The sequence below is a fragment of the Erythrolamprus reginae genome, chromosome 10, assembly GCF_031021105.1.
Source record: "Erythrolamprus reginae isolate rEryReg1 chromosome 10, rEryReg1.hap1, whole genome shotgun sequence".
NCBI classification, from domain to species: Eukaryota; Metazoa; Chordata; class Lepidosauria; order Squamata; family Dipsadidae; genus Erythrolamprus; species Erythrolamprus reginae.
The window spans coordinates 48353977-48412643 of NC_091959.1; the positions used below are offsets into that span (position 1 = coordinate 48353977).

Genomic DNA, 58667 nt, shown 5'->3' on the forward strand with positions numbered 1-58667 from the left:
CTTTCCTTCCTTCCTTTTCTCCTTCTTTCCCTTTCCTTCCTTCCTCTTCTTTCCTTTCCTTCCACTCCTTTCCTTCGTCCTTTCTTTCCTTTCTTCCTTCCCTTTCCTTCCTCCCTTCTTTCCCTTTCCTTCCTCCCTTCTATCCTTTCCTTTATTTTCCTTCTTTCCTTCCTTCCCTTTCTTTTTCTTCCTTCCTTCCTTTTCCTTCCTTCCTTCCGTCCTTCCTTCCTCTCCTTTCCTCTTGTTCCTGCTCCCATTTATTCATCCCAAATTCCTGCTTCTGGAATAGCCATACCTACTGCAGGCCCAATCAGAAGCAATATGAGAAAATATTATTTGACTGAAAGAGGAGTAGATCCTTGGAACAAACTTCCAGCAGACATGGTGGGTCAATCCACAGTGACTGAATTTAAACATGCCTGGGATAAACCTAGATCCATCCTGAGATAAAATACAGGAAATAGTATAAGGGCAGACTAGATGGACCAGGAGGTCTTTTTCTGCCATCAATCTTGTATGTTTCTATGTTGCCGAAACAAACACTCTGTTTTTGCTCTTGTTTTCAAACCATTTCTTGCATCCTTGCAACACAGGAATTGCTCCGAGTTACATAGATTTGCAACCACAAGGCCATGCAGGGTTAAGAAACAGAGTCATCTCCCCCACCACCACCTCCAAATAATTTTTCTTCCGTTTTTCCAGGTAAATCCGCATTCGGCACGCTCCTTCCGGCTGATAGTAAGAACGTTCAGCCAGCTGTTGAGCGGGAACGTGGGAGCTGTGCCTTACAGATTGCGTGTGTGTGTGTGAGAAGACACACAACTACACATCCCCTTTGCTGCACAAGAGGACTTGGGGCTGCTAACTGATGGGAAGGGAAGGAGGACAGGAGCTGGCCTGTTTTTAATTCATAGAAGCATAGAAAAATACAAGATTGGCAGCAGAAAAAGACCTCATGGTCCATCTAGTCTGCCCTTATGCTATTTCCTGTATTTTATCTTAGGATGGATCGATGTTTATCCCAGGCATGTTTAAATTCAGTTACTGTGGATTTATCAACCACGTCTGCTGGAAGTTTGTTCCAAGCATCTACTACTCTTTCTGTCAAATATTTTCTCACGTTGCTTCTGATCTTTCCCCCAATTAACCTGATTGTGCCCCCTTGTTCTTGTGTTCACTTTCCTATTAAAAACACTTCTCTCCTGAACCTTATTTAACCCTTTAACGTATTTTAAATGTTTTGATCGTGTCCTCCCTTTCCCTTCTGTCCTCCAGACTATACAGATGGAGTTCATGAAAGTCTTTCCTGATCAGTTTTATGCTTAAGACCTTCCACCATTTTTGTAGCCTGTCTTTGGACCCCTTCAATTTGACCCATCTCTTTTTGTAGGTGAGGTCTCTGGAACTGGACACACTATTATTCCAAATGGGGCCTCACCAGCGCTCTGTACAGTGGGATCACCATCTCCCTCTCCCTGCTTGTGATATCTCTAGCTATGCAGCCAAGCCTTCTACCTGCTTTCTCTACCGCCTGACCGCACTGTCCCAAATTTCCGGGCAAAAGGATTAACAGTGCAAAACCACGTTATTAGGCACCACGTTCCAAAGCGGTCTTTCTCAACCATGGTGGTTTGAAGAAGGGGTGGGGGAGGCTTGTCTCCCAGAATTTTCTAGCCATCTATGCTGGGGGATTCTGGGAGATGAGGTCCACCTTTCTTCAAGCCGCCAAGGCCGAGAAAGACTTCTTGCAAAGGGTTTGCAAAAGAGTGAAGTTGTGCACCGTTGGTCGAAGCGTCGACGACCTCAAAATGCACCCAACCCAAGGTTACCTCCGTACTTGCCTGCCTGCCTGCCCAGGATTAAACAAACCTTGGATTCTTCCTCCTTCGGAGATACCTAGCAGGTGGTCCCCATTCCAGGTCAATAAACCAAGTTTAATTGGACGAGACCCAGAAAGGACACCTCTCTCTCCCCCCTTCAGCCCACGAATAAATCCTGATTTCAAACGCCCTCCGGGTGTAAATCTGCCATCTGCCCTAACCCCCCCAACCCAGGTGGGACTTCCCATCTGCACCCAAAGACAAGCAGAACAGCCCCATGCTCCAGATGGGGGGGGCAGCTTCCTCCACTTGACTCCCTCCGGCCCAGCCCGTGACGCTCTGCAGCCCCTCTACAGTTCGACCCACAAAGCAAAGCAAATTTCAAGAGCCAAAGAGGGCTCTGGAGCACCAGGTTTTTTCCCCATCCTCCTTCTGCAGGTTTGCACTATGGCCACCAAAGGGGGGGGGGGGTACAGGTAGCATTGGAAGAGGCCGGTTTTATTCTCCCCAGAGTGGGGGGGGGGAATTATCTATCTATCTATCTATCTATCTATCTATCTATCTATCTATCTATCTATCTATCTATCTCTCTGCTGTCTCTATCTGTCTATCTCTCTCTCTCTCTGCTCTCTATCCATCTGTCTCTCTTTCTCTGCTTTATCTCTCTCTCTCTCTCTCTCTGCTCTCTATCCATCTCTCTCTGTATCTATGTCTTTCTCTCTCTGCTTCTATCTATCTATCTATCTATCTATCTATCTGCTCTCTAACCATCTCTCTCTCTGCTGTCTCTCTCTCTCTCTCTCTCTCTCTCTCTGCTCTCTATCCATCTGTCTCTTTTTCTCTGCTTTCTCTATCTATCTATCTATCTATCTATCTATCTATCTATCTATCTATCTATCTATCTATCTATCTATCTATTAATCAGATTTGTATGCCGCCCCTCTCCGCAGACTTGGGGCTGCTCACAGCAATAACTATCTATCTATCTATATCTCTGCTCTCTATCCATCTGTCTCTCTGTCTCTGTGTATCTATGTCTTTCTCTCTCTGCTTCTATCTATCTATCTATTTATCTATCTATCTCTGCTCTCTGTATCCATCTGTCTCTCTCTGTACCTGTCTCTCTCTCTCTGTTCTCTATCCATCTGTCTCTCTCACTCTCTCTGTATGTCTCTCTCTCTATCCCTCTATCTCTATCTATCTATCTATCTATCCATCCATCCATCCATCCATCCATCCATCCATCCATCCATCCATCCATCCATCCAATCTATTTATCTATGTCTCTCTCTCTCTTTCTCTATCAGATTTCTTCTCCGCAGACTCGGGGCGGCTCACAACAGAAATACCCCCCCCAAAAAAGCACACAAGAAATCAAAAATATACTGTAAAGCCCCCACTTCTTCCAACCGGCCATCCCCATTTCATCCCGTCGTGCACGATCCATTGCTGCCGGTGGATCCTTTCCCGAAAGCAGATCCCCCTTCTAGCTCCCCCGGGCCCCTTCCTGGATCCCCCAACAGATGTGAACTGCAAGGGGGATTTTCCTGCTGCCCTTTCGCTCCCCAGAGCATCCTCTGGTATATACACGGTGCTCTTAGGAGGCATCCAGATGTTGCAGGTGGGAGGGGAGTCGGAAAAGCACCCCTTCCCCTCTTCTCTGAGCCCCCTCGGAGCCCCCTCCACCCCCTCCCACCCACCCCTGGAGAAAGTAGGCAGGGGGAGAGCAAAGATGCCCCCAAGCCCAGCCTCACCCTTCTCCCTCCCTCCCTCCTCCTCCCTCCTACCTGCCTGTGGCTCCAACCGGCCAGAGGTGGCTACACCAACCGTGGTCCCCTGCCTGGGAAGGTCTCCATTGCCCGACTGACGCCAGCCAGATGCTGGCAGCTGGACCTCCCCCCGATTGGCTGCGCCCGGAGCTTTTCCTGCCTAGAAAGTGAGAGTCGGCTTGAAGCAGCTGGACGCCCATTGGCTCAGCTGGCGCTGTCGAGAGCGGCTCCAATTGGTGCAGAGGGGAGGTGGGGGGGTTGTCTCTCAGGCCGCCTCCCAAATCTCCTTTTCCTTTCCAGCCCTCTTTTTTTTTTTATCCCACCCCCCCACCCAAATTCATCCTATGCAGAGAAGCAGGGGGAAAAAGCATCCAGGCAGGGAGAACTTTCTCTTAAGAGCAAACTGCAGAGTCTTGAATGCATCTTAAAGAGGGGAGGGAATGACGTTGCCATAGAAACTTAGAAGATTGACGGCAGAAAAAGACCTCCTGGTCCATCTCGTCTGCCCTGATACTATTTCCTGTATATTTTCTCTTAGGATGGATCTATGTTTCTCCCGGGCATGTTTCAATTCAGTTCCTGTGGATTGACCAACCACGTCTGCTGGAAGTTTGTTCCAAGCATCTACTACTACTATAGTAGTAGTATTTAGGGGTAGTGATTTCTGACAGTCTCCAAATGGGTGAAGAGTGCGGTCAGGCGGTAGGGAAAGCGAGTAGGATGCTTGGCTGCATAGCGAGAGGTATTACAAGGAGGAAGAGGGAGATTGTGGTCCCGCTGTATAGAGCGCTGGTGAGACTCCATTTGGAATAATACTGTGTCCAGTTCTGGAGACCTCACCTACAAGAAGAGATGGATCAAATTGAACGAGTCCAAAGATGGGTTACAAAAATGGAAGGTCTTAAGCCTAAAACTGATCAGGAAAGACTTCATGGACTCAATCTGTCTAGTCTGGAGGTCAGAAGGGAAAGTGGGGACATGATTGAAACATTTAAATGCGTTAAAGGGTTAAATAAGTTTCAGGAGGGAAGTGTTTTTAATAGGAAAGTGAACCCAAGAACAAGGGGACACAATCTGAGGTCAGTTGAGGGAAAGATCAGAAGCAATGTGGGAAAATATTATTTTACCGAAAGAGTAGTAGATGCTTGGAACAAACTTCCAGCAGACATGGTTGGTCAATCCACAGTAACTGAATTGAAACATGCCTGGGATCAACATTGATCCATCCTAAGATAAAATACAGGAAATAGTATAAGGGCAGACTAGATGGACCAGAAGGTCTTTTTCTGCTGTCAATCTTCTAGGTTTCTAGGTTTCCTAAACAAACACAAAATTAACTTCCACTCTATTTGTGCTCTTGTTTTCAAATCATTTCTTGCATTGTTTCTATGAATTCGGGGAGTGGGAGTTTCCCGATGCAGAAGACGCTTTGTGTAGGGGTAGGTGCAATCCCAATCTTCCTCCAACCCAGAGGTCTTCAAACCTGACCACTTTTTAAAGGCTTGCAGACTTCAACTCCCAGAATTCTCCAGCCAGCCATGAACGATAGAGTTGAAAGAGGCCAGAAAGGTCATCTAAAGTCGGGGTCAGCTATCGTGGCTGGAGAATTCTGGGCACCTGAAGTCCACAAGTCTTCTAAGTCAGTGTTTCCCAACTTTGGCAACTTGAAGATATTTGGACTTCAACTCCCAGAATTCCCCAGCCAGCTATGAATGATAGAGTTGAAAGAGGCCAGAAAGGTCATCTAAAGTCAGGGGTCAGCTATCGTGGCTGGAGAATTCTGGGCACCTGAAGTCCACAAGTCTTCTAAGTCAGTGTTTCCCAACCTTGGCAACTTGGAGATATTTGGACTTCAACTCCCAGAATTCCCCAGCCAGCTATGAATGATAGAGTTGAAAGAGGCCAGAAAGGTCATCTAAAGTCGGGGTCAGCTATCGTGGCTGGAGAATTCTGGGAACCTAAAGTCCACAAGTCTTCTAAGTCAGTGTTTCCCAACCTTGGCAACTTGGAGATATTTGGACTTCAACTCCCAGAATTCCCCAGCCAGCTATGAATGATAGAGTTGAAAGAGGCCAGAAAGGTCATCTAAAGTCGGGGTCAGCTATCGTGGCTGGAGAATTCTGGGAACCTAAAGTCCACCAGTCTTCTAAGTCAGTGTTTCCCAACCTTGGCAACTTGGAGATATTTGGACTTCAACTCCCAGAATTCCCCAGCCAGCCATGAACGATAGAGTTGAAAGAGGCCAGAAAGGTCATCTAAAGCCAGGGGTCAGCTATCCTAGCTGGGGAATTCTGGGAGTTGAAGTCCAAATATCTTCAGGTGGCCAAGGCTGGGAAACACTGTCCTAAGTGACCAAGTTTGAAGACCTCTGGGGTCGAGTCAACAAACGCAACCCTTTATTCCTGCAACTGGTGACACCCGCCAACATCCAGGCCTCGGCAAACTTTCAAAAGTTGCTCCGCGCAGACGGAGGGACTTTGAGCCACTCCGAAGCTGCTTCCAAGCCAGAAGAAAACTCCACATCGACGGGGTTTTTTTTTTACCTATGCTTAAAAGCCTCTTGCGAAGTCGCCTTCCCTCCTCCATCAGAGAGGCTTCAATAATGCACGAGGGCCGAGACGTTAAAAGCTTCTCCTCTGCAAAACAAATCTATCTATTCCATGGGCTTCGGGGATAATAAAAGGTGAGACTGTCCCGGTTTGCAAAACTCGCCGGCGCTTTGCCAAATGTCGGCTGGGCTTTGGACAGAAAAAAGAGGAGAAGGGGGCTTGATCGATACCAGTGGTTCTCGAGGTTTACGGCCAAGATTGAAGCCTGAAACGTAACGTCCGCCGTGCGAGAAATTGGTGAGATTTTGTCCTACGGGACGATTTTTTCCCCCTTGTTGCACTTGTGAAGTGAATCTGGCTGTGAAAATGAAAAAAGGGACTTTTGGCTGTTTCTCATACTGTTGCAGCAACCCCAGCAGTCAAAAGTCAGATACTTTTCTTTCTTTCTTTCTCTCTCTCTTTTCTTCCTTCCTTCCTTTATATTGATTTTCTACTAAATACAATTCTTAGTGCTTTATAAATATTTGTCTGGGTATTTAATTTGCTGAACAATCCTGATGACATTCTTAATCTCCACCTCTTTTCCCCCAATCATTGGTAAAATAAAACTTTATGTTTTTCATACTGTTGCAGCATCAAAATTCAGATGCTTAGGAACTGACTCTTTCCTTCCTTCTTTTTCCTTCCTTCCTTCTTTTCCTTCCTTCCTTTTCCTTCCTTCTTTTTCCTTCCTTCCTTCTTTTCCTTCCATCTTTTCCTTCCTTCCTTCTTTCCTTCCTTCTTTTTCCTTCCTTCCTTCTTTTCCTTCCTTCCTTCCTTCTTTTCTCTCTTTCCTTCTTTCCTTCCTTCTTTTTCCTTCCTTCCTTCTTTTCCTTCCTTCTTTTCTCTACTTCTTTCCTTCCTTCCTTTTCCTTCCTTCTTTTCCTTCCTTCCTTCCTTCTTTTCTCTCTTTCCTTCTTTCCTTCCTTCCTTCCTTCTTTTCTCTCTTTCCTTCTTTCCTTCTTTCTTTTCTCTCCTTCTTTCCTTCCTTCCTTTTCCTTCCTTCTTTTCTCTCTTTCCTTCTTTCCTTCCTTCCTTTTCCTTCCTTTTCTCTTTCCTTCTTTCCTTCCTTCTTCCTTTTCTCTTTCCTTCTTTCCTTTTCCTTCCTTCCTTCTTTTCTCTCTCTCTTTCCTTCTTTCCTTCCTCCCTATATATTGATTTTCTATTAAATACATTTCTTAGTGCTTTACAAACATCCGTGTTGTCTGGGTATTTAATTGGCTGAACAATCCTGATCACATTCTTAATCCCCACCCCTTTTTTTCCAACCATTGGGTAAAATAAACTTCCTGTTTGATAATACTCTATGTTCTCTTTCTGCTCATCATATTTTTCGGACACGTTTGCGAATCAGAGTTTTTGCTCCCTCATGCAAGATTTGGGAGCTCCAACTGGAATCGTGCGCCGGTCCACGTAAAGGGCAGCGCATCCCTGGTCAGTGGTCCTTGGCCGGCAAGAAGAGATGAGCCAAGCGTGAAGGCTAACAGAACCCAGGCCGGTATCTGGGCACTGCCCACAGGCCCATTTATTGGCATTTGCAAAAACTGAGCATGGCTGTGGGGCAAGAGGCCCATAAGAACGGGGGGAGAGGGAGGGAGAACCTCGGAAGGACGGTCTATGGACCTCTTTCTGGCCGGCCCTCGCCCAGGAGTGGGTTTTCCTTTGCTGGGAAGGGCGGTCACTTCAAGGTGCTGATGAGGGGGAGCCCCCGGGCGGGGCACTCCAGGTGCAGCTGCCGGAAGAGCATGGCGCACTGGTTCCTCTCTTGGCTCTTGCCCAGGCTGTGGAAGAGCCTGGCCTGGAGGTAGAGGACGTCCCGCAGCTGCTCTCTGCAGTCCACTTTGGCAAAATAGGCCTTGGCTTCGTTCAGGTTGAGGATGGCCGCTTCCAGGGCTGCAGGAGAGGGGGGAGGGGAGAGGGAAGGAAGGAAGGAAGGAGGGAGGGAAGGAGGGAGGGAAGGAGGGAAGGAAGGAAGGAAGGAGGGAGGGAGGGAGGAGAGAAGGAAGGAAGGAAAGAGGCGAGGAAGGAGAGGAAAAGGAAGGAAGAAGGAAACAAGGAAGCAGGGAGGAAGGGAAGGAAGCAAGGAAAGGAGGGAGAGAGGGAGGGAGTTAAGAAGGAAGGAAGGAAAGAGGGGAGGGAGAAGAGGAAAAGGAAGAAAGAAGGAAGGAAGGAAGCAGAGAGGAAAGAAAGAAGGAAGGAAGGAAAGAGGGGAGGGAGAAGAGGAAAAGGAAGGAAGAAGGAAACAAGGAAGCAGGGAGGAAGGAAGCAAGGAAAGAAGGAGGGACAGAGGGACGGAGGAAAGAAAGAAGGAAGGAAGGAAAGAGGGGAGGGAGGAGAGGAAAAGGAAGGAAGAAGGAAGCAGGGAGGGAGGGAAGGAAGGAGGGATAGAGGGAGGGAGGAGAGAAGGAAGGAAGGAAAGAGGGGAGGGAGGAGAGTAAAAGGAAGGAAGCAAGGAGGGAGGGAAGGAAGGAAGGAAGAAACAGAGAGAGATAGAGACAGAGAGACAAAAAGAGAGAGAGACACACAGAGAGAGACAGAGAGACAGAGACAGGGAAAGAAAGAAAAATCTGAGGTTTTCAACTAGATCCGTCCTCTTACCAAACTGGGCATTTCAACAGATGCCCACACAAGCAGCCAAAGTGGACAGTAGTGGTTACACTGTACTACACTGCCAGTCTATCCTCCCTTTTCCTTCCCTCTCTCCCTTCCTCCACCCTCCTTTCTTCTATCTCTCCCTCCTTCCTTCCTTTCTTCTCCTCTCCTCCCACCCACCCTCCCTTCCTTCCCTTTCTTTCCTCCCTCCTCCCTTCCTTCTCCTCTCCTTCCTTCTTTCCTTCCTTCCATCCGCCCATCCATCCTTCCTTGAAGTGGGTCAAATGAGGTCCCAGACTGCTGATTCTGCAAACCGCTTAGAGACCTCTGTAAAAGCCTATTGCTGGCAACCACGGCGCTGCCCCAAAGGTCGCCCAAGGGCCTCTACGCTGTGGAGAGAAGTTACCTTCTGCCTTCCTGGCGGGGTCATAAGAGGCGGCCGAAGCAACCTGGCACTTGGCCACCAGAAACATGGCGGCGCCTTTGTCCAGCACGGCCCCGTGGGCCAAGATGGGTTCTATGGCCATGTGCAGAATGCTGAGGGCTTGCTCGGGAATCCCCAGGATGAGCTGCAAGAGAAGCAAACACAATGGCAACCGGTCACTTCTACCTCTTGGTCAGCTGACTCCCTGGTGGCAAATCTATTCTAAAAGAATTGGTGTGTGCAGGAGGCCGGGAGACGGACACCCCACAAAGCCTGCAATGGATGGTTTAATTTAATTTATGTTAAGTTTATTGGATTTATAAGCTGCTCATCTCCGGGAACTCGGGGTGGCTTGCAACATAATAATAATAATAATAATAATAATAATAATAATAATAATAATAATAATAATTTATTGGATTTGTAACTTGGGGCGGCTAACAACAATAATAAACACAACATGTACAATCCAATAATAAAAAACAACTAAAAACCCCTATTATAAAACCAAACATACACACAAACATACCATGCAAAAAAGATAATATACAGTATATCGAAATCCATAGAAACCTAGAAGATTGATGGCAGAAAAAGACCTCCTGGTCCATCTCGTCTGCCCTTATCCTATTTCCTGTATTTTATCTTAGGATGGATCTATGTTTATCCCAGGCTTGTTTCAATTCAGTTCCTGTGGATTTACCGACCACGTCTGCTGGAAGTTTGTTCCAAGCATCTACTACTCTTTCAGTCAAATAATATTTTCTCACGTTACTTCTGATCTTTCCCCCAACTGACCTCAGATTGTGCCCCCTAATCCAAATAATTAAAATTCAGTTACCACTAAAAAAATAAACTAAAACATATGGCATATATACATAGAATTAAATCGTATATTTTGGATGTTCAGTAATAGTAAATAGGGAAATTGTCTCTCTTTGAGGCGAGGAGAGGCCAGGCACCCTAACCCAGGGGTCGGGAACCTATGGCTCGCGAGCCAGATATGGCTCTTTTGATGGCCGTATCTGGCTCGCAGACAGGGCTCCTAGCACTGAGCTCCCGCTCGCAGCTGTCCCCTGGCTCCTGCTCGATGCCACGGTTTTCGGCGTTGTCCTGCTGGGCCCCAAAGACGGAAGGCAGGAAGAAGGAGAGCTCCATTCTTCTCGCCTTTTTCCCGCCTTCCGTCTTTGGGGCACAGCAGGACAGCACCGAAAACCGCGGCATCGAGCAGAAGCCGGGGGACAGCTGCGAGCGGGAGCCCCAGGAGGGAAGTACCGGCAGCGCCCCGCCCAGCTGAAGCTTCACTGGCGTCGGCGGCAAATGTCCTTCGTGGCCCGGTGGGAGGGGGGGGGGGGCTGCAGCGGCCGCAGGCAGTCGCAGGGAGATGGCGGCGGCGGCGAGAGGGAGCTCCAGCTGGGCTGGGGGTTCGGGGGGGCCATAAACGCCGCCCGGAGCCAATGGCTTCTTTTGGGCTTACTTGAATTCCTGCTGCTGGTAAGCGCGCGCGGGTGGCCGGGTGGGAAGGGCGAGGCGCGAGGGGGAGGCAAGTGGAGAAGCGGAGAGAGAGAGAAGTGGACCAAAAGAAAGAAAAGGGAAAGAGAGGGAGGGAAAGAGAAATGGAGAGGAAGGAAGGAGGGAGGGGAGGGGAGGGAGGGAGAGAAGGAAGGAAGAGAAAGGAGGGTAGAAAGAGAGGGAGAGAGAAAGGAAGAGGAGAGGTAGAAAGGAAGAGAGAGAAAGAAAGAGGGATAGAAAGAGAGAGAGAGAGTGAGAGATGCTCAGTGAGCCTTTCTTTGAAGTTGCCTTTCTTTCTTTCTTTCTCTCTTTCTCTTTCTCTCTTGCTCTCTCATTCTTTTTTCTTTCTCTTGCTTTCTTTCTTTATCTTTCTTTCTCTCCTTCCTTCCCTCCTTCCATTTCTTTCATTCCCCCTCTCTATTTTTATTTCTCTTTCATTCTTTCTTTCTCTCTTTCTTGCTCTTTTTCTTTCTCTCTTTTACCTTCCCTTCCTCTATTTCTTCTTTTCTTTCTCCTTCCTACCTTCTTCCCTCCCTCCCTTCCTTCAGTCCTTCCTCTCTTACTCTCCCCTTTCATAAGTTTCCTTGCTTCCTTCCTCTGTTCCTGTCCCTTCCCCCTTTCTTTCTTTCTTTCCTTCCTTCCTTCCCTCCCTCCATTTCTTGCTTTCCTTCTCCTTCCTCCCTTGTTTCCTCCCTCATTCCCTTCTTTCACTCCTTCTTCTCTTACTCTCCCCTTTCACACCTTTCCTTGCTTTCTTTGCACCCTTCCTCTGTTCCTGTCCCTTCCCTCTTTCCTTCCTTCCTTCCCACCCTCCGTCCATTCATTCACCCATTCCTCTCTTGATCGCCCCTTTTACCATTCCTTCCTTCCTTCCTTCCGATGTGGGCCTGGGCCAGCAGAGTAGTTTGCTTTTGCACCCCGTCTCGAGCTCCCTTGGTGCCAACCCGGCCCTCCCCACTTCAGAGAGAAGGGGGAGAAAGAGAGAGAGAGAAAGAGAAAGAGAGAGATAAAAAGAGAAAGATAGAGGGAGGGAGAGAAAGAGATAGAAAGAGACAAAGAGAGGGGGAGAGAAAGAGAGAGAGAAAGAAAGAGAGAAAGAAAGGGAGATACGTACGGCTCTCGCGGAATTATATTTCAAAATATGTGGCGTTTACGGCTCTCTTAGCCAAAAAGGTTCCTGACCCCTGCCCTAACCCTAACCTTTGACGTGAGTGATGTCAAGTTGGCCAACTTTAAGCCAGTCCCTCAACACTTTCTACTAAATCTGCACTTCTATTCTACTAGTTTTTCTCATCATTCCTATCACCCATTTCCTCCCATGTTGACTGTATGACTGTAACTTGTTGCTTATATCCTAAGATTTTTTTTAATATTGCTTCTTCGTTGCTTATTTGACCCCTATGACAATCATTAAGTGTTGCACCACATGATTCTTGACAAATGTATATTTTACTTTATGTACGCTGAGAGCATCTGCACCAAGACAAATTCCTTGTGTGTCCAATCACACTTGGCCAATAAAAAAATCTATTCTATTCTTTAAGGCGCCCCCCTGGTCACATGATCATCAAGCCACTCCCACCTGGCCACATGGCTGGCAAGCCACACCTACAAAACAAGCCACACCCACAGCGTGGTAATAAAAATATTTGTAGCCCATCACTGAGTTTATTCAACACCCAACCAGCTTAAATGCTTGAGAGCATTTAGTCTTGGAGAGGGGCAGCATACATATCTAATAAATTATTATTATTATTATTATTATTATTATTATTATTATTATTATTATTATTGAGATATATTTGGGGGGCCGTAAGCATTGCAGAGAAGGCCCTGTCCCCTCCTCCCAGCAGACGAGAGAAACGCGAGAAGGAGCAGAGAGGCACCTGGGCGAAAGCCAAGTTGAGGATGGTCTCCGAAGCCAAGTACTGCAGGCGGTACTCCCTCGCCAGGGCCAGGGCCTGCAGCAGGATGGGCAAAGCGATCGTGTGGCACAGGGACTGCCAATACAGCTTGGCCAGGGACAGTAGGACGCTAAACCCCAAAAGAAAAAAGAAACGAGGAATTAAGCAGCATTCTTAAGAGAATCGAGAGGTCCTGGGGAATTATTTTTCAGTATCGCCGTCTGTAAAAGCCACAAAAATGACCATGGAGATTGATCTATCTATCTATCTATCTATCTATCTATCTATCTATCTATCTATCTATCTATCTATCTATCTATCTATCTATCTATCAATTAGATTTGTATGCCGCCCCTCTCCGTAGACTCAGGTCGGCTCACAACAACAGTAAAACAATTCAAGACAAATCTAATAATTTAAAAACATTTTTTAAAAACCCGTTATTAAAGCAGGCATACACACAAACATACCATACATAAATTGTATAGGCCCGGGGGAGATAACGTGTTTAATGGACGAGAATATTTTAATTTGAATATCTTTTTGTGTATGTGTGTGTACGTATGTGTGTCTTTGTTTATATGTTGTGTTTATGTTTTTTTCTTCTTTATACTGTTATTTTATGTATATACCTGTATTTCAATAAAAATTATTAATAAAAAAAGAAAAAGAGGCCCTAGGGAAAAATAACTCTCAATCTTATGTTCCCCAAATTAACCACTTTGCATTTCTGGAGTGTTTTTTTGCACTTGCTTTGATTGTGATTGGACATCTGGTTTTATCTGCAGCTGGGTGGCCTTACAACGACGAGCTAATAATAATAATAATAATAATAATAATAATAATAATAATAATAATAATAATAATAATGAGTCTGCGGAGAGGGGCGGCATATAAATCCAATAAATCTAATCTAATCTAATAATAATAATAATAATAATAATTTTTTTAAAAACAGAGTTGGAAGGGACCTTGGAGGTCTTCTAGTCCAACCCCCTGCTTAGGCAAGAAACCCTACACTACTTCAGACAGATGGTTACCCAACATCTGCTTAAAACCTTCCAGTGTTGGAGCATTCACAACTTCTGGAGGCAAGCTCTTCCACTGATTAATTGTTCTAACTTCCTTAGTTTCTAAGTTGCTTCTCTCCTTATTTAGTTTCCACCCATTGCTTCTTGTTCTACCCTCAGGTGCTTTGGAAAATGGGTTTATTATTTGGAAATAAAGGAGTAAGCAAACACATCCTTTTGTTGTTGTTATTTTTATTATTATTTATTAGATTTGTATGCCGCCCCTCTCCGCAGACTCGGGGCGGCTCACAGCAATTATAAAAACAATATACAATAACAAATCTAATATTAAAGTTTAAAATAACAATTTTACATTAAAAAGCCAAAAAAAAAAGCCATTATATATAAAAAAAGCATACACACAAACATATCATACATGCAGCTACCGTGTTTCCCCGATAGTAAGATACCCCCGATTGTAAGACGTATCGGGGGTTTCAGGGGGGTCGGCTAATATAAGCCGTACCACGAAAGTAAGACATATGTCTTACTTTCGGGTAAACACGGGGGTATTGCCGGGGGGGGGAGCCGTTCCCGGAGGGCTCTTCTTGGCCGGGGTTTTCTTACGCGCCTTGCCCGCCGCCGCGCCCCGGCCTTTGCCCGGGGAGCCCCGCTCGCCGGCCGAGCCTTGCGCAGGGCTGTGGCGTGGAGCGGCCGGCGAGCAGCAGCGGTCCATTTTCAGGCTGCCCAGGATCTCCGCCTCGGGGAGGTCTTCGGCATCGCTCAGCGAGCCCGTGGACATGGCCTCGGGACGGCGGGGCAGGGAAAGGGAGTCGTCCAGCCGCCGGGGACCCCCGCTAAGCCTTCTGCGCCTGACTCGGCGAGGCGAGAGGGAAGAAGGAGAAGCGCAAGTGTATGCGGAGCGCCCAGGAGGCATTTATCCGCCCGGGAGGCATTTATCCGTCCTTCGCTTTGATGGCGCTGGTCCGAAGCGAGCCAAGCGGGCGGCGGCTTGCAGCGAAGGCGCTCGTCCCAGCAACCGAGTCCTGCCGAGGCTCAGCTGCAAGCGGCCAGCGAGGCCGACCGGCTCCGAGGTTGCTGGGACGAGCGCCTTCGCTGCAAGCCGCCGCCCAGGAGAGTCTCCCTTACGCGGCCTGGTGCCAGCTGGCAGTGGCGCGCTGCGCCCAGAGCTTGGGCCACTCGGTGGGCGAGGCGGCGGCCCTGGCCGAAGCGGCGCGGTTCTGGCTGCGGCACGAGCGGGAGCTCCGACTGCGGCAAGGCAGACTGAAAGGGCTGCCTCTGTGGCGGGTTGAAAAGCAACGGGACTGTGGGGAGAGGAGTCCTTTAAGGGCTGGGAGAGGACGGTTTACAGCTCGCGACGTCGCGTTAACCTTACGTGTGCCTCGCGCTCTTCCCGCCGAGGCTTCTTTTACGATCCGAAGGAGGGAGCGAGCGAGCTGAGCCCTCTTTCGCCTCAGGACTGCAACTCAGTACTGGTTGGGGAAAAAGGGAGGGGCGGAGAATTCGGGCCAGAGGAGGCCGCGATTGGCTCCAGGGCCTTTAGGAGGTGGGAGGGGAGGAACCAATCGGAGGTGACGTTTAAGATCTGCGGAAGAACCACAGAGAAAAACTAGAACGGAGGGAAATAAATCCTTCTCCCTCACATTTCCTGTGCAGTGGAGGACTCTTCTCCATTTTGCGGATTGGATGGCAATCTCCGGAGCGGTCAGCGAGATCGGGGAGCGGGAATGGCGGCGGGGGGTCGGGCCGAAAACGAGCCGGCCCCGGTGCCCGGGACAATATAAGACATACCCCGAAAGTAAGACATAGTGGGGCTTTTGGGGATAAAAAGAAAGTAAGACGCTGTCTTACTTTCGGGGAAACACGGTAGATAGGCAAGGGGTGGGGGGATATCTCAGTTCATCCATGCCTGACGGCAGAGGTGGGTTTTAAGAAGTTTACGAAAGGCAAGGAGGGCGGGGGCAGTCCTGATCCCTGGGGGGAACTGGTTCTAGAGGGTCGGGGCCGCCACAGAGAAGGCTCTTCCCCTGGGTCCCGCAAGACGACAGGACCCGGAGAAGGCCAACTCTGTGGGACCTAACCGGCCGCTGGGATTCGTGCGGCAGAAGGGGGTCTCGCAGATATCACATCTGGAACACGATCTGAAACAGAAAGAGGGGGGAGAACCCCAAAAATGCTAGAGGTGCTTTTGAACCGTTCGAGGGTATCGACTCTCCTGCTTTGTGCAACGATTTGGGCAAAGTTTTTAACATCATTAGCGCTCGGGCAATAAACACAAGCCTCCTGCAGGTAGTCCTCCACATGCGACTGTTCGTTTAGTGACTGAAGTTAAAACGCCACTGAAAAAAGCGACCCCTGATTTGTTTTTCACACTGATGGCCACTGCAGCTTTCCCGTGGTTATGTCATTACAATTCAGATGCTCGGCGACTGAATTTCAGCTCTTACCTGATGACCATCTCGGTGTTTTTGGTTTTATGGCAATGGATCAAGAGCTTCTCGAGGAGTTTGTGGGCCTTGGACATCTGATTCTGGGCTTTAAGCAAAGTCGCTTTCCTGAAAGGCAGCATTTAGAGAGAACGTGTATAAGATGTTTTAGAGATGGCGTGGAAATTTATTCCCCAGATAAATTTAGTACAGAAGAAATTTATTTAATTGGACATGTAGTAACTGCTGCTGTAATTGTGTAGGCACAAAATTGGAAACTAAAGAGAATACCATTAGAAAGAGAAGTGCTAAGGAAGATTATGGATGGTGCTGAAATGAAGACTTACAGTGAAAATTAAAAAAAACAAAGAAGATTCGGAATTTTATAAAATTTGGGGAAAATTTTATGAATGGATGGAAAATAAATCTATATTTTCTTTCATGTACACTGAGAGCATCTGCACCAAAGACAAATTCCTTGTGTGTCCAATCACACTTGGCCAATAAAGAATTCTATTCTATTCTATTTTCTATATTTTATTCTATTCTATTCTAATTTCCATTTCAATTCTGTATTCTGTTCTATTCTATATTTTATTCTATTCTATTCTACAGTGTTCCCTTGATTTTTGCGGGTTCGAACTTCGCAAAAAGTCCATACCACGGTTTTTCAAAAATATTAATTAAAAAATACTTTGCGTTTTTCCCCCCTATATCAGTTTTTCCCGCTCGATGACATCATATATCATTGCCAAACTTTCATCCGCCTTTAATAAATATTTTTGTCCTGTCCTACCCTATCCTAATTCTTTCTATTCTATCCTATTGTATTCCCTATTCTATTCTATTCTATTAGAAACATAGAAATATAGAAGACTGACGGCAGAAAAAGACCTCATGGTCCCTCTAGTCTGCCCTTAGACTATTTCCTGTGTTTTATCTTAGGATGGATATATGTTTATCCCAGGCATGTTTCAATTCAGTTACTGTGGATTTACCAACCACGTCTGCTGGAAGTTTGTTCCAAGGATCTACTACTCTTTCAGTAAAGAGTAGTATTCAATTCTATTCAACCTTTCAGAGGGATGACAGCCTCGCAAAAGGTACTTTGGTGGTCTCACATGCACTTCTGCTGCGCCCCCTTCTCCTCGCGATCCCGTGACTGCTCACAGGCACAACTCGGAAGCAACGCAAACACATCTTTGTTTATTTTTGCCGCTTGGCGATCTCTCACCTGTAAACCCCCTCGCAGCTATCCAGGGCCGTGATCCCAGCCACCAGGGAGTCGGCGATGTGGTATCGGCCATCGTTCATGGCTCGGTCGAACTGGATTTTCTGATCAAACAGCATCCACAGCTGCGTAAGAGGGTCGGACAAGATGTAGAAAGAACCTGGCGTGAGGTTTGCACACCCACAAACGTAGTGCTCTCTATCCAGTTTGTCTCAATTTTGGGGGCATCCCAGATGTGCTGGGATTCCCATCATCCTCAATTTTGACAATGGACCATGTTGCCTCAGAATTATGGGATTTGCAATCCCAATACATGTACATCCAGAAACCAGCAGGCAATGTTAGTCCGGTTTATTCATTAATATATGTCCCGTCAACCAGACAATGTCGCTTGGTGGGGCCTAGGGGAAGAGCCTTCTCTGTGGGGGGCCTGGCCCTCTAGAATCAGCCCCCCCTGGAGATTCGCACTGCCCCCATTAATTGGATTTAGCCCTTGTATTTCATTTTTTCCTTTTATATGTTGTAATCCTCAGTGAGGGGCAGCATATAAATCCCATAGCTAGCTAGCTAGATAGATAGATAGATTAGTAGATAGGTAGGTGCGTAGATAGATAGATAAGATAGATAGATAGATAGATAGGTAGGTGGGTAGGTAGGTAGATCAATCAATAGATTGATTAGGAGGTAGGTAGGTAGGTAGATAGATAAAAAGATATGATAGGTAGCTAGCTAGCTAGATTGATTAGTAGGTAGGTAGGTAGATAGATCGATAGATAGATTGATTAGTAGGTAGGTAGGTAGGTAGGTAGATAGATTAGTAGATAGGTAGGTGGGTAGATAGATAAGATAGATAGAAAGATACGATAGGTAGGTAGGTAGGTAGGTAGATCGATAGATTGATTAGTAGGTAGGTAGGTAGATAGATAAAAAGATATGATAGGTAGGTAGGTAGATAGATTGATTAGTAGATAGGTAGGTAGGTAGATAGATAGATAAGATAGAAAGATACAATAGGTAGGTAGGTGGGTAGGTAGGTAGATAGATTGATCGATAGATTGATTAGTAGGTAGGTAGGTAGGTAGGTAGATAGATAAAAAGATATGATAGGTAGGTAGGTAGATAGATTGATTGATTAGTAGGTAGGTAGGTAGGTAGGTAGATAGATTGATTAGTAGGTAGGTAGGTAGGTAGATAGATTAGTAGATAGGTAGGTGGGTAGATAGATAGATAAGATAGATAGAAAGATACGATAGGTAGGTAGGTAGGTAGGTAGATCGATTGATTGATTAGTAGGTAGGTAGGTAGATAGATAAAAAGATATGATAGGTAGGTAGGTAGATCGATTAGTAGGTAGGTAGGTAGGTAGGTAGGTAGATAGATAAGATAGAAAGATATGATAGGTAGGTAGGTGGGTAGGTAGGTAGGTAGATCGGTCGATAGATTGATTAGTAGGTAGGTAGGTAGGTAGATAAAAAGATATGGTAGATAGGTAGGTAGGTAGATAGATAGATTAGTAGGTAGGTAGGTAGATAGATTGATAGATAGATAGATTGATTAGTAGGTAGGTTGGTAGATAGATTAGTAAATAGGTAGGTGGGTAGATAGATAGATAAGATAGATAGAAAGATACGATAGGTAGGTAGGTAGATCGATCGATAGATTAGTAGGTAGGTAGGTAGATAGATAAAAAGATATGATAGGTAGGTAGATAGGTAGATAGATTGATTAGTAGGTAGGTAGGTAGGTAGATAAGATAGAAAGATACGATAGGTAGGTAGGTGGGTAGGTAGGTAGATCGATCGATCGATAGATTAGTAGGTAGGTAGGTAGATAGATAAGATAGATAGAAAGATACGATAGGTAGGTAGGTAGGTAGATCGATAGATAGATAAGTAGACAGACAGACAGACAGACAGACAGACAGACAGACAGATAGATAGTTTGGGTTCAGACTTAAATTGTTTCAATGTGTTTGTAGCTCACTTTAAGATCATTTTCGCTTGACAAAATCCAGACCTGGCACTGCTTAGAAGTACTTCTGGAAACAGCTCAATGTCAATAATTCAACTCACAGGATTTCATAAGAAAACATCAATCAAATGAATGAATAAATAAAATAAATCATAAATAAATCAAAGCCAGAAAGCATCCTCCGCTCGGGGGTTTAGAGTGGAAGCTTACCTGGGCGTGCTGACTGTTGGTGGGAAATCTCTCCTTAAGATGCTTCAGGATCTCGGAAGCCGAGGTGAAATAACCCTGATGGATAGAAAGTGAATTTTGAAAGGAGAGTAGAAATTCATGTCCAAGCTAAGACACTTTTGTGCCTTAGTTCCAAAAATTAAAAATATACAGTCCAAAGAAGTGCTTTTATTGATTCATTATTTACTACAATGTCCTATCTGTCAATGACTACTTCAGCTTTAACCACAACAATACCCGAGCGCACAATAGATACAAACTTAAGGTGAACCACTCCAAAATCTATTGCAGATAATACAACTTCAGCAACAGAGTGGTCAATGGCTGGAATACACTACCTGACTCTGTGGTTTCTTCCCCAGATCCCCAAAACTTTAACCTTAGACCGTCTACTGTCGACCTCATCCCTTTCCTAAGAGGTCTGTAAGGGGCGTGCATAAGTGCACCATTGTACCTAGATGAGATGCTAAAGGGTCATATAAACAGATTCTCCCAAGCACAAGTTGTACCGCCCAGTCACTCTAGAACAGCGGTTTTCAATCTTGGCCACTTTAAGAGGTGTGGACTTCCATTCCCAGAATTCCCCAGGCCGGCAGACTGGCCTGGGGAATTCTGGGAATGGAAGTCCACACCTCTTAAAGTGGCCAAGATTGAAAACCGCTGTTCTAGAGTGACTGGGCGGTGTGTAGAACAGTGTTTCCCAACCTTGGCAACTTGAAGCTATTTGGACTTCAACTCCCAGAATTCCCCAGCCAGCGGGAATTCTGGGAGTTGAAGTCCAGATAACTTCAAGTTGCCCAGGTTGGGAAACACTGGTGTAGAACAAGAGAGCAGGGATCTATTGGGATAAGACAGATGGGGAGGGACTCCGGGTGATTCCCCGCAAAACCGGACTCTCGCAAGCATCCTACGGGACGAGCGCGGGGAATCTTGGCACGCCACGACGGGCGCCACCCACCTGCTCCGCGTGCAGCTCGGCCAAGTGGCACAGCACGACGGCGAAGGACTCCGTGTTGTTTTGCTGGACGCCCACGTTCACAGCCTCCAGGCTGTTCATGCTCAAGAGCATCTGGGCCTGCTGAAGCGCCATTGTGCTAGGGAGAAAGAGAGAGGGGGGGAAATAGATGGGTCGAGAGTAACGGCCTTGGCACTCGGCCCGTTCCTTTCATTCCATTTCTGAAGAGAGGCTTCTCAGGGCCTTTAAAAAAATAAAATAAATAAAACGTGCCATTCAAGAGCTTAATTCCGCGATGGCCCTTATGGAGAGCAGTACAATGTATTCTGTACTCCCCCCCCCCCCTCGTTTGCAGGTGCACCATGTTTGCTAGAGGGCGTATTCAGCTCCTGGGATTTGCTAAATTCCTGTGGATTGACCAACCACGTCTGCTGGAAGTTTGTTCCAAGCATCTACTCCTCTTTCAGTAAAATAATGTTTTCTCTGATCTTTCCCCCAACTAACTTCAGATTGTGTCCCCTTGTTCTTGTGTTCACTTTCCTATTAAAAACACTTCCCTCCTGAACCTTATTGAACCCTTGAACATATTTAAATGTTTCGATCATGTCCCCCCTTTCCCTTCTGTCCTCCAGACCAGTGTTTTTCAACCAGTGTGCCATGGCACACTAGTGTGCCGTGAGACATGGTCAGGTGTGCCGTGGGGAAATTAAACTACCATTCCGGCCAGGATCTCCCTTTTGTGTTCATCAAAACAGGCCCAGGCTTCACACTGTGTGTATAAATACATTTAGAAACTATATTATTAACTATATGTATAATATGTACTGTGTTAGAGTGTCATTTTGTGTCATTTTGGTTGGTGGTGTGCCCCAGGATTTTGTAAACGTAAAAAACTGTGCCGCGGCTCAAAAAAGGTTGAAAATCACTGCTCTAGCAGCCGAATGAGATGAATAATAAATAATAATAATTTATTGGATTTGTATGCCGCCCCTCTCCGTAGACTCGGGGCGGCTAACAACAATGATAAAAACAACATGTACAATCCAATAATAAAAAACAACTAAAACCCCTATTATAAAACCAAACATACACACAAACATACCATGCATAACTTGTAATGGCCTAGGGGGAAGGGCTATCTCAACTCCCCCATGCCTGGCGGTATAAATGAGGTTGGGAGTCAGGGCCAGCATCAAGGCAAGCTGAGACGTCCGAGGGGAAAGAGGGAATAGAACTGGCACAGAGAGAGAGAGAGAGAGAGGGACAGAGGGAGGGGTGGAGCCTGGGCCATCCATCAGCCCTCAAATGGAGAGCCAACAGCCCCCAGGTCTGGAGGTAGCTGATGAGGAACATCGGGTTCTGTGCCTGGTATGTAGATACACAGAAGGCAAAGAAGAGAACAGTGGAAATCTATGGGCCGGACCTCAGGATGGAAGAACCACCCCTGCTGGCGACACCCACCCTAACTCTGGGGATAAAAAGCAGGGGGTGGAGAAAAATAGGTGTGGTAGATAACTATTCATCTCCCTGCCGGAGAGACTTGATCGAAGGGTATAAATCTTGCACGGGATAGAAAAGGTGGATAGAGAAAAATCCTTTTCTCCATCACACAATACTAGGACGAGGGGGCCCTCCCTAAAGCTCATAGGTGAGAAAGTGAGGACAAATAAAGGGAGATATTTCTTCACTCATCTTTGATTGATGACTTCCAGAAGAGGTCGTGACAGCTGTCAGTCTGGATAGCTTCAAGGCAGGATTAGACAGATTCATGGAGGCCAAGTGTATCATAGGTGGTGATTGAAAGGGATGGCTCTGTGTTGCTTGAGGCAGGCAGGGTTCCCTTGAGTCCCATTTGTTGGGGGTCAAGGGAAAGGGTGGGCCTTGCCTTCTCCTTCTGCTCAAGATCCCATGGACAATTGGGGGGCCACTGTGGGACACAGAATGCTGGACTCGATGGGCTTTGGCCCGATCAGCGGGGCTCTTCTTAGGTTCTTACTCTGTAAATCACTGTGCTGTGAATTATTGATTTAAAACTACAGAGGGTTTGTCGTGTTTGGGAGTTGGGTTGTGACACTAAAGATATAATTTGGCACTCTTAATTTTAATTCAGATGAATCTAATTTATAACCCTGAATCCACCTTCCTAACAGGAAGTTCAGACCGGAAGGGGTTTTTTGAGCCTCTAAAGAATAATAATAATAATAATAATAATTTATTAGATTTGTATGCCGCCCCTCTCCGTTGAATCCCTGACGCCGTCTCAGACCTTCTGCCCTGACCGATGCTGGACATACCTGCGTCCGTACAGCCTCCAAATGGCCGTCTTCTGGGCGATGCTAATATCAATCAGTTCAGACAGGCTGTGCTTCCAGTGTAAGAGGTCAGAGTCTTTCAAAGCATCCATTAGCTTGTTGGCTCTCTTCCCTGCCAATGCTCTTTGCTGGACCAAAGACTGGATCCCCAGAGAGGCTAAATACTAGGGAAAGGGCAGAGAAAGGGTTTTAAAAGAGGAAGCTGTCACTAAGAGAGAAGGGCCAAGTAGGGGGAAGTAATAATAATAATAATAATAATAATAATAATAATAATAATAATAATAAAAAATTTATTAGATTTGTATGCCTCCCCTCTCCGAAGACTCGGGGCGGCTCACAACAATAACAAAAACAATATAATAGTAATACAAATCTAATATTTAAAAAAGTACAGTGGTACCTCATGATACGAACCCCTCGTCTTACGAACAACCCGAGATACGAACCCGGGGTTCAGAAATTTTTTGCCTATTCTTACGAACTTTTTCCTTCTTACAAACCCGCCGCCGCCCAGCTGTTGCTTTTTGAAACAGCCAGGGGCCTTCTCAGCGTCCTCCTGGACCCGAACGCCAAACCCGAACTTCCGGGTTCGGCGTTCGGGAGGCCGCCGAGAAGCCCCCTGGCTGTTTTAAAAGGTGACAGCCGGGAGGCGGGGCTTCTTGGCGGCCTCCCAAACGCCGAACCCGGAAGTTTGGCAAAAGTTCAGGTTCGGGAGGCCGCTGAGAAGCCCAGCCGCCCGGCTGTCGCTTTTTGAAACAGCCGGGGGGCTTCTCAGCGTCCTCCTGGACCCGGACGCCAAACCCGAACTTCCGGGCGGCAGCGGTTTTTTGCATTTTTTTTTGTTGCACGGATTAATTGATTTTATATTGTTTCCTATGGGAAACAATGTTTCGTCTTATGAACTTTTCGTCTTACGAACCTCCCCCCGGAACCAATTAGGTTCATTAGACGAGGTATTACTGTATATATAAAACCCCAACAATTAAAGCCATACAACACATGCATACCAAACATAAAATATAAAAGCCTGGGGGAGGTGTCTCAGTTCCCCCATGCCTGGCGCTAAAGGTGGGTCTTGAGTAATTTGCGAAAGACAAGGAGGGTGGGGGCCGTTCTAATCTCCGGGGGAGTTGATTCCAGAGGGTCGGGGCCGCCACAGAGAAGGCTCTTCCCCTGGGGCCCACCAAACGATGTTGTTTTGTCGACGGGATCTGGAGAAGGCCGACTCTGTGGGTCCTAATCGGCCGCTGGGATTCGTGCGGTAGAAGGCGGTTCCGGAGGTATTCTGGTCCACTGACTTTGAAAAGAAATTGACCAAGCGAAAAACAGAATTGACCAAGGGATTGACACCTACTGGTAATCCAAAATAGACAGCTTTCTTCACAGAATGCTCGAGAAGTATGCAGCTATCCGATCTTTTCTGTTCCAGGATATGCAGCCAACTCTGGCCGGGGGGAAAAAGGGATAGGAGACAAAGAAGATTGTTACAGAGAACCAAGAAGTCCCTTCAGTCAGAATTCTGCTCTTTAGGAATTCCAGAGTATGGAGACACCTATTTGAATGCTACCCGACTTGCTATTGCTTTAAAAAAAAAAGTGATTCCATGAAAGGAAGCTCAAGCGGTCATTTCCCCCCCTCCCCCCTTTCTTTTCAAAGCTAGATCAAAACTGGTCAAACTAGGGATGTACTATCACATTTATTTATTTATTTATTTATTATTTAGATTTGTATGCTGCCCGTCTCTGCAGACTCGGGGCGGCTCACAACAAAATAAAACAATTCATGACAAATCTAAATTATAGTTTAAAATATTTTTAAAAAACCATTTACTAAGCAAACATACATACAAACATACCATGCATAAATTGTATATGCCCGGGGGAGATGTCTCAGTTCCCCCATGCCTGACGACAAAGGTGGGTTTTAAGGAGCTTACGAAAGGCAAGGAGGGTGGGGGCAGTTCTAATCTCTGGGGGGAGTTGGTTCCAGAGAGTCGGGGCCGCCACAGAGAAGGCTCTTCCCCTGGGGCCCGCCAACCGACATTGTTTAGTTGATGGGACCCGGAGAAGGCCCACTCTGTGGTGGAAGTGCCCAGAGGGGGGAAAAAATATTGTGAAAAGATTCAAAGATGGATAGAAGAAATCACAGAACAAAAAGTACAAAAACCAGAACTATTTAAAACCAGAACTATTTCTGTTAGGTATAATGAAAGGGAAAATAAATAAAAGCAAACAATATCTCATGTCACATATAACAGCTGTAGCGGGAATCACTTATGCTCGAAACTGGAAAGCAGGCACGGCCCCTTCGAGCCCAATGATAGTAACAAAAATATTAGATCATGCGGAAATGAACAACTTAACCATGGAAATACATGACAAAGAGGAATCAGAATTTTACAAAATATAGTCTAATTGGTTAGAACACAAATAGTCAGTTAGGTATAGAGGAAATAAGGTGATAGGTGGATAGACTTTGATACGATGTTAGTTGCTTAAGAAGAGGGTAACATGTTGGAATTAGGAAATAAGTGAGTGTAGATAAACTAATGAACAGGTGATATATAACCACAGAAGATATATCAATATGCAGCACTGCGAAATGAATAACTTACGGTTTATGTTTTGTTATGTAATGTAATGTTTGTTATGTGGTGTTTCTGTTTTGAACGTTTGACTTGTATGTATGTATATTTGTATTTAAGTGTCGTTTTAAAACTGTTCAGTAAAAAATATTTTTTTAAAAAACTGGTCAAACTTGCGTGTTGGGCCTATGTGATCCTCAGATTCACGGCAGCGGCCATCTAGACTCAAAGCGCTGGAACCTGTTGTGGTTGGCTCTGGCCCAGCTCGTGCCCCAAGGACTGTGGATGTGGGGGAGACATCCACGTGCTGCAGGCCTTTTTTTGCCCCTGGTGGAATCTGCTGATGAAGGCTCCTCTGACCAAGAAGACATGAGTGACAGGGAGGAGGAGAGTGTGGCAGACAGCTCAGAAGGAGATCAATTATCTAGCTCCTCCTTGGATTCGGAACAAGAGTTAATGATACAGCCACGCATGCGGAGAGCGATGCATAGGCAGCAACAACTGAGAGATTATTATCAAAGAAAATGAGGCCACCTGTGGTTGGGTGGGGCTGTGGTCATTAGTGAGGCTGCTATAAAGAGCAGCCTGTGGGTTTGGCCATTGTGGAGGATTATCTGATCGTTGTGTTTCGTGACTGCTTTGCTGACTTTGACCTTTTGTGCACTGATTTTTCCCCGCTTTGAAACTAAACCAGAGCAAAGTGTCTTTCACTTTGTGAAAGAAGAAGGACTGTGAATGGCCTCACAGCTGCAAGCTAAGTATCTCAGAACTGATAAGGGACTTGTACCAATTACCAGTTTGTTTGGAGACCAGTGCTCTTTGCTCTACCAAAAGAGGGCTTAGGTTAAGTGAATTTTCATTATAAAGAACATTGTTTTGAATTTTCAAACGTGTATGTGTGTCTGAAATTTGTACCTGTGAATTTTTGGGAGGAGTCTACCAGAGAGCTCGACAGAACAGAACCCAAACAGGGGTAAGGAGGATTTTGGATCTCCTGCTACGAAGCCTTACCAAGCAATGCTGCAGGCAGACGTGATCGTTTGACTCCTGGGCAATCCGGATGGCTTCCTGCAAGGCCAGCTCAGCCTGGTGGCTGCAACCAGAGAGGAAAAATTGACGCCGTTAAGGGGAGACATGGAAATTCAATTTTGTTTGGGGCCCAAAAGAAAGTTACCATTCATATTGGGATGTGGGGGTTCTGTTTTTCTTTTGGTTAAATATATATTAGATATATTCCACCCAAATCTTAACCCACGGCTGAGAAGACAGGAGAACCAAAGAAGAAGAAAAGGTCAAGGTTCCCTGCCCGCTTCTGAAAATAAGTTAAAAACAACTCACTAGTGACCGAAGCGGCAGTGCAAAGCAGCCAAATTAAGAGCAGCGTATCTGAGGCTTCGACCGTAACCTTCGTCCCCGTTACTTTTGCTTTCCGCCCCGGTGAGAATCAAGCGGTCGAAGTAGTGAAGGAGGCTGTGCGCTGAGCTGAAGACGTCTTGGACTCGAAGGCTGTTTAAGTAGCTTAGGTAATGCTAGGTAGAAAGAAACCAGGTTTGTATAAACTTTCAGAGCTATATACGAGGATGCAACATGAGAAAATATTATTTTACTGAAAGAGTAGATCCTTGGAACAAACTTCCAGCAGACGTGGTTGGTAAATCCAGTGACTGAATTGAAACATGCCTGGGATAAACATAGATCCATCCTGTTGTGGTTTGCTCTGGCCCAGCTCCTGCCCCAAGGACTGTGGGTGTGGGGGAGACATCCACATGCTGCAGGCCTGTTTTGCCCCCGGTGGAATCTGCTGATGAAGGCTCCTCTGACCAAGAAGACATGAGTGACAGGGAGGAGCAGTGTGTGGCAGACAGCTCAGAAGGAGATCAATTCTCTAGCTCCTCCTTGGATTCGGAACAAGAGTTAATGATACAGCCACACATGCGGAGAGCGATGCATAGGCAGCAACAACTGAGAGATTATTATCAAAGAAAATGAGGCCACCTGTGGTTGGGTGGGGCTGTGGTCATTAGTGAGGCTGCTATAAAGAGCAGCCTGTGGGTTTGGCCATTGTGGAGGATTATCTGATCCTTGTGTTTCGTGACTGCTTTACTGACTTTGACATTTTGTGTGCTGCTTTTTCCCCGCTTTGAAACTAAACCAGAGCAAAGTGTGTTTCACTTTATGAAAGAAGAAGGACTGTGAATTGCCTCACAGCTGCAAGCTAAGTATCACAGAACTGATAAGGGACTTGTACAAATTACCAGTTTGTTTGGAGACGAGGGCTCTTGGCTATACCAGAAGAGGGCTTGGTTTAGAAACATAGAGACATAGAAGACTGACGACAGAAAAAGACCTCCTGGTCCATCTAGTCTGCCCTTATACTATTTCCTGTATTTCATCTTACAATGGATATATGTTTATCCCAGGCATGTTTCAATTCAGTTACTGTGGATTTACCAACCACGTCTGCTGGAAGTTTGTTCCAAGGATCTACTACTCTTTCAGTAAAATAATATTTTCTCATGTTGCCTTTGATCATTCCCCCAACTAACTTCAGATTGTGTCCCCTTGTTCTTGTGTTCACTTTCCTATTAAAAACACTTCCCACCTGAACCTTATTCAACCCTTTAACATATTTAAATGTTTCGATCATGTCCCCCCTTTTCCTTCTGTCTTCCAGACTATACAGATTGAGTTTATGACGTCTTTCCTGATACGTTTTATGCTTCCACCATTCTTGTAGCCCGTCTTTGGACCCGTTCAATTTTGTCAATATCTTTTTGTAGGTGAGGCCTCCAGAACTGAACACAGTACAGTGATCCCCCGATCATTGCGAGGGTTCCGTTCCAGGACCCCTCGCAATGATCGGGTTTTCGCGAAGTAGCGCTGCGGAAGTAAAAACACCATCTGCGCATGCGCAGATGGTGTTTTTACTTCCGCCGCAGCAGCGAGGAGCCGAAGATTGGGGTTTTAAAACACCCGCGCGGCTTACAAACTGAGCCCTAAAGCCAAGCGCCAAAGGCGAACTTCTGCGCTTGGCTTCAGGACTCAGTTTGGAAGCCGCACGAGTGTTTTAACAGGTCTCCGCCAACATGGGGAGCTTCCTAGCACCCTCCCGAGCCCCCAACCCGGGTTTGGGGGGTGCTAGGAAGCTCCCCATGTTGGCAGCGACATTTTAAAACACCCGCGCGGCTTCCAAACTGAGCCCTAAAGCCAAGCGCCAAAGGCGAACTTCTGCGCTTGGCTTCAGGACTCAGTTTGGAAGCCGCACGAGTGTTTTAACAGGTCTCCGCCAACATGGGGAGCTTCCTAGCACCCTCCCGAGCCCCCAACCCGGGTTTGGGGGGTGCTAGGAAGCTCCCCATGTTGGCAGCGACATTTTAAAACACCCGCGCGGCTTCCAAACTGAGCCCTAAAGCCAAGCGCCAAAGGCGAACTTCTGCGCTTGGCTTCAGGACTCAGTTTGGAAGCCGCGCGAGTGTTTTAACAGGTCTCCGCCAACATGGGGAGCTTCCTAGCACCCCCCCCGAGCCCCCAACCCGGGTTTGGGGGGTGCTAGGAAGATCCCATTGTTGGCGGAGACCTTTTAAAACACCCGCGCGGCTTCCAAACTGAGTCCTGAAGCCAAGCGCCAAAGGCGAACTTCTGCGCTTGGCTTCAGGACTCAGTTTGGAAGCCGCGCGAGTGTTTTAACAGGTCTCCGCCAACATGGGGAGCTTCCTAGCACCCCCCCCGAGCCCCCAACCCGGGTTTGGGGGGTGCTAGGAAGATCCCATTGTTGGCGGAGACCTTTTAAAACACTCGCGCGGCTTCCAAACTGAGTCCTGAAGCCAAGCGCCAAAGGCGAACTTCTGCGCTTGGCTTCAGGACTCAGTTTGGAAGCCGCGCGAGTGTTTTAACAGGTCTCCGCCAACATGGGGAGCTTCCTAGCACCCCCCCCGAGCCCCCAACCCGGGTTTGGGGGGTGCTAGGAAGCTCCCATTGTTGGCGGAGACCTTTTAAAACACCCGCGCGGCTTCCAAACTGAGTCCTGAAGCCAAGCGCCAAAGGCGAACTTCTGCGCTTGGCTTCAGGACTCAGTTTGGAAGCCGCGCGAGTGTTTTAACAGGTCTCCGCCAACATGGGGAGCTTCCTAGCACCCCCCCCGAGCCCCCAACCCGGGTTTGGGGGGTGCTAGGAAGATCCCATTGTTGGCGGAGACCTTTTAAAACACTCGCGCGGCTTCCAAACTGAGTCCTGAAGCCAAGCGCCAAAGGCGAACTTCTGCGCTTGGCTTCAGGACTCAGTTTGGAAGCCGCGCGAGTGTTTTAACAGGTCTCCGCCAACATAGGGAGCTTCCTAGCACCCCCCCCAGCCCCCAACCCGGGTTTGGGGGATGCTAGGAAGCTCCCATTGTTGGCGGAGACCTTTTAAAACACTCGCGCGGCTTCCAAACTGAGTCCTGAAGCCAAGCGCAGAAGTTCGCCTTTGGCGCTTGGCTTTAGGGCTCAGTTTGGAAGCCGCGCGGGTGTTTTAAAACGTCGCTGCCAACATGGGGAGCTTCCTAGCACCCCCCAAACCCGGGTTGGGGGCTCGGGGGGGTGCTAGGAAGCTCCCATTGTTGGCGGAGACCTTTTAAAACACCCGCGCGGCTTCCAAACTGAGCCCTAAAGCCAAGCGCCAAAGGCGAACTTCTGCGCTTGGCTTCAGGACTCAGTTTGGAAGCCGGGCGGGTGTTTTAAAAGGTCTCCGCCAACAATGGGAGCTTCCTAGCACCCCCCCCCCAGCCCCCAACCCGGGTTTGGGGGGTGCTAGGAAGCCCCCCATGCCGGCGGGAAGACCCAGGGAACGTTCCTTCGGCCGCCCAGCAGCTGATCTGCCGGAACGCAAACTCCACCATCTACGCATGCGTGCAGATGGTGTTACTTCCGGGTTGAAAACTCGCGATATAGCCGTTTCGCAATGATCGGGGTCGCGATACCCGGGGGATCACTCTACTCCAAATGTTGTCTCACCAGCAATCTGTATAAGGGGATCATAATCTCCCTCTTCCTGCTTGTTATACCTCTAGCTATGCAGCCAAGTATCCTACTCGCTTTCCCTACCGTCTGACTGCACTGTTCCCCCATTTGGAGACGGTCAGAAATCACTACCCCTCAATCCTTCTCTTCTGAAGTTTTTGCCAATGCAATACTCAGATTGAGGATTCCTTTTCCCCAAGTGCATTATTTGACATTTGGAAATATTAAACTGCAGTTTCCATTGCTTTGACCATTTATGTTGAAAAAGATGTTGAAAAAAAATGCAGGGCGTCCTGCATAAGCCACGCCCACAGTGTGGTAGTAAAAATTTTGGTAGCCCTTCAGTGGTTTTTCCTATTGCAATAAGTGAGGTGTATAATTTTAGAAGGGATACACCCGATAAAGCAGGACTTAAGAAAACAAATGAATCCAATTTACCGCTTCAGCAAAATCCGGGTTAAACTTTAACAAGTTGTTCAACTCCTTTTGCAAAGATGCCGGAGAAAGTGCTTTGGTCTCATCGTTTTTCAACAAAGATGCCTACAATTAAATTTCAAAAAAATAAAAATAAATCTTTCATTTCTGTTAAAGAGATGCACATTTACCAGAATAATATAAATTAAACCTTTCCGTAATCAACATCGCTAAAAAACTTTCCACACATTGACGTTCTGCAACCGTAGCAACAATTGTTGGGCGTGCATGCGCGCTAGAACCGGGAAGTTTGCCTTTTCTGGATTGTGGTGCTGATGAGCGTTAGCACCCAAAGTTTCCACGCAACTTTTTCAGCACTCGGTTCCAAAATGGTTAACCATTACTGTTGCACGTGCTTCTTACGCAATCAACTGCAGATATTCTTTTAGGAAGATAGTAGGAAATTTGTTAAATAAAACAGTTCGCCTTTTGGAATTGCAGACATACCCAGACTCTAGTCCTCAAGTTGTAGAATCTCTTCCAAATCCATGTTTATCTTCCCAGCTGCGAGAGCAATCATGGGCTTTCCCAAATATGCTCATGTTACTCCAACACTGCGCAGTCTGCATTGGTTGCCGATCAGCTTCCGGTCACAATTCAAAGTATTGGTTATGACCTATAAAGCCCTTCATGGCACCGGACCAGGATATCTGCCACACGAATCCCAGCGACCGGTCAGGTCCCACAGAGTTGGTCTTCTCCGGGTCCCATCGACTAAACAATGTCGTCTGGCGGGACCCAGGGGAAGAGCCTTCTCTGTGGCGGCCCCGACCCTCTGGAATCAGCTCCCTCCAGAGATTAGAACTGCCCCTATCCTCCTTGCCTTTCGTAAACTCCTTAAAACCCACCACTGTCGTCAAGCGTGGGGGAACTGAGACATCTCCCCCTGCGTATGTAGTTTTAGTGCATGATATGACTGTATGTATGATTTTTATATTGGGGTTCCTTGCTGTTAGATTTTTAAATGTACAAGTGTTATTTTAGATTTTGAATTATTAGATTTGTCAATGTATATTGTTTTTGTCACTGCTGTGAGCCGCCCCGAGTCTGCGGAGAGGGGCGGCATATAAATCTAATAAATAATAATAATAATAATAATAATAATAATAATAATAATATTTTAAGTACGCTGTGATGGGAAGGAGAATGGACCGAAATGCTCAGTTTGTCGAGAGGTTAGCAATTAACATACCTGTTGGGAGAGGAAATATTCTGCTTGCTTCTGTGAGAGGGGCCCATTGCAGGATATCTCTTCCTCCCTTTAAAGAGAGAAGCCATCATGACATTTCTCCAGAAAATTAGAACACCCAAAAGTACAGTAGCAAAGACAGCTGTTCGTTTCAAAAAGGGCACCCCCCCAAAAAAACAAAAAACACCAGAAGAGAAGCCCTCAGATGTCACACTATAGGGTGAAAGTTTTCACATTCTTTGTTAGCTAAACTGCTTTGAGAACTTTGCCAGCCATTTTGGTAGGTACAGAAAAAACTACAGTAACTGTACATATTACATAATTGTGTGTCCCCTCCTGCCAAAATGTAGAACAATTTCAGACCCTTTGGTCAAATTTATCCAAAGATTTAAATTGGCCACATACAGGGAAGCTTGGGATCACTCCTAGCTTTAATTCAGCAACCATAATCAAGATATACTTAATTATAGCAGTGGGCATAGTTTCCACCCCTCCCTTATAAAAATAAAAAACTGGCTTACTCCCCCATTTTGGTTAGAGGGAATGGCACTCCTTGTGTGTGTTTTGGCTTATTTATTTATTTATTTGATTTGTATGCCGCCCCTCTCTGTAGACTAGGGGCGGCTAACAACAGTAATAAAAACAGCATATAACAATCCAATATTAAAACAGTTAAAAACCCTTATTATAAAACCAAACATACATACAGACATACCATGCATAAAATTGTAAAGGCCTAGGGGGAAGGAGTGTTGTGGTTAGCTCTGGCCCAGCTCCTGCCCCAAGGATTGTGGATTTGGGGGAGACATCCACATGCTGCAGGCCTGTTTTGCCCCCGGTGGAATCTGCTGATGAAGGCTCCTCTGACCAAGAAGACATGAGTGACAGGGAGGAGAGTGGGGCAGACAGCTCAGAAGGAGATCAATTCTCTAGCTCCTCCTTGGATTCGGAACAAGAGTTAATGATACAGCCACGCATGCGGAGAGCGATGCATAGGCAGCAACAACTGAGAGATTATTATCAAAGAAAATGAGGCCACCTGTGGTTGGGTGGGGCTGTGGTCATTAGTGAGGCTGCTATAAAGAGCAGCCTGTGGGTTTGGCCATTGTGGAGGATTATCTGATCGTTTTGTTTCGTGACTGCTTTACTGACTTTGACCTTTTGTGTGCTGATTTTTCCCTGCTTTGAAACTAAACCAGAGCAAAGTGTGTTTCACTTTGTGAAAGAAGAAGGACTGTGAATTGCCTCACAGCTGCAAGCTAAGTATCACAGAACTGATAAGGGACTTGTACAAATTACCAGTTTGGTTGGAGACGAGGGCTCTTTGCTATCCCAAAAGAGGGCTTGGTTTAAGTGAATTTTCATTATAAAGAACATTGTTTTGAATTTTCAAACGTGTGTGTGTGTCTGAAATTGTATCTGTGCATTTTTGGGAGGATTCTACCAGAGACCTCGACAGAACAAGGAGTATCTCAGTTCCCCCATGCCTGGCGGCAGAGGTGGGCTTTATTCAATGTTACTGGTTTTCTTTGTGTTTTCAACATTGTGTACAACATCGTCTTACTGTTTAATAAGCTGGTCAGAGTCCTCGCAGATTGAGGCTGAATGTGGATTTCCTAAAAAATGAATAAATAATAACCTTAAGGGTGCATCAAGTTCTTCTTTCTCCATTTCTTCATCTCCGCCACGTGTCAGCTCCATTTCACACTCATCACCCCTGCCTTTCTTCTCTTCGTTTTGGAAGTACTGCTGGAGAGCGGTGTAAAGCTTGTAGACTTGACTAAATGAAAGCTTATTATAGGCCAGGATCATGTGGCGCAGAAACAAGCCTGCAGAGGCAAGAAGGAGGCTGTTATTGTGGATACTCTCCCGCCTTATCAGTTCCACAATGCAATACAATCATATTCCCCAGCTTTTGTAATACCCATGTACACCACACCAGGGAGCATTTTCCCAACGAAATCAAGTGACAAAAAAATGTATTTGCATAAAAAAAAGATTTTGCAAATTCATAAAAATTAAGTTATGACAAACCAGCTTAGGCAGTTAGATTTTAACCAAGGTGTGAAGGTGTGTGGCTGTGGGTCTTGCCTCCCAAGGACAATTCCATCTGTCCGTCCATTACCCTGGGGGGAGAATCATTGACCCCCTCAGAGAGGGTTTGCAACTTGGGCGTCCTCCTCGATCCACAGCTCACATTAGAGAAACATCTTTCAGCTGTGGCGAGGGGGGCGTTCGCCCAGGTTCGCCTGGTGCACCAGTTGCGGCCCTATTTGGACCGGGAGTCACTGCTCACAGTCACTCGAGGCTCAAGTACTGTAACGCTCTCTACATGGGGCTACCTTTGAAGAGTGTTCGGAAACTTCAGATCGTGCAGAATGCAGCTGCGAGAGCAATCATGGGCTTTCCCAAATATGCCCATGTTACACCAACACTCCGCAGTCTGCATTGGTTGGCGATCAGTTTCCGGTCACAATTCAAAGTGTTGGTTATGACCTATAAAGCCCTTCATGGCACCGGACCAGATTATCTCAGGGACCGCCTTCTGCCGCAGGAATCCCAGTGACCAGTTAGGTCCCACAGAGTGGGTCTTCTCCGCGTCCCGTCAACTAAACAATGCCGCTTGGCGGGACCCAGAGGAAGAGCCTTCTCTGTGGTGGCCCCGGCCCTCTGGAACCAACTCCCCCCAGAGATTAGAATTACCCCCACCCTCCTTGCCTTTCGTAAGCTGCTTAAAACACACCTCTGCCACCAGGCATGGGGGAATGGAGATCCTCTTTCCTCCTAGGCCTTTATAATTTTATGCATGGTATGTCTGTCTGTATGTTTGGTTTTTTATTATAATGGGTTTTAATTGTTTTTATTATTGGATTATTATTGTACACTGTCTTATTATTGCTGTTAGCCGCCCCGAGTCTCCAGAGAGGGGCGGCATACATATCCAATAAATAAATAAATAAACTAAGATTGTTTTTTTACCTACAACACTTGTTTTGTGAACCTCTGGTTCAGTTCCACTGAATGAGACTGAAAGATCATCAAAGAATTGTTCCATATCTTTCAATTCACCTTCTGCCATCAGCTTAATCCTGTAAGTGAGGCCAACAGATGACGCTACAATATTCTGTATACAAAGCACATGAACTATATATAGTTCCTCCAAAAGATTAATGTTAATAAATAAGTATTTTGAAAGCAGAATTGAAATTGTAACACCAACCCTCCCACACATTCAAAAAAGCATTGACAAGCTTCTTCATCCAAAGAAATGTTTTCAAACTTGTAAAACAAACTTCCTTTTCAGAGAAAGTACCTAAAACCTGGAGAAATTTATTAAAGTTACATTTAACCTCACTAACAAGTCTTGGTAAGCAAACAAGAGTGGACACCATCGAAACAAACTGCAATATGCAAAAAGGGAAAAGAATCATACTTGCCTTGTTTGAACAGAACTTGCTATTTCAGGGCAGCATCCATCAATAGCTCGAATCAAACGACACAGAGTCATATCAGGACCCTAAATAAAAAAAGTAATATTGACAGTTAGAATAGCGGTGTTCACACAATGCATTCACAGTTCACAAAATATGGTTTCCTGAATTAATCCCATTGATGGATGCATACAGCATATGGAACCATAAAATAAACTCTGGATTAATGTGTCCATTCAAACAACCAAAATGTAGTTCAATATCTGTGTAAACTTAACCAAATTTCTACATGCGCAGGGACAAGCTGTCATCATTTTATATTTTTTATTTATATAAATCATATAGTGTATTTATATAGTGTTTGCTTGTTGTTAGAGTTTCCTTTTTCCTCTTCTTTTGGATTTTGTATTCTTCTCATCAGCTGTCCAGAGTATACCATCTTATAAATTATAAATTCATAATTATGCCATTGTGTTGTACCATTGTGCATGATTCTTGAAAAATGTGCCTTTTATTTTATGTATACTGAGAGCATATGCACCAATGACAAATTCCTTGTGTGTCCAATCACATTAGCCAATAAAGAATTCAATTCAATTGAACTCAATTCAACTCTACCTACCTACCTACCTACCTACCCACCATCTATCTATCTATTGTATTTATATGCCACTCACTCCAAAACAGACTATTTTATTCTATTCTATTCACAACTTATTTATTGAAGTAAATAGAAATAAATGAAACCCTGCCTGGCCTCAAGTCGTCGGCTCGCCTTGAAAGCTCTGAATGTGATATTTGTAGTCTCATTGTGGTCTTTTTCAGTTTGTTTTATTGCTCTGTTATTTTATTTCTGCTTTTATTAAAGTTTTTGATCTGTTTAAATTAATGGTTCCTGAATTTCTGACATGAGAGGACACTTCTTTTCACTTCTTTATATTGTAAGCCGCTTGGAGTACCCCCCAGGGCGACACAGGCGGCAAAAAAAATTAAGGAATAATGACCCCCCCCCCTCCTTCAAAGAAAAAAAGAAGACCCCTAAGGGATGCAGGCCTCCCCTTTCTCCCCTCCAGCACCCGCCACCCCAACCTGCAAGAGGGGCAGCAGCAGCCGGTTGAGACGCCGCTTTTCCAGCAGGCTGAGTTGCGGCCCGCTCCGGCCCAGCTCCCGGATCAGCACCAGCAGGGCCATCTTGTACGGGGTGACCCAGTCCTTGATGCCGAAGACGTTGGCGTGGACCACGCCGTTAGTCATCATGGGGTTGAAGTAGAGGCTCTCGTGGACGCTGGCCATGGTTCCGTGATGGGGGACCACATACAGAAGCGCACCTGCGGCCGTCACCTGGGCAACCGCCGCCGAGTCGCAGTGCAGCCAATCGCCGACGCCGGAGGAAGCGCGCGAGGGGCGCGTCTGAGCCAATGAGAGTGAAGCTTAGAGAGAGTCACGTTCAGTGTACGAGCGGAAGCAAAAGTCAGGGTGCCGAGAGTTCCGCTGGGTTTATAAGAAATAGGGAGAAGTTGCAGAATAGTTAAGTATTTGAAGGGAACTTGGGAGGTGTTCTAGTCCAGCCCCTGCCACAAGCGGGAGACATTATTCCATTCCAGCCAAGTGGGATTACAGAGAAAAAGCTTCAGTGTTCTAGATTACAAATATCTAGATTACACACACACAAACACACACATTTCTATACTCTCTTTTTTGTAGATCTCCCTAGCAGCCTAGCTGATAAATTGTGTGTGAAATATTGGGTGATGACCTGATAACTCAAACCTGGTACTGCTGCTACTCAATGTAATAATGAAGTGTTTGCAAGCAAACTGCCAAGCTCAGAGACACCAGGAATCCCAGTTCTATTTTGACCTACAAATATTTTCCTCTACTGGAGAACATGAAATATTGCTCAATTGGTTTAATGGCTGTGTGGTGTGAATCCTGCCCATTGGTTTCTAATGCATTTATCGTGCAAAGTCAAAATACGATTTAGTTCAGCAAGAAGGTTAGGTTGTGTAGACTCGGCTTCTGAGGAAAAGGAAGAATGGGACTTATGTTGGAATTTGGAAGCTAAGCTAAAAATAATAATAAAAAATTTCAAGACTGCAGAAAAAGTAAAGGGATACTCTTGATTTCCATCGCTTATTTTTCGCTTTAGGCTTACCAAACAAGAATGTGTGTGTGTATAATGCTATCATCCTGCATATTCAGCATATCAATAACTGTTATAATACTAAAAGTTGGTTCTATTAGCGTTTATTCCACCATTAAACAAAGGTCTCTTGTCATACTACCAATTGCTAATGACCTTGCTGTAAATTTAAGAAGACTTAATGATAAGAATAGCAGATAAGAATGGCTTACTTCTCCAGCATAATCTCCTAACCAGAAAAGCTTCCTGCTCACTTCTCTCCATATGACGTGATTCTAAAAATTGCTTTTCTGAGAGTGATCATGCACAATGTTTTGCTGACGTAAGAGAAGTTTCTGTTTTCCAAACAACAGCTCTGTTTCTAATAAATTTTGCAGGGCTGGAACTAGTTTATATCAATCAGTTCATATTTATAATTTGGGAGATGAAAAAAAGTAGAAATGGAGAGGGGATGGAAGAACCCAATAAACACAACTTAGAGACCTTTTAAAAAAAGAAATTGCTACTGCACAAGTTAGGTATACTAGTTATTTCTTTTATGTACACTAAAAGCATATGCACCAAAGACAAATTCCTTGTGTGTCCAATCATACGTGGCCAATAAAGAATTCTATTCTATTCTTTGTATATACATTGCTCAAAAAAATAAAGGGAATACTTAAACAACACAATATAACTCCAAGTAAATCAAACTTCTGTGAAATCAAACTGTCCACTTAGATTTAGATTAGATTTATTGGATTTATATGCCTCCCCTCTCCGCAAACTTAGGAAGCAACTCTGATTGACAATCAAGTTCACATGCAGTTGTGCACATTCAACTTTGTACAGAACAAAGTATTCAATGAGAATATTACATTCATTCAAATCTAGGATGTGTTATTTGTATTCCCTTTATTTTTTTGAGCAGTATATTTAAAATATTTCCAAAAGGCATATTTAGTATTTTATAAAGTCACCCCAATCAAATGAATAGTACTTTATAAAGTCACCCCAATCAAATAAATGCTAATAGCTTTCATTATAATCATAAATAATGAATAATGAATAATAGTTTACATTATACTGTAATCATAATCACCCCAGGAGAAAGAACGCAACATGTGACATAAAAGCCCCAATTATTTTCTGAAATACTGTGACGTCACACCCCCATCTTCCCAAGGACGCCCTCATTAAAACTACCCCCTTCAAGCAATTTACACCAATTTCTCTTCCCCCCCTCCATTTTCCCGCAGAATGAAACCGCCCGATTGTGCCGCTGTCATTGGCCCTCGGCGACAGCCAATAGGAAGACGGAGAGCCGAGGGATGGGGCGGCCAACGGCCTCTTTCCCGGCACCCGCCCCCGCCGGCTGGCCCCGCCTACCTGCTTGTGGACACCCAAGCGGAGGGAAAAAAAAACACACACCAAAAATAAATATATATAAAATCCAGACGTGCGCATGCGCGGGACAGGGCGAGTGGCCGTGGCGCGAGAACGCGCGGGCCGGGGGCGCGAGCCGGAGACGGTTGAGCCGTTGGAGCCCCCTCCCCCCACTTCCGGTCCAATCCCGGTCCAGGCGAAGACAGGACGAGGCTTCGGAGCGGCCATGAAGGTGAACCAGCGGGGGTGGGTGGGTGAGAAGGAGGGGGGCTAAAATGAAAGGGGGGCTGCGAGGGGTTCCCAATTTTTTTGGGGGGGGGGAACTGGGTCGGGGGTCTAACGGTTCCCTGAAGGGGGGGCGTCTGAACTTCCGGGGCGGGGCTTGAGCCCATCACTCATGAACCGGTATTCTGTATTGTGGTGCCATTATTATTATTATCATTATCATTATCATTATTATGTATTGTGGTTTTTATTATTATCATTATGTATTGTGGTTTTTATTATTATGTATTGCGGTTTTTATTATCATTATTATGTATTGTGGTTTTATCATCATCATTTTATATTATTGTTGTTATTATTATTATTAGCAGAGCATTGGGAATCCAGAACATGATATCACGGTCTTTCAAGACTGAAGGATGCCAATGCACTATTGTTACCATCATCATCATTTTATTATATTATTATTATTTTATTAATATTATCAGTTTCTCCGGCGGCTCCCCAGAGAGGTTGATGGAGACCCCCGGCCCAAAAGGGGCCTCTTCCCTTCAACACATACACACACACACCCTTAAATCCCAGCAGGGCTTCAAAACAGACCTTCAAGCAGGATCACAAACATCTATCCTGACCCAGAAGGATCAAAATGCAGAAAATTGTGATTGATTGATTGCACTTATATGCCGTCCCTCTCCGTGGACTTGGGGCGGCTCACAACATTTCAATAAAATCCTAGTATATAAAACACATTAAATCCAATTAAGATAAATGATTAATTTAAAATATTTTAAAAAGCTAAACATTTAAAAACCAAGCCTTCGAATACACATGATAAACATCGTACACATGCACTGGCCAGAGGCTGGATGGGGTCTAGTGACTCCAAACTTGACGCCATATACAGTATATGTTTTCAAATTCTTACGAAAGGCAAGGAGGGTGGGGGCAGTGCGAATCTCCGAGAGGGAAGTTGATTCCAGAGGGCCAGGGCCCCCACAGAGAAGGCTCTTATTTATTTATTTATTTATTAGTTGGACTTGTATGCCGCCCCTCTCCGAAGACTCGGGCCCCTCTGGGCCCCACCAAGTGACATTATTTATACATTATTATTATTATTATTGTTGTTGTTGTTATTGTTATATGTTTATGACTTCTCGGCCTGGCTTAGTAGCAACAACCCTCCACCCCTAATCTTGGTTTGTCTGTCTGTCTGTCTGTCTGTTTATCTCCGAGCAGCTCCAAGTCTTCGTAGAGGGGCGACGTACAAATCTAATAAATAATAATAATTATCTATCTATCTATCTATCTATCTATCTTTCTAATCTATCTATCTAATTAATCTATCTAATCTACCTATCTATCATCTATCTATCTATCTATCTATCTATCTATCTATCTATCTATCTAAAACAATAGAAATATTCTAAATCCAATTTTAAGGTTAAGGCACTGGCTGCAGGAAGGGTTTTTTTCCCCCCTGAATCACAGCAATTCGACATCCCCTCGTCGGGTTTAATCTACTAGATCGGTCTTGGGGAAAGGAGTGGCTGTTGGAGGTTGCGTAGCAAACACACAACACAATGCACAAGTGGTGCCCGTTTGGCATTGGGAACTCTGCAAGGAGCCGTTCAAATAGCAAAGACGAGGAAGTGAAAGAGCTTTGCTTTAAAAACAAGAACTGGAGGATATTTAAGGCAGATTGGCATATAGAATATAGAATGGAGCTTTGGAATATTCAGGTGATAATCCTTACACTCTCACCAATAGTGGGAAAATAAGAAAGAGAAGGGACATCAAACTCAGCTCCCTGCTTAGTGTAGGGTTTTAAATTAAAGCTCCGTGACATTTGACCATCCAACCGTGCTTGGCGTGGCCAGTTCAAAGTCTGTGACACAAGAAAAGCCCTTGGGTGTAAAGGTTAGCTTTGCATTTTTACGTGCGACGCATATACCTATAAATTACGTGTGTACAAGGACTCTTGGTCTGATTAAATAGATCTTTCGCTGCAATCCTGCGATTTGCATCAGAATAAATCCTGGTCTGGAGAGAAAGACGGATGGGACTCCTGTAGCCACAAAAGGTTACGTTTATTGAGTATGATTAAGAATAATACAAGGCATGGTTCTATAACGAGGGGGGAAATGTTTCTAGATGTGATCTAGTCATGGTCACTTCTTGCAAGGAGAAAGCAGCAGCTGATTAGATAGTCCTGCTTGCTATTCATAGATCTTGAATTCTTATTTACAAGCAGCAGGGCTAGAGGTTAGCTGGAGACTCCCTTTATGCAGCCTTCATGTAGTTTTCGGTTTTAAAAAAATACATGGTTATGGATTGGCTCTAGCTTTGCGTTTTGAATCTGCTTGGGCATTCCTCAATCGGAAAGCATGATTGTTAAAGCAAGCATCCTTGAAAGAAACAAAGGCTCTGCCAAGGAATACAGTATTGGAGCAAGGAAATTAAAACCGATAAGAGGAATTTGGCTGTTTAGTGGAGATCCGAGGCTCAGGAGGGGCTGAAATGTGAGCCAGAGAGAGAGAGAGAGAGAGAGAGAGAGAGAGAGAGAGAGAAAATGAAACTGGCTAAAGACAGAAAGGAGAGAAGGACTTTGGAGACTAAAGGATAAGGGCAGAATTCTTTTTTATTATTTTTTAATTATTTTTTTCCTCTTTTTTAAAAAAAATACTTTAAAAAAATATTTTTTTGATTTTTAACAATTTTTATATCACACAACATAAAACAGTGCGTAGTGAATTATGCCCACCACCCCGACACACACACATTCCCCACCACCAAATTGGGGGTGTTCCTTGTATAGTCCACTTAACCCAAGAGCAATATATCTATTTACATATTATAGAGTGATTCCAATTTATTTCTTGTAGCTTGGTCTCGGATTCTGCTCGTCATATATCGTCTTACCTTGTCCCACCGTCCCATCAGTTGTCCCAACTCAGTTTCATTATCCAAATTTATCCTTTTTTCCATAATTTCAAATTGAATATGGTCCACCATGTACCTATACCAATTTTGCATTGTCCATTTTGTCGCATCCTTCCAACCAAAGACTATTACTGCCTGAGCGCTTTCTATTGCTGCTTTTTTTTATTTCTCTAAATTCTCCCATCGCATTGCTTTTTACTAGTACTGCCATTTCCTTAGTGATGGTCCATTGTATATTTAGCATTTTTAAATTCCCCCAAAATGCTTTCTGGATCATCCTGACTACAGCGAGTTCAGGTGGTTCAGAATGCTCGAATGGAGAATGAGACAAGGAACAGGCCAATTAAAAACAAAAAACCCCCCCAAATTAACTGGAAAAACTGTTCCCCCAAAATGCCTGCTTGATTCCAACATTTCCAGGGTGGAAAACGTTGGAAGCTTCTCCAGGCATAAATGCTGTCTCAAAGCTGGCACAATGCCATGTTCTTGGTGTTTCTGTACTTGGTGTTCTGTGGAGGCTGTGCTGTATAAGAAGATCCTGTAGGACAACAGCTCAAAAATTTAGGGTCAGTTTGGGGCATATACAGTATTGTAGATAGCATTGTCACCACAACCTTCCAGGCACCCAAGGAGATTCTAATCCTGCCGTGTTTCCCCCAAAATAAGACCCTGCCTTGTATTTTTTGGAAACCCTGAAATAAGCGCTTGGCCTTATTGCCATGCTCTCAAAACCTGATGGGCTTATTATCAGGGGGTGTCTTATTTTGGGGGGGGAAACAGATAGCTCGTTGCAATTCTTATAGGATTTATTTATTGGATTTATATGCCGCCACTCTCCGGAGACTCGGAGCGGCTAACAATAATAATAAAACAGTGTACAATAGTAATCTAATACTAAAAACGATTAAAAACCCATTAATATAAAAACCAAACATACATACATACCATGCATAGAATTGTAGAGGCCTAGGGGGAAAGAGGATCTCAATTCCCCCATGCCTGACGGCAGAGGTGGGTTTTAAGTAGCTTACGAAAGGCAAGGAGAGTGGGGGCAATTCTAATCTCTGGGGGGGAGTTGGTTCCAGAGGGCCGGGGCCGCCACAGAGAAGGCTCTTCCCCTGGGTCCCGCCAAGCAACATTGTTTAGTTGACGGGACCGGGAGAAGATCCACTCTGTGGGACCTAACTGGTCGCTGGGATTCGTGCAGCAGAAGGCGGTCCCTGAGATAAAGGATGTGTTCAAGGCGTAAGGATTTTGGAGAGATATCACTTCAAAAGTTTTGCCTTCTTCTTGTTTTTCCTCTCCAAAGAAACAGCAGGACGATGTGTTGGTGTATATTTTTTTGATTAAAACTCCCCGAAAGTCAGCAACATCTCAAATCCGAGAAAGGTGGTGTTTCTTAACAGACTCTTCAGGTGGCGTTATATTTATTTATTTTTCTATCCGATAGAACTGTGGGTGGCTGACAATATAGCAAGCAAAATAAGTAAATGTAAGCTAGAGCAGTGTTTCCCAACCTTGGCAACTTGAAGATATCTGGACTTCAACTCCCAGAATTCCCCAGCCAGCATTCTCTGGCTGGGGAATTCTGGGAGTTGAAGTCCAAATGGCTTCAAGTTGCCAAGGTTGGGAAACACTGAGCTAGAGGAATACACCAAGGAGCAAAAAAAAACCCCGAGCTTAAAAACGAAAGAAAGAAACCAAGGAAGCAAAGCCATGTGAACTCCAATCCTAGTTGTGGGGATTTCAGCCTCTTGGCAACTACAATTATCTAAAGCTGGATTGATTATCCATCAGGCTGATCCCTGAAACAGATGGCACCTGTGTCCTGGGACTGTTAAGGCTGCAGTTACCGTCCTACTGGCTCCTTTTTTGCTTTCCGCTCGGTGTAAAATCCCGAGGCTTCGGTCCTTTTTTGCAAGTGGCCACCCTCCCTTTCCGAAAAGATTTCCGAGGAATCTCACCCAGCTTGCTTGGATGGGGAATATTGGAACCTGTGGGGCTGGTCGCTTGCTCCGAATCTCCTTGGAATCTCCTTTATTTTCCAACTTTGGCTAAAGGATTTGGGGGCCAATCGGAGGAGACCATGACAGGTGCAGCAAGGGTCCTGAGTCTCTGAGGAGTGAGATGGGAAAGACGGAGCGGCCTTAACGAAAAGAGGTACAGGCTCCTGAAACAGGAGAGACACATCTGCTGCCGATGCCCGGTTCTGTCGTCGGAAGAATTGTGTGTTGGTTGTCGTCATCGGCACCCCTTAACCTAGACCTGAAAACTGCTTTCTCTTCGACCCATAACCAGTTCTTGAAATTTGTCGTGTGAAAGGGAAGCATCAGGGCTTCTCAACCTTTCTGATAATAATAATAATTTAATAACTTATTAGATTTGTATGCCGCCTCTCTCCGAAGACTCGGGGCGGCATACAAATCTAATAAATTAGATACAAATCTATTAAATTAGATTTGTCGTGACCCCTTAATGCAGTTCCTCATGTTGCGGTGACCAGTGTTCCCTCTAATTTTTTTGGGGCGTGGGTGGAAAAGTATAGTGTCTGAGCGGCAGTCCCTTCGGGACTGAGCGGCACAGAAATAATTAATAAACAAACAAACAAATAAAAAACCCACCCTGTTTTGCCTGAGAGAATTTCAAAATAAAATACTGTACTGTGTGTCTATAACAGTGAGCTCATAATAGGGCAACTCTATCAATATCAAAATGCCCCTTAAATAGTTGAGCTAGTTTCAAACTAGATTTTGATTTTCTTTCTCTCTTCCTTACTCCCATTCTTTCTCTTTCTCTTTTCCTTCCTCTCTTTTTTCTATCTGTTTCTCTCTCTTCCTCTCTTCCTCTCTCTCTCCTTCCCTCTCACTCTTTCCCTCTCGGCTTCTGGGCAGGTTTGGAAAACTCTGAGTTGATGATGATTTTTAAGTGAGCGATTGCTCACTGCTCAGCTTAGAGGGAACTATGGCGGTGACCCCCAATCATAAGACGAGCGCCGATTCTCCCAACAGAGCTGGAAGCTGATTGGCAGGAAGGTCAGAGGGACGCCCCCACTGTAAACGCCGGATTGGTCGGATTGCAAAAATAGGTCCCAAGGCGCCAGAATAGAAGCTTTGATTCCCAATACGGTGGGAAAATTGACTTTGGGTGACCCCTGTTGAGAACCACTGCTGTCATTTCACTTTGTTAATGGAGAAGGTGCAGGATTCTGGACCTTAAAGCCCTACATTAATTTTGTTTTATATTAATGTTTTTTAATTGACTTTTAAATTTCATTATTAAATTTGTAATGTATTGTATTATTGCTTTTTTGTGAGCCGCCCCGAGTCTTTGGAGAGGGGCGGCATACAAATCTAATAAATAATAATAATAATAATAATTATTATTATTATTATTATTATTATTATATTATGTCAATACAACACAGCAAACGAGATCACTATGCTGGATTTTGTATTTCGTCACCAGTCGGGCGCTTCCCAAGCACCTAGGACTGCGTGATGTAGCGGCGAATTATGTCTGCCGATCCCAGTAAAGCGGCCTTTTGCAATTGACAGATGGAGATTTTGTCCATTCCGATGGTTTTCAAATGTCCCCTGAGATCCTTTGGCCCTGCGCCCAGCGTGCCAAGTACCACTGGGACCACTTTCACGGGCTTATGCCAGAGTCGTTGCAGCTCGATTTTTAGATCTTCGTATTTCACTAATTTCTCTAGCTGCTTCTCCTCAATTCTGCTGTCTCCTGGGATTGCGATGTCGATGATCCATACTTTCTTTTTCTCCACAATCAGGATGTCTGGTGTGTTATGCTTCAGAATTCGGTCAGTCTGAAGTCGGAAGTCCCACAGTTTGTTTTGCTTGCTCATTTTCGACCACTTTTTCGGGCTTATGATCCCACCAGTTCTTTGCCCCACTGGTAAATGGTGGTTCTGGCACAAGTGCCAGTGGATCATCTGTGCCACAGTATCACAGCATTATTATTATTATTATTATTATTATTATTATTATTATTATTATTATTATTATTATTATTATTATTACATGGCGTGGGACCAGATTACTTATGGGACTGCCTCCTGCTGCACAAATCCCAGTGACCGGTTCAGCTTTTTAAAACTAATTATTTTTGTTACCGAAATTGGATTTAGATGTGTTTCATGTACTGTGTTTTTTAATAGAAATGTTATGAGCCGCCCCGAGTCCATGGAGAGGGGCAGCATATCAGTCCAATGAATAAATAAGGATCACTTTGTTGGGTGGGTCTTCTTTCTCCGTCGGTTCGGACATTAAGAGATTGACTCTCACGCTGAGAAGACTCGTGTGTGTGTGTCTGGACGTTTCCTCAAGCACGGGAAAGACTGTCTCAAGGTCAGAGGTCAAATTTGCCCCTCTTGGTCTATTCTAGGCAGGGGCAACTTCTATGTGGGCTTCCTGCTGCGGGTTGCTGAATGAGGTCATGGGAACGGGAGCGGTCCGGAGCCAGCAGCCCGGATTTGGAAGTGGAGGGAACCCCTTCCGGTTCGCCCCAAGCACTGACTTCACCGTCTACTCCTCAGCGGCGGCGGCGGGCACGAATCCCGCCCTTTGCAAATCTTGTGGCCTTTCCTTCTCCGTATTCAGGAAAAAGGTGAGCGTTTTAAGCAGCGGTCTTCAAGGGTGGCCATTTTTTAAGATTGGTGGTTCTTCAGTGATGCTGGAATGCTGATGAAATTGGATAAATAAATAAATTGGCCTATAAATTGGATGGGTGGAAAGACGGATGGACAGACAGATAGATGGAGATGGTGGGTGGGTGGGTGGGTGGGTGGCCGGGGGTGTAGGTAGGTAGGTAGGTAGGTAGGTAGATAGATAGATAGATAGATAGATAGATAGATAGATAGATATAGATAGGTAGGTGGGTAGATAGATAGATAGATAGATAGATAGATAGATAGATAGATAATGATAGATAGATAGATAGATAGATAGATAGATAGATAGATAGATAGATAGGGATGGATGGATGGATGGATGGATGGGATGGAGATATTAGATTGAATGAATGAATGAATGAATGATAGGTGCTGCTCCTTCACTCTTTCCTCCTGGCCCGCGAGGCGTGTGACCCCCTTTCCTCCCCCCTCTCCCCCCAGCACATCTGTTGCGAGTGCAAGAAGGACTACTGCTCGGTGTGCTCCGTCTTGCACGAGAACCTCCGCCGGTGCTGCACCTGCCAGCTTCTGCAGGAGACGGCCTTCCAACGCCCGCAGCTGATGCGCCTGAAAGTCAAGGACCTGCGCCAGTACCTGTTCCTCCGGAACATCCCCACGGAGACCTGCCGGGAGAAGGAAGACCTGGTGGACCTCATCCTCAGCCACCACGGGCTGGCCTCCGAGGAGGAGACGGACACTAGCAGTTTGTATTCCACGCGGTCGCAGGCCTCCAGCCTTTCAGCCCAGCACGTTTCCCTCGCGGAATCGGTGTCCTCCTCGCACGGGGACCTCGCCAACCGGCAGGAGAACACAAGCCATGAAGCACAGCCACAGGTAGGGGGCCGGGCTGGCGGCTGGGGAATTCTGGGAGTTGAAGTCCAAATACCTTCAAGTTGCCAAGGTTGGGAAACACTGGCTTATTTAGTTTATTATGGGTTTTAATCTGGTTTTATTGTTCGATTGTATATTTGACTTTTTAATATTTTTGTATTTTATTTATATTTATTTTATTTACTTATTTACTTGTTTGTTTGTTTGTTTATTTACTTACTTATTTATTAGATTTGTATGCCGCCACACTTCGAAGACTCGGGGCGGCTAACAACAATAAAAAAGATAATGTAAACAAATCTAATATTAAAAACAATCTAAAAAACCCCAATTTAAAGAATCAATCATACATACAAGCATACCATGTATAAGTTCTATAAGCCTAGGGGGAAGGGAAATTTCAATTCCCCAATGCCTGACGACAGAGGTGGGTTTTAAGGAGCTTGCGAAAGGCGAGGAGGGTGGGGGCAACTCTGATATCTGGGGGGAGCTGGTTCCAGAGGGTCGGGGCCCCCCACAGAGAAGGCTCTTCCCCTGGGGCCCGCCAGACGACATTGTTTAGTCAACAGGACCCGGAGAAGGCCAACTCTGTGGGACCTAACTGGTCGCTGGGATTCGTGCCGCAGAAGGCGGTCCCGGAGATATTCTGGTCCGGTGCCATGAAGGGCTTTATAGGTCATAACCAACACTTTGAATTGTGACCGGAAACTGATCAGCAACCAATAAAGACTGCAGAGTGTTCGAGTGACGTGGGCATATTTAGGGAAAGCCCATGATTGCTCTCACAGCTGCATTCTGCACGATCTGAAGTTTCCGAACACTTTTCAAAGGTCGCCCCATGTAGAGAGCATTACAGTAGTCGAACCTCGAGGTGATGAGGGCATGTGTGACTGTGAGCAGTGACTCCCGGTCCAGATAGGGCCGCAACTGGTGCACCAGGCAAACCTGGGCGAACGCCCCCCTTGCCACAGCTGAAAGATATTGTGGCAATCCGCCCTGAGTCCTTCGGGATTGGGCGGCATAGAAGTCGACTTAATTAATTAAATGAATAAATAATCCTGCCACTCCAGTGGGGCCAACGGGGAGAGAGACCTGCCCAGTTGTAGGTCACAAAGAAAGCAGGACGGGCTCGCAGTAACTCCTCTTGTGCATTTAGGGGCCCAGCGAAAGACTCTCGGCAGATCTGGGGGCGGACGAAGACCAAGCAGCACAAGAAGTAAGGAACAAACCACCCCATAACATTGCACCCCGAAAGGTTGGCTCTCTTCTCCCTTTTCCGGGACGGTTTTAACTTTAAGGCGACCTCGGGAACTTTGGAAGTCCTGCGGACTCCGTCTCCCAGAATCCTCCAGCCGGCATTGGAATCGTCCCCAGCCTGGAGTTCTGGAAGTCCACGGAGGTCTTTAAAAGTCACCACGCTTGGGCACCCCGGGTGTTAAGGCAAAAGCGATATTTCAAAGCATAAATCGGCTGCCTGCTTGGGTTGCCTCTCCCCAAACTCTCTTTGGCGCCATGGTGGCGCAGTGGTCAGAGCGCAGTACTGCAAGCTGCTTCTGCTGACTGCTGGCTGTACGTCAGCAGTTCAAATTTCACCACTGGCTCAAGGTTGACTCAGCCTTCCATCCTTCCAAGGGGGGTCAAATGAGGACCCAGATTGTGTGGGGCAAGAGGCTGATTGTGTGAACTGCTTAGAGAGGGCTGGAAAAGCACTATGAAGCGGTAGCTAAGTCTAAATGCTATTTTTCCTTCCTTCCTTGCTTCCTTCCTTACTTCCTTCCTTCCTTCCTTACTTCCTTGCTTGCTTGCTTCCTCCCTCCCTCCATCCCTCCCTCCCTCATGGTTGACTCAGCCTTCCCTCCTTCTGAGGTGGGTCAAATCAGGACACAGATTGTTGGGGGAAATATATGCTGACTCTATAAACTGCTTAGAGAGGGCTGTAAACACTCTTTGAAGCGGTATATAAGTCTAGATGCTATTGCTATTCCTTCATTCCTTCCTTTTCTTCCTTCCTTCCTTCCTTTTCCTTCCTTCCTTTTCTTCCTTCCTTTTCTTCCTTCCTTCCTTCCTTCCTTCCTTTTCTTCCTTCCTTCCTTTTCTTCCCTTCCTTCCTTCCTTTTCTTCCCTTCCTTCCTTTTCTTCCCTTCCTTCCTTTTCTTCCTTCCTTCGTAAAATGAGGACCCAGATTGTTGGGGGCAAGAGGCTGATTCTGTAAACCACTTAGGGCTGAAAAAGCACTATGAAGTGGTATAAAAGTCTAAGCGGTATTGCCCTTCCTTCCTTCCTTCCCTTCCTTCCTTTTCTTCCTTTCTTCCTTCCTTCCTTTTCTTCCTTCCTTCCTTCCCTTTCCTTCTTTCCTTTTCTTCCTTCCTTTCCTTTCCTTCGTTCCTTCCTTCCCTTTCTTCCCTTTCCTTTCCTTCCTTCCTTCCTTCCTTCCGAGGTGGGTCAAATGAGGACCCAGATTGTTGGGGGCAAGAGCCTGACTCTCTGTAAACCGCTCAGAGAGGGCTATAAAAGCACTGTGAAGCAGTAGATAAGTCTAGAGGGGGTGGCCAGGAAGTGCCAGCGTGGTAATTGTGGTCACCCGGTCGCACTTACCAGGTGGTGTCCCCTCCACAAGGCGGATGCCCTTTTCGGGGTGAGGGGGGAATGGGAGTCCCTGGTGGTTTGTCTCCCCATTTCGCAGCCTCTGGGGCCCAAGTTGCCTTCGCCCACGAAAAAAACCCTCCCTGTCTTTTCAGACTCCGGGGCAGTCGAGGAAGCGCGCCAGGGCCTCGCTGTCCGATATCTCCAGCCTGGACGAGGTGGAAGGGCTGACCGTCCGGCAGCTGAAAGAAATCCTGGCTTGTAACTTTGTCAATTATTCGGGATGTTGCGAAAAATGGGAACTGGTAGAAAAAGTCAGCCGGCTCTACAAGGAGAACCAGACGAATCACCGGCTGCGTGAGTCTTTCCCGGGGGTTTTTTCTCTCTCCTCCGTCTCGGGCGCTCGTTCGCGGGAGGGAAGTCATGCGCCGCCCTCCGTTTCTCTTCCGTTGAATGCCTCATACTCCTTCACCTAGCGACAGTTGCCGTAGGTCAGTGGTTCTCAACCTTTCTAGTGCCCCGACCCCTTAATGCAGTTCGTTGAATTGTGGTGGCCCCCAACCATAAGCCTAGCGCCAATTCTCCCAACGGAGCTTTAAGCCGATTGGCAGGAAGGTTAGAGGGACCACCCCCACTGTCAACACCTGTGTCCAGCAAACCTGGAAACCAGGGAATTAACAGAGAAATCGGCGGTTCGGGAAATATCAGGGAATTTGTGGAAAAAATGGAATAAAACCAAACCTGTATGTTTAAACGTTAGGGGGAAATTATGTTTAAAAACCCAGATTGCGCTGCCTGGCCGAGTCCAGCAAAAATGAGCATAACTGTGGCTTCCTCAGCTACCAATATTTCTCCATGGTTTAGCCGTTTGGCATGACGTCTTCAACAACCACGGCCTTAACTAGAGCGCAGGTTACAGGGAAATATCAGGGAATTTCAAAATAATAATAATAATAATTAATAATAATAATAATTTATTAGATTTGTATGCCGCCCCTCTCCAAAGACTGCTTTTCCCCTGGACAGCCTGGGATGGTAAAAATATGTTTAAGCATAAAACGTATCAGGAAAGACTTCATGAACTCCATCTGTAGAGTCTAGAGCAGGGGTCTCCAACCGCCGGTCCGCGGACCGGCACCGGGCTGCTGGGGGTTTTCAGCCGGTCCGCGGCGCCAGGGCCCCCTCGGCCTTTCCGCGCTGCCCACCGCCCGCCCCGATTTGCCCCCTCTGCTCCTCTGCCACCTCCTGCCTTTCACCGCAGCTCCTCCCGCACCCGGAACGCACGCCCTGCCCGCCTCACATTTGCCGAGAGGACTTTCGCCCCGGGCTCTCAGCAAGGGGGCTGCATGAGAGGCGGGGCCGGCGGAAGGTGATATTCAATGTCGGGGGCGCACGGGCGGTCTTGCGCGCGCTCCCTATCTCCCTGCTAGCCCACTCGGAATACTGTATTCAAAATAAGAAAAGCCTTCGCCGGCAAAGGCTTTTCTTATTTTGAATACGTATTCCGAGTGGGCTAGCAGGGAGATAGGGAGCGCGCGCAAGACCGCCCGTGCGCCCCCGACATTGAATATCACCTTCCGCCGGCCCCGCCTCTCATGCAAACCCCCTTGCTGAGAGCCCGGGGCGAAAGTCCTCTCAGCAAATGTGAGGCGGGCAGGGCGTGCGCGCGTCACCGCTGAGAAGAACGGAGAGAGAACGAGAGTGAGTGAAAGCAACAGACAGCAAGATAGAGAGAAAGTGAGAAAGAGAGAGTGAGAGAAAGGGGGGGAGAGAAAGAGATAGCAAGAGAGAGAGAACAAGAGAGAGAAAGAGCGTGAGAAACAAAACAAAAGAGAAAGAGTGAGAGAGAGAGAAAGCAAAAGAGACAGAAAGAAAACAAGAGAGAGAAAGTGAGAAGAAGAGAGAGAAAGAGGGGGAGAGAGAGAGAAAGAGAGAGGGGGGAGAGAGAGAAAGAGAGGGAGAAAGAGAGGGAAAGGGGGGAGAGATAGCAAGAGAGGGAGAGAGAAAGAGAGAGGGAAAGGGGGAGAGAGGGGGGAGAGAAAGAGGAGATAAAGGAAGAGGAGAGAGAGAAAGGAAGAGAAAGAAAGAAAGAGGGATAGAAAGAGAGAGAGAGTGAGAGATGCTCAGTGAGCCTTTCTTTGAAGTTGCCTTTCTTTCTTTCTTTCTTTCTTTCTTTCTTTCTTTCTTGCTCTTTTTCTTTCTCTCTTTTACCTTTCCTTCCTCTATTTCTTTTCTTTCTCCTTCCTACCTTCTTCCCTCCCTCCCTCCAGTCCTTCCTCTCTTACTCTCCCCTTTCATAAGTTTCCTTGCTTCCTTCCTCTGTTCCTGTCCCTTCCCTCTTTCCTTCTTCCTTCCTTCCTTCCTTCCTTTCCTCCCTTCCTTTCCTCCCTCCATTTCTTGCTTTCCTTTTCCTTCCTCCCTTCTTTCCTCCCTCATTCCCTTCTTTCACTCCTTCCTCTCTTACTCTCCCCTTTCACACCTTTCTTTGCTTCTTTGCACCCTTCTTCTGTTCCTGTACCTTCCCTCTTTCCTTCCTTCCTTCCCACCCTCCGTCCATTCATTCACCCATTCCTCTCTTGATCGCCCCTTTTACGGTGCCGCTGACAGCTAGCTCCCCCCCCCCCCCCATCGGGCCATGGAAAACTGGTCTAGTTGAAAGCCGGTCCCTGGTGCAAAAAAGGTTGGGGACCTCTGGTCTAGAGGACAGAAGGGAAAAAAGGGGGGACACGATTGAAACATTTAAATATGGTCAAGGGTTAAATAAGGTTCAGGAGGGAAGTGTTTTTAATAGGAAAGTGAACCCAAGAACAAGGGGGCACCATCTGAGGTTTGTTGGGGGGAAAAGATCAGAAGTAACGTGAGAAAATATCATTTGACTGAAAGAGGAGTAGATGCCTGGAACAAATTTCCAGCAGACGTGGTTGGTCAATCCACAGTCACTGAATTGAAACCTGCCTGGGATAAACATAGATCCATCCTTAGATATAGGGAATAGTAGAAGGGCAGACTAGATGGACCAGGAGGTCTTTTTCTGCCGTCAATCTTCTATGTTTCTATGTTCCAAGGCGCCAGAATAGAAGCTTTCGTTCCTAACACCATGAGAAATTTGTCTTTTTATTACTATTTATTACTTATTAATTGATAATTATAGTTTAATAATAATAATTGATTAGATTTCTATGCCGGGGCAGCTCACAACACAAAGGGGCCATGAAGGTCTTAGAAACATAGAAGTCTGAAGGCAGAAAAAGACCTCATGGTCCATCTAGTCTGCCCTTATCCCAGGCATGTTTAAATTCAGTTATTGTGGATTTACCAACCCGTCTGCTGGAAGTTTGTTCCAAGGATCTACTACTCTTTCAGTGAAATAATATTTTCTCATGTTGCTATTGATCTTTCCCCCAACTAACTTCAGATTGTGTCCCCTTGTTCTTGTGGTCACTTTCCTATTAAAAACACTGCCCTCCCGAACCTTATTTAATCCTTTAATATATTTAAATGTTTCGATCATGTCCCTCCTTTTCCTTCTGTCCTCCAGACTATACAGATTGAGTTCATTAAGTCTTTCCTGATACGTTTTATGCTTAAGACTTAGGCGACCCCTGTGGAACGCGTCCCGTGTGCCCCCCTGTCTCTAACCGCGCGTTTCCTCCTCGGCAGAAGTAGAGAAGCCTCCGCCAACCGACGAGGACGACAACCTCTGCCGGATCTGCATGGACGCCGTCATCGATTGCGTGCTGCTGGAGTGCGGCCACATGGTCGCCTGCACCAAGTGCGGCAAGCGCATGAGCGAGTGTCCGATCTGCCGCCAGTTCGTCGTCCGGGCCGTTCACGTCTTCAAGTCCTGAGCGGCTGGGCTCAGCACCCCCTCCCGGACGCTTCCCGCTGCACATTTCTTCCCGAGACGGCCACGCTGGGGGTGGGGTGGGGCTGGGCGGAAGCTCTGGAAAGCCTCCGTCCTCCCCACCCACTCATTGCATCCTGACCGGGAGCTTAGGAGCTTTGACCGATTTGTTATTTCTGCTTTGCAAGTCAGATGCCTCTTAAAGATAGAGATGTGTGAACTGGAAATGCTTTCTCTTTTTCGTTTTTATTTTCTTTCTTTTTTCCCACCCCCCCCGCCCCCCGAGACAAAAATAATAATGCAGTGGTGCCTCTACCTAAGAACACCTCTACTTACTAACGTTTCTAGGTGTTCCAAGATATTTTTGCCTCTTCTCAAGAACCATTTTCCACTTACAAGCCTCCGAAACTGTAACCGGAAATAGCAGGGAGAAGCCTCCGTGGGGCCTCTCTAGGAATCTCCTGGGAGGAAATGTCCGGAAAGGATGGGGAGAAACCTCCGTGGGGCCTCTAGGAATCTCCTAGGTGGAAACAGAGCAAGAAAACGTGGGGAGAAACCTCCGTGGGGCCTCTCTAGGAATCTCCTGGGAGGAAACAGGGCCAGAAAAGGCAGGGAGAAACCTCCATGGGGCCTCTAGGAATCTCCTAGGTGGAAACAGGGCAGGAAAACCTGGGGAGAAACCTCCGTGGGGCCTCTCTAGGAATCTCCTGGGAGGAAACAGGGCCGGAAAAGGCGGGGAGAAGCCTCCGTGGGGCCTCTCTAGGAATCTCCTGGGAGGAAACAGGGCAGGAAAACGTGGGGAGAAGTCTCCGTGGGGCCTCTCTAGGAATCTCCTGGGAGGAAACAGGGCAAGAACAGGCGGGGAGAAGCCTCCGTGGGGCCTCTCTAGGAATCTCCTGGGAGGAAACAGGGCAGGAAAACGTGGGGAGAAGCCTCCGTGGGGCCTCTCTAGGAATCTCCTGGGAGGAAACAGGGCAAGAAAAGCCGGGGAGAAGCCTCCGTGAGGCCTCTCCAGGAATCTCCTGGGAGGAAACAGGGCCAGAAAAGGCAGGGAGAAACCTCCATGGGGCCTCTAGGAATCTCCTGGGAGGAAACAGGGCAGGAAAATGTGGGGAGAAACCTCCGTGGGGCCTCTCTAGGAATCTCCTGGGAGGAAACAGGGCCAGAAAAGGCAGGGAGAAACCTCCATGGGGCCTCTAGGAATCTCCTGGGAGGAAACAGGGCAGGAAAACGTGGGGAGAAGCCTCCGTGGGGCCTCTCTAGGAATCTCCTGGGAGGAAACAGGGCAAGAAAATCCGGGGAGAAGCCTCCGTGAGGCCTCTTCAGGAATCTCCTGGGAGGAAACACCCTCCCCTGTGGTTTTCTCCCAATCGCACGCATTATTTGCTTTTACATTGATTCCTATGGGGAAAATGGCTTCTTTTTTACAAACTTTTCTATGTAAGAACCTGGTCACTGAATGAATTTAAGTTTGTAAGCAGAGGCACCACTGTAATGATAATCAGGCCAGACTCGAGTTCAAGAGTTGAACTTGTAGGGGGAGATCCGACGCTCCCGATTGCTCTCTTCTGAAAAATAGCACAAAAAAATGAGAAAAGACAAAGAAAGGCCAATTCTTCTTGTAGAGCAACGGGATGAAGCAGTCTTCCCTGGCGGTGTGTGTTTGTGTGTGTGTGTGTGTGTGTTTTCTCGCCCAGGGTGGGAAATTTTGTGGGTGGGCGGGCAGAGCAGTTCTTGTGCCAATCACCCAGGGTGTCAGCCCACCTGGTGATCTACATTTAGCCTTAATGGGGAAGAGTTGAACGCTGCCTTTTACAGTCTGCGTGAGAGAGAGAGAGAGAGACAATTTGCATCTGTGTCCCGGCCACCCTAGCAACGTCGTCGGAATCAGAACGGGAAGAACTGAGTTTACATTCTCGCCTTGAGAAAGTTGACCAGGATTTGTCACATCGATCTGGCGTCCAGTGTCACCAAAAGCGATGCCATACAGCAGCAGAGGCATTTAAAATATATACAATGCTCAAAAAAATAAAGGGGGACACTTAAACAACACAATAGAACTCCAAATCTATCGCTCTCTCTTTTGCCTCCCCACCCCCCTTTCTGGGCTCTGGATATGTTTCTCCTATCACAGTAAATGAGGTTGAATGTTTATAATTTTAGAAGAGCTGTGTGTGTACATACACATACAATTTATATAGTAGATAATGTATATTTTTGTGCGCCTACGTGTAATACATACGTGCACATATGGCGCATGAACATAGAAAAAGAGTATATTTTGGATGTTCAGTAATGCTAAATAGACTGCTCACAAAAATTAAAGGGGACATTGAAACCACACAATAGAACTCCAAGTCAATCAAAATTCTGTGAAATCAAACTGTCCACTTAGGAAGCAACACGGATTGACCATCAATTTCACAGGTTGTCAGCACATTCAACTTTGTACAGAACAAAGTGTTCAATGAGAATATTTCATTCATTCAGATCTAGGATGTGTTCTTTGAATGTTCCCTTTAATTTTTTTTTGAGCAGTGTATATAAAAAGCATTGTAAAAAATCAAAATGCACAAACCACACGGGATCGACCACAGTGTGGAATGTCTAGGACCCCCCCAGACCTGGTCTTGAGGAGGGAGGGGGGCTCCATAGCAGCTTTGTCGGCTGAGGAACTCTACAAAGTCTTAAAGTTGCCAAAATTGGAGACCCTCGACTTAAATGACCTTTCTGGCCTCTTCCAACTCTATCATTCCTGGCTGGCTGAGGAATTCTGGGAGCTGAAGTCCACAATTCTTTCAAGAGTGGGCAAGGTTGGAGACCCCTGCTCCATAGGAGAGGTGCCTCGATAGAGAAAGGTTTGGGGAGACTTCCTACCTACCCCCTCTTCTGAAACCGGAGTTGGACCGATCTATCCTGCCTGCAGTGGACGGGGACACCAGAGCCTCCTGGTCATCAGGATTATCTGACCACAAGCAAAGCTCCCTATCGCAGCAATTGGCAACATCAGGTCCGAGGTGTGATCCCAGTTCCATGTCAGGCTCTGGGTGACCCGAGAGAGAAGCCCACGGGTGTCGGACTGGTTCCCAAAACCCAAGTCTTCCCATTGTCCGTCCCCACCCCCCCTAACACCAGCTGCCAGCAGATTGGCAGATCGAATCTCGGTAGGCTCAAGGTTGACTCAGCCTTCCGTCCTTCCAAGGTGGGTCAAATGAGGGCCTGGATTGTTGGGGGCAATAAGATGACTCTGTAAATTGCTTAGAGAGGGCTGTAAAGCACTGTGAAGCAGTATATAAGTCTAAATGCTATTGCTATTCCTTCCTTCTTTCCTTCCTCCCTCCCTCCCTTCCTCAAGGTTGACTCATCCTTCCATCCTTCTAAAGTCAGTAGAATGAGGACCCCAGATTGTTGGGGGCAAGTGGTTGACTCTAAACCACTAAGAGGGCTGCAAAGCACTGTGAAGCGGTATATAAGTCTAAATCCTATTCCTTCCTTCCTCCCTTCCTTCCCTTCCCTCCCTCCCTTCCTCAAGGTTGACTCATCCTTCCATCCTTCTAAAGTCAGTAGAATGAGGACCCAGATTGTTGGGGGCAAGTGGTTGACTCTAAACCACTAAGAGGGCTGCAAAGCACTGTGAAGCGGTATATAAGTCTAAATCCTATTCCTTCCTTCCTTCCTCCCTTCCCTTCCCTTCCCTCCCTCCCTTCCTCAAGGTTGACTCATCCTTCCATCCTTCTAAAGTCAGTAGAATGAGGACCCAGATTGTTGGGGGCAAGTGGTTGACTCTAAACCACTAAGAGGGCTGCAAAGCACTGTGAAGCGGTATATAAGTCTAAATCCTATTCCTTCCTTCCTCCCTTCCTTCCCTTCCCTTCCCTCCCTCCCTTCCTCAAGGTTGACTCATCCTTCCATCCTTCTAAAGTCAGTAGAATGAGGACCCAGATTGTTGGGGGCAAGTGGTTGACTCTAAACCACTAAGAGGGCTGCAAAGCACTGTGAAGCGGTATATAAGTCTAAATCCTATTCCTTCCTTCCTTCCTCCCTTCCTTCCCTTCCCTTCCCTCCCTCCCTTCCTCAAGGTTGACTCATCCTTCCATCCTTCTAAAGTCAGTAGAATGAGGACCCAGATTGTTGGGGGCAAGTGGTTGACTCTAAACCACTAAGAGGCCTGCAAAGCACTGTGAAGCGGTATATAAGTCTAAATCCTATTCCTTCCTTCCTTCCTCCCTTCCTTCCCTTCCCTTCCCTCCCTCCCTTCCTCAAGGTTGACTCATCCTTCCATCCTTCTAAAGTCAGTAGAATGAGGACCCAGATTGTTGGGGGCAAGTGGTTGACTCTAAACCACTAAGAGGGCTGCAAAGCACTGTGAAGCGGTATATAAGTCTAAATCCTATTCCTTCCTTCCTTCCTCCCTTCCTTCCCTTCCCTTCCCTCCCTCCCTTCCTCAAGGTTGACTCATCCTTCCATCCTTCTAAAGTCAGTAGAATGAGGACCCAGATTGTTGGGAGCAAGTGGTTGACTCTAAACCACTAAGAGGGCTGCAAAGCACTGTGAGAAGCGGTATATAAGTCTAAATCCTATTCCTTCCTTCCTCCCTTCCTTCCCTTCCCT

The 58667-nt window shown here is 46.2% G+C and overlaps 3 protein-coding genes across 6 annotated transcripts in view; 1 reads left to right on the forward strand and 2 right to left on the reverse strand.

Moving 5' to 3' along the window:
• The window catches only part of CAMKK2 (calcium/calmodulin dependent protein kinase kinase 2), a 37895-nt gene extending 34137 nt beyond the window's left edge, over positions 1-3758 (reverse strand). Inside the window, exon 1 of one of the 3 annotated variants that reach the window (XM_070763223.1) lies at positions 3612-3758. The gene's annotated coding sequence lies outside the window, so the exon portion shown is untranslated. Of the gene's footprint in view, positions 1-3607 lie in introns of all 3 variants that reach the window. The other 2 variants (XM_070763224.1, XM_070763222.1) reach the window with 2 other exon arrangements.
• A 3893-nt stretch (positions 3759-7651) lies between these two features.
• ANAPC5 (anaphase promoting complex subunit 5) lies at positions 7652-36822 on the reverse strand. The gene is made up of 17 exons (XM_070763220.1): positions 36525-36822; positions 35442-35521; positions 34984-35093; positions 33644-33833; positions 32008-32074; positions 30780-30881; positions 26686-26876; positions 26359-26440; positions 24118-24207; positions 22746-22927; positions 20455-20590; positions 19479-19553; positions 17301-17422; positions 16088-16195; positions 12592-12739; positions 9176-9338; positions 7652-8070 (listed from the first exon to the last, which is right to left on the reverse strand). The coding sequence occupies exons 1-17, from the start codon at positions 36726-36728 to the stop codon at positions 7856-7858; spliced, it is 2265 nt and encodes a 754-aa protein (XP_070619321.1). The 5' UTR covers positions 36729-36822; the 3' UTR covers positions 7652-7855.
• Positions 36823-38867: 2045 nt separating this feature from the next.
• Positions 38868-54283, forward strand: RNF34 (ring finger protein 34). Of its 2 annotated transcripts, none has more exons than XM_070763231.1 (6): positions 38868-39175; positions 46513-46734; positions 47240-47632; positions 48786-48845; positions 50368-50569; positions 53873-54283. In XM_070763231.1, the coding sequence occupies exons 1-6, from the start codon at positions 39023-39025 to the stop codon at positions 54058-54060; spliced, it is 1218 nt and encodes a 405-aa protein (XP_070619332.1). In that variant the 5' UTR covers positions 38868-39022; the 3' UTR covers positions 54061-54283. The 2 variants fall into 2 exon arrangements, with proteins under 2 accessions (XP_070619332.1, XP_070619333.1); XM_070763232.1 differs by having other exon boundaries at positions 38934-39175; positions 53876-54283.
• The last annotated feature ends 4384 nt before the right edge of the window (positions 54284-58667 follow it).

Bases quoted from the DNA above. Each gene is read 5' to 3' on its own strand.
- ANAPC5 (XM_070763220.1), bottom strand. From the start codon at position 36,728: ATGGCCAGCGTCCACGAGAGCCTCTACTTCAACCCCATGATGACTAAC. The intron at 35,522-36,524 runs GTTGGGGTGGCG...TTTTTTATTTAG, and splicing joins TGCTGCTGCCCCTCTTGCAG to GGTCCTGATATGACTCTGTG. The intron at 24,208-26,358 runs GTAAGGCTTCGT...CCCCCCGGCCAG, and splicing joins TCTGCCTGCAGCATTGCTTG to AGTTGGCTGCATATCCTGGA.
- RNF34 (XM_070763231.1), top strand. From the start codon at position 39,023: ATGCGCGGGACAGGGCGAGTGGCCGTGGCGCGAGAACGCGCGGGCCGG. The intron at 47,633-48,785 runs GTAGGGGGCCGG...TTGTGCATTTAG, and splicing joins GCCATGAAGCACAGCCACAG to GGGCCCAGCGAAAGACTCTC. The intron at 48,846-50,367 runs GTAAGGAACAAA...CTGTCTTTTCAG, and splicing joins AAGACCAAGCAGCACAAGAA to ACTCCGGGGCAGTCGAGGAA.